At 36.9% G+C, this 60,948-nt stretch overlaps 1 protein-coding gene across 1 annotated transcript; it reads right to left on the bottom strand.

The window, feature by feature from the left end:
* Positions 1-10,512: 10,512 nt before the first annotated feature.
* si:dkey-35i13.1 (uncharacterized protein C11orf87 homolog) lies at positions 10,513-11,902 on the bottom strand. Its single transcript, XM_053647125.1, has 2 exons — positions 11,856-11,902; positions 10,513-11,346 (listed from the first exon to the last, which is right to left on the bottom strand). The coding sequence occupies exon 2, from the start codon at positions 11,126-11,128 to the stop codon at positions 10,658-10,660; it is 471 nt and encodes a 156-aa protein (XP_053503100.1). The 5' UTR covers positions 11,129-11,346; positions 11,856-11,902; the 3' UTR covers positions 10,513-10,657.
* Between the last annotated feature and the right edge of the window lie 49,046 nt (positions 11,903-60,948).

The raw sequence follows: 60,948 nt of genomic DNA, 5'->3' as shown, positions 1-60,948 counted from the left end.
AAAAGCAGTTCTGTAAATTGGTCTGGATAAGGCTGTCTTACAAATGCTGTAAAAGTAAAAGTAAATTTAGTTACACTTCATTTATTTCCTAACACATACTTAAATGTAATAATCATTCATTAATGGCCTAACTGGCAACATAAATTGTGATAATTCATTAAAATAAAAAACATGACATTGACCGTAATTCATTTAAACGCTACCTGAAAAGGGTTAGAAACACATGAGGGATTTTTTTTATTGTCACTTAATTTATAGTTGCTGTAAACAGTTCTGTAAATATTTACACTAAACAACTGAAAAACACATTTACAGTAAAGTACTGTAATATCTTACATAGTATAAAATAACAATAATCCAGCACATATGATCATTTGGCTGATGGTTTTAAAAAAGAGAGTCTTACAATTGATGCAGGATACAACTGAGCTGAAGGTTGCTCAAGGACCCAATCAAGGCAGTTTGCTGGTGCTGGAACTTAAATTTTCTGATCTGTAACTCAAAGCCTTAGTCACTGAGCCAGCACAACTAATGCAACTAGCTTGCATTGATTCAATGCAATATTTTAGTGAAATTTATTTCAGTAGTAGAAGTTGTTGAATCAGTATTTCGTTTTATAGTGCACTGACATTATGATATTTAGATTGAAAAGGAGAACATGCAGTTCCACTCATCTCATCTTTCTTTGTCTGCATATATAGACAGGTCACAAAGAAAAAACCAGTGGCCTTGTTGTGCTCGCATGGTTTGAGTCCACTTGTCTGTTTAGAGGGAAGCCCAGGATCCAGGATGACCCTGTCCCATCCACAGGACACTAGTGCTCATTGAATTGTTTAATGAGTATGAACATTCTGATGGCTTCATACTTACCAGATCTAAACCCACCTAACACCTCTGAGAGATTTCAGACCACCATGTTTGATAGTGCTTTCTACCACCATCATTTTTTCATTTATTTATTTTCCTTCTTTGTCTTGGTGGATGATTTGATGGCAACAGGCTGAGAAGGTCAGCCCAAACAGACTAAGACAGACACATAGACCAGCAACCCTATGGAAGAAGCTCATTTCTCTCACTTATCCTCATGAACTTACTCATGATTGTGGCTTGGTTAGTGCCAGAATGGCTGGTTTGAGTATTTCAGAAATGACTGATCGCCTGGTATTTTCATGTACAACAGTTTCATGCCACTAAAATGGCATTAAAAACTTTTGTTTTTAACCACTGAGCAGCTGTTCTGCTGGGTGGAAATGCCTTGTTGATGAGAGAGGTCAAAGGACAATAGCCAGACTGGTTTGAGCTGACAGTAATTCAACACTTTACAACTGTGGTGAGCAGAAAAGCATCACAGAATGAAAACCTTGAGGAGGCTGGGCTACAACAGCAGAAGACCACATTGGGTTCCAGTCCTGTCAGCCAAAGAACAGAAATCAACAGTGGACACAGGCTCACTGAAACTGAACAATGACTGGAAAAAGACTGCTGCCCATGGGATGGTTTTTGTTCTTTTGACAATTCTGTGCAAACTCAGTTGTACATGAAACTTTGTTGAGACTACTGTGCATGAAAATCCCACAAGATCAGCAGCTTCTGAAATACTCAAACCAGCTCATCTGGCACCAACAACCATACCACAGTCAAAGTCACTGAGATCACATTTTTCTCCATTCTGATGTTTGATGTGAACATTAACTGAAGCTCTTGATCTGTATGTGCATGATTTTATGCACTGCGCTGCTGCCACATGACTGACTGATACAATTGCATGAATAAGCAGGTGTAAGTGTTCCTAATGATGTGATTGGTGAGTGTCTCAGCAGTGTATATTAGAAAAGCATTATTGCTTAAAATATGGTAGCGAGCAAGGCAGCTTATCAGTATTAAATAAAAACAAAAAGCGCATCCTAATACATGTGGGTGTATTGTCAGACCAGAAATTCAGTTTATAAACTCTCACAAGTCCTACACGCGCGCTCTTAGAGAAATGAGATATAGAGACAAAGGGTTTAAAACACAAAATATTTACTTCTAGACACCAGAAGTCATTCATCTTAGTTTTCCAATGCCACAAAAGGCCCAAAATGTGGCTTTTTAAAAACTGTCCAACAACCAGAATCTGTATGATAAATTGCACTGGAATACTGGATAATGGCAGATGTAGAAATACTGGGAGATGCTAGTTCTGGGTGAGAAAAGTAATAAGATCATGCAGACTTTGTCCGATCTGGTGCAGTGTAAACTTTTAAAAGCACATTATGTATTGTTTTAATAAATGCGTAATGTTTTTGTAAATGCCGTAAATGTAATAAACTTGGAAAAATTACTGTTGGCATCCTGGTTTGCCAATAAAGTACTGTGAAATGAACAGTAAACAACTGTAAAACATATTTACAGTAAAGTACTATAATATGATATATAATATAAAATAACACATAATCCAGTGCATTTGCTAATCTGGTTGATGCATGATACAACTGAGCTGAAGATTCTTGTTCAAGGACCCATTTGAGCCAGTTGGGTGGTGTTGGGATTTGAACAGACAACCTTCTTAACTGTAATGCAAATCCTTAACCACTCAGCCACCACAACTAGCTTTCACTGCTTCAATGCAATATATTAGTGGAGTTCATTCAGTGGATACTAAGTTATGTGTTTAAGTTGCCAGAAAATTACTATAAATTTGACAGCATTTTTTTTTTTTTTTTTTTTTTTACAGTGTATGGTCTGTATTATTTCGATTGCAAGTATGCAATTCAAACAAGTCAAATAGATATGTTTTAGGTTTGTGTTCTATTTGTTAAATAAAACTTGAACAGTGTTCTGTCAGAGAAATGCCACCTACTGTTATCTCTTGGCTTATCTCACTGCTCATAATGAGTTTTATATCAAACTCTATATCAGACTCTATAGTTTATCTAGACTGAAAATACATTGAATTCTGATGAGCCAAGCCGTTTTTTTTTAAATAAATGCTATTAAAGAACAGAGACTAAAACTACCATAGCTGTTTGATCATCAGACTTGGATAAGCTGCAACATATGCTTTGGGCATATCCGTCCTGTGTGACTGGATACCATGACAGTCTGCATCAGTTCTCTCAAGCTTAAGGCCGCTCATTAGCATGCTCTTGGGCTGTCTGATTGATTTCATGCAGGAGCAGGCAGAGGACGGCGCTGAGAGGCTTTCACATCATTTGAATTTCCATTATTGATGAGAGGAATTTTAATGGCACAAGGCAATAGAGGAATGATTTGAAGGGGCTATTTATTGCTTCAGTGATTGTATACTGTCTGTAGTATAGACTCACTCACTTGAGGATATGAAAGAATGTCCAGCAAGGTCACAAAATATTTTTGGCAAGTGATGTAATGCAGCACATTGGAATTTGCATCCTGTACACCTTGATCATCCTTTATTGTAATCACTTTTTTGTCCTGCATATTCGTCAGTGCATTGTGGTGCAAACTAAGTGGCTGGCGGGCTGGCACTGACCTCCTTAACAACATAAAAGAGTCAGATTTTGTTCTAATATTTTATAAAAAGCAAGTGCGACAGTCAAAGTCTCCAGAAGAACTGTGGCTGGTTGTGCAAGATGCTCAATAAAACTTACCAGCTAATTTCCTTATAAAACTGCACAAATTGTACCTGAAACTACTTTTTTTTTTTTTTTTTTTTTTTTAAAGCAAATGGTCATCACCCCAAATTTTGACTTTGTTTCATTTTATTACTATTTACTATTCTTTAAAGTATATATTTAATGTAGAAACATTTAATTCCATTATTTGTGAAGGCATCATTGCTCTACAGCATTTCTTTGCATGTGCCTAAGACTTTTGCACAGTACTGTATAAGCATTGGGATGATAAATTCATTGAAACTATTTTAGAAATATTATTTATTCTTTGTATTTAGTTCAGCCACCTTCAGTTCACTACATATGAACTCAGTTATTTTGTGTATCTTAAAATATGGGATTTTGAGTTCCATACTAGTTACATAATATTTGCTGTGTTTCAGATATATATTGCCTTGCACAAGTATTCAACCCCATTCAACTTTTCAAAATTGTTACAACTTGGAACTAAATCAGACTTTGGGATTATATGATTGCGATTATATTGGGATATATATGAAAATTGGGATTTTATATATGTATATATACACATTTACATTTATGATTGTGATTATATTGGGATATATATGAAAATTGGGATTTTATATATGTATATATACACATTTACATTTACATTTAGCAGACATTTTTATCCAAAGCCACTCACAAATGAGGAAATACAAGCAAAATATATGTCATGAATCTGCACAAAATAACCCACAATATTAAAATGGAAGGGAATGTAAAAGTTATTTATAAATAAAAATGTAAAAATTATAAAAGTGTTCATTCATCTAAAGTAACTGTTTTATGTGGCTCAGTTTTCTGGTGGATCCAGAGCCTATCTCGGTAACACTGGGAATAAGGCAGGAGAATTCAGCCTGGATAATTTCAGTGTAAATTAAGCTTATACAAGGCACTGTATAAGGACAGAACAGTGATAAGAAATACATTAATTATGCAATGTTTCAGAAAGTTCAGAACTAACTTTCTTCATTGCTACTAGCAATGCTAACAGTCGTAACATGATCTTGTGTGTGAGGCGACGCTGAATCTGTGCAGACGCGGCTGGAGGCCACTCAGCTTCCCAATCACTCCTAGTGGGTGTCTCATAATGAGGAGGATAAAAATGGCACTTGCTGCTGAGGGAACAACACTCCAACGTATGTGTCTTTTTGCCTTTTTGCTGATTTGCTTGAGGAAGCACAAACTCTAGGAAGCACCATTTGAGGACACATATGATCACCCTCTTGACTCATCAGCACTCCCTCAATTGACAAGACATGCACATTGGTTACTATACTCCCCCTATGGCTCATAAAAAAGAGTTTTAATGAACACCAAACCTGGTGTTTGGTGCTGGCTTGCATATTGAATTCATGTTTGCCATTTTATAAAGACAAACTGACACAAAAACCTTCTTGTTTGTCTCCTGTTTTGATTCATGTCTGCATTGACTCTACCATGACCACACTTCCTGATTATAGTTTGCATTTGTGTGTGCATTATTTCTCCATGTATACCATATGTAACCTTCTTCTTCGGTAGTCGGTTGTCCCATTGAAGTCTTGCAGGTTGTCTAAGCTCTGTTCTTTGACGGACTCAAAACATTAAATGGGCACAATGTCAGGTGATCTGCAAACAGATTTCACTAGGTAAGGATTAGACTGAACCAAATCTATAGCCAAAACAGAATGAACTGTAGTTTACAGTATGTGTTTGAAGCTTGCCAATAATATTTTTGGTCTGCAAAAGTAAATGTTGGTGGATGCTGTACCAAGAAAATAGTTCAAACCACAAAGCAACATTTACAGAAAAAAAAACATAAAAAAATTAATCAATCAAAATCTTGCTTTGACTCTCTCTCTCCAAACATTTCGGTTATTCAGTTTCAAATTATATGTCAGGAAGAATAGTGCAGCAAATACTGCAAATGAGAGGACAGAAAAGCTGTTCAGAGGTTCTACAAAGAGGTTATAAAGTTATAAAGGCTGAGGGTGGGCGTAAAAAAGTTAGTTGAAAATATTTATATCACATTCAAACTTTTGCATTCAACTGTATGTCTGGCTCTGGTTGTCACATTACATAAGCACTGCTCTGAGAGTGAAACTATTCTTATTCTACTGAAAGTGCATGGGCTAGGTTCATTGTAATGATTTGGTCTCAATTTAGCTGTTGTAACTAATGTAGCACATGGTTTAGTTATTTGCGATTACTGTCTATTTGAATCCTTTTTGCCTTCACAGTTTCCCGTGAGACTCTCTTATTCAATCTATTTATGAAGAAGCCTTCCTATGTCTGTGGCTGTCACTGTCCACTTTGGCCCATTTTGTGGCTGTTTATAACAGGTCTCTTTGGCAGGCTGTTGTAAGAATTTTATCAGTTCACATCAAGTAGCTGTCAATCACTTGTCTTGAGAGCCATTCAGGCAACATTCTTTTTTTTACTTTATTCCCTGGCCCTTTTTTTCTACAGCTGTTTGATATGTTTCATGTGCACATTGCATATTGCCAATACTCCTACACACTAAAGCATCATGCAATGAGATCTAAAGTGTTGTTTGTGTTACAGTAAATGCTCAATACACACATCTGTAAGTGAGTGGCTCTGTACTTTTTCTGAAGTGAGCAGCCATTTTCTGTCTTGATGCAGAGGGAACTTACATTTTGAACTGTAAAGCTATCTCAGGCAGGCTCTAGAAGATGTAGTTATATGATAATGCAAGAGTGAAAGCATTTCACAGCATCTTTCTCATAGCAGCAGAATCTTTCTAGGATTACTGGTAGTAGATTATATGAAATGACACTCTTCAGTAAAATATCGTTCTTGTTACTGTAGCTTGCCAATGGAAATGATGCAACTAAGTATATCTAATAGAATCACTAGGGTAGATCACTAGGGTTTCTGTTAAAACGACTAATAAAGCCAACCGACAGTGTTCACCTATATTGTCCAAGAGGAGATCAAAGAAGGTAGTGACTATGGCTGCAGGGTTGTGATGCTTTTTTTGCTTCTAAATATAGGTATACTTGTCATGATTAAACCTTTCTCTTCTCTTAATTTCAGTTTCAGCCAGTGCCAGATGTTTACTCTTCTATTCCACACAGCACAGTGTCTGAGCAACGAGATCGCAAAATAGAAATGTACTCTGACTTTGCACATAAGATTGGATTTGAATTACTTTTAAATGAACTATATTAAATGTCTACATTCTGTGAATAATATAGCAATCACATGCCTTTACTATGTGTAGTCCCCATAGGTGACTGGACAAAATTATGCATTGTTTAAAAAAACATCATCACATGACATCACTACAGTATTTGCCCACTGTATTTGCCCACTTACTGACCTGTAATCCTAAATCTATTACCCTAAAGAGTTCTAGATTGCATGTCTGGAGAAACCTTAAACATTTTATTTAGACCCTTGCAAAAGGGTGGTGTGATATGTCATGTGTTATTCCTTACATACTATTCAACAAATTATTGAGGAACACTTTTTCTAAGATTCTACTCATAAATGTTGGGGGCAGGATCCAATCAGGAAGATTTGTTTTCCTTTCAATGGACTTGTATCTCTTACAAAAATGATTGAATAACATTTTAATTCTGAGCTACAATATGCCTATGTAGGCAATTTAGGCTATTGCACTTTGTATTACCTTGCTTATTGTATTTCTAAATGACGCAACACTAATGAGCAAAATCATATTTGTCATAGCCTTTTTGCTGGTTTGCAAAATTTTCTCGTTTTCCCAAATGTAAAATGCTTCTAAGGGACTAATAAGAAATCCGGGCATTTGATCCTAAATGATTTTACCCAAGAGTTAGTATGCCTACTGATAGCATTTTATATAAAGACAATTTTGCTGTTTCAACATATACAGTACATGACATGTTGTTTGACCTAAATATCTACATATTTATATAAAATCAAACTTCAAGCTTCAAACTGCTCAGTGTATAGCAATATAATCTCAACCTTTTGAAAACTTAAAAAAAAAAAACATAACAAAAAATAACATAATTTACATTTATAAACCACCCCTATTCATGGAATACCCATCTAGTTTAGGATATGAAAACACTCAAGAATGTCAAATGACTTTACTGGCCCATCTGATTACAGAGTCCATTAAAATAGTAGGTCACTCAGTAAGCAGGAGTTAGGGGGAAAGCACTTTCACTCCCACACCTATAATGCATGGCTGCTAAAGCTTTTATCTAAGTGGCTCAACCTCCACAATCTACATCTTCCCAGTGAAAACGCTGTTAAGAGTGGAATGTATTGCTCATACCTGTGTCAGACCACACACAGTGAGAAGAAGAGGGAGAAAAGAAAGAAAAAAACAGTAAGTTTGGCAGTTGTTTGGCAAGGTCAGGTGTCTCGCTCAAATTAGCTACAGCTGGATGAAAAGAAAACACAAAGTCTGCCAGCAGTACAAGCATGGATAAAAGGACATATCTAGGTATTAATGAGGCATTCATCCTCATTAACGTTTTAGTCCTTGGCTATCATTGCTTCTATTACAATTATGAGGTATTGCTGCAGACATCGCCAGAGATGAAAGCAAAAACTTTTTGTCAAAGGTAATTAAAATTGACTTGAACAGACACAACAACCAGCCAACAGATTTGTTCCATTTTTTCATACCTCATCTAAACCTGTGATATGAATTTGGTTTTACTTTTCTGTTTAGAGCCTAAAAGTATGTAACTCATTGATTAAGGCTTTGGTGTGCTGAATGGAAGGATGTGAGTTCAAATCCCAGCACCCTTAACCCTCATCTACTCACTTGTGTTCTGCCTTGATTGTTAGTAACTTTTGTTAGAAGCATCAGCCAAATAAGCAAATGTAAATGTGTATACTACGTTCCTACTCTGAGACAACCACTGCATAGCCAAACCGCTTGCCAAACAGGGGAGCTGAACACACTTGGAGGAACGTGCTAATAGCCATCTTCTACATGAGTCCTCAGATGCCCATAATTAGTTAGTGTTGCTCTGATTGACAGGGGAGCGGGTAAGTACATCCATCCCACCCAGACAGCAGGACCAATTGTGTGCTCTTGGTCTCCATGCCAGAGATGGTTTCTATGCTTTTCTATGCTAGAATATGTAATGTAAAGAAACACAGAAAGGCCTTCCACATTTGTTTAGATGCTTTGATAGTTATGTGCATTAGTGCCAATCTGTGTGTGTACATGTATGTGTGTGTGTGTGTGTGTGTGTGTGTGTGTTTTTTTTGGGGGGGCGGTTAAATATAGCTGAAATACATCATGGAGGGCCTTGGTGAGTAACTTGGTGTAGCTTGTTGTTATCAAAGAAGTTCATATTTCTGTTGTCTGATTACATGTACTTGATGGTTTCGGGAATCTGCTAATGAGGCGTTCAATTCTCACCCAGTCTCATAAAGTGCATGTGGAACATGTGGATATTAAGACTGTAATGAACTAGGGAATTTACCTAAAGGGTACAACAGAACTTCTGAATTTTGTGAATACACACAGCCAAAACTGCTTCCATTATTTAAAATTTACAGCCAAAAGCCAAAATCTTTGTTCATACTCGACAGACATTTTATAACACTGGATGACTTCACATTATTCTCCAGCAGCATGCCAGCTCCCTTATAATGTGCCTTTCTATTCCCTGACACGATTAGCACATTATACTAATGAGCCTATTACCTTAATGATGCTCCATTTAGAACTGCAAGAAAAACACACACACACACACACACACACACACACACACACACACACACACACACACTCACTTTCACAATTCTTTATTGGTATTTCAAAGTAGTAGGCATTGAAAAATAAAATTAAATAATACCTGTGTCCATTACAATGTTATATTGAATGTCTCCTTATGGTTAAACACAACGTCAAAGAAATACAGAAAATAACTTTTGAAAATGTCTTATCCACTGCAGATTTTAAATGACATTCCTTAGATATAATCATAGTATAATAAAATAGTTAATTGTTAGTTTTAGATTAATCTTGAGCAAAAATGCAAAGAAGAAAGCAATGAGCCAAAGCTGTAGCGTAATACATAACTAAAATACCTCTGGATATATATTGTATATCGCTATGGGAATTACAGCACTGTGACCAAAACATGAAGATGCTTTTAATACTACCACTAGGAGCTGCAATAGTGCAGGGAAAAGGGGTTAAACTACCACACATCTTCATGCCAAGCTCTCAGAGAAAGTTCTTAGCTCTCACCTGATGTTAGGCCTAACTGACATAAACTTATATCACAATTTAGCCTAATATTGATACACATGTCTTTGTTTTTTTTTTTTAAATAGACAGCTATAAGTAAAGGTGCACAGCAAAATCCACAGTGTTGTATTATACCACCTTCCTCCATATTGGGTTATTCTGTCTGGATGCAAATGAGAAATGTAAGAGTTCATTCATAAATCAAATGTTAATTCAAATTCCTACACTGTGGTGTTAACACTGGGGACCTTGCTGAGCAGGCTACTGGAAAAAACTCTAAAATATGTATGAGGAAGTATGAGGAAAAAGTCTACATTGAAGTCTACAAGCCCAGTTATTTGAAGTAGTCCTTATTTCAGCTCTAACTTACAGGAAATCCCTCTCTTTCTATCCTCAATTCAATCAGCCACCAGGTCTCCTACTCCTAATCATATATTACAGTTTGGTCCACATCATCCATCAACGTTGGCGGTCCAGATGACAATTTTGGGCTCTTAAAAGCAGGAAATCAGGCTACTCCTTGTTTTAGCAGTGGGAGCCTATTTATTCATACAGTATGGATGAGAGAATTAGATCTATACAATCCTCACACAGCGACACTACCTTATAAACCGTTATAAATCTATTGGCCTTGAAGCACGCGTCCATTGTTTCCACAGGGCTCCTCCCTCCTGAAGCTGAAGAAGACTTAGCACTGTTCATGCGTATAGAGGCGATTCTGAATCCCTCCCGTGTAATATAATTATACGAAAAACACGGGATGTATTTACAGTGTCAGATCATCGGGATGGCACCGCGTTAATCAAGACACCGCGACGGATTCCAACAGGTGATCACCGCGCGTCTGGCTCGTATGTCTCGTATTATCCGTGCACTCTTTCTCGGGGATGCCTGCACTGTCGGTGGCTTCTTTATCCGATCTTTTCGCTTTCAGGTCGCTTTTCTGCACCGCCGTAGGTCTCTCCATTACACAGTGCCTGATCGCCGGCTTCCCTCGCGCGGCTTTGGGGCGGCCGCTGTCGCGTTCGTACTCCTCCTGCGCTTTCTGCATTTTGCGCTTCCTCATCTTGCTCTTGTGCAGCTGAAAGGTGACGACGGAGACCAGGATAGTACCGGCGATCATCGCCACAAGCACTAAGAGCACCATCGTGGACGAAAACGACCGGAAGAGCGGATCGGTGGGGTCGGCGCACGTGCCATTGGCGCGCACAGTGCCATTCGATGTGCACGGTGGGATCGAAAGCGCCAGGCTTTCGGAAGACCCGGCGCTCATTTAGTCCTTTTAAAAAGCGTATTCCCTCCAAAAAAAACAAACAAACAAAAAACAAACAAACAAAGAAAGAAACAAAAACACACACACACACGCACACACACAAAGGATGAGGTGACGACAGTTGTCGGCGAATTTCCACCCCTTATGTGTCACCGTTGCCTCTATATTGCGCTCATTCCTCTTGCACGGAAGGATTTCAAGCTTCCTCAGGAGGCACCCTAAAATAGATCCAATATAGAATTGAATAAAAGTGATATTGCGGTTAAGGGGGAGAAAAAAACCCCAATGAAATCTCATAATTCAATAATCAGTAATTACTCAGTATTCTAGTGTAGTCTAAATGTCTGACTAAACATAAACAAAATAGTCACCCACTGTATGGCACTGTATAACATATTTTATTTCTGTCCAACCAGGAGTAATGGGACTAATAAATCCTCCGCAGTAGTGCCTGAACTTTGATAATGAATAATAAATAAATCAGGATCCTTGGTAGGCCTGCCGCTTTATGGATAGTCTGCTATAAATTCTAATAATTTCCCTCAGGTTAATCTAATCTCAGCTATAAGAAGACAAACGGTTTAATTTCTAACTGCGGCATTTCTGCACGAGACTAAAAGTGAACGCCAGATGAGCTACACAATGCAAAATGTATCAGAAGTAGCACATCTGACATGATTCCTCATGTGCAACGACTACCGACATCAGTAATAAAAATGCAGTTTACCTTCCCCAACTGTGGGAATCCTGCCGTTCCAGAGACGAAGACTGGCCGCGTTTGCAAATTGTGAGAAAGAATAAAAAAAGGAAGCGGAAAAGCGGCCAATCCCTCACAGATCGCGATGACGTATCGATAACCCCAAAAGGGCACAGTAACCAGCAAGCTCATTCATGCATATTTCTACACATATATGCTCCGTCTTTCACTCAGATCTGCAGAGTAAAGCTTGTAGACGCGCTGTAGAGGGAAGACACGACGCGCTTTTGTTGCCACTCGTGTCACGGAAAGCTGCGCCCGTTCCGTCCCGTCAGCTGAGTCGGCGAGAACTCAACACTTGCACCAGAACAATAGACGCATTTAAAGCGTTCAGTGCTTTAAATTCCACCGAGCTTGTTACATTTCATCTCATGGCATGTTTCGCGAGAGGAGAGGATCTCTTCAGTGCTGAATGCAGTGGGGGGAAAAAGCCAAATCGCTATAGGCTATAAAACGTGGAAATTGGGGCGCGCGTGCTAGTGTTTAACACGACACTGATACGGGATCTGATTGAGTTTAGACTTAATGAAACGGCGTTTTTCGAGTTGTGGAGCTCACAGATGTATTGTCAAAATGGCTGAAAATGGCACATGCATACATGCTGAATTCAAGCCAGACTGCATGAATGGACATTAGTGTGAGAATGTCCAGTGGTAAAATTAAAGCTGGTGTAATATTAATAGTAAAAAACAAACATACAATAAAATGAAATAAATACTTTGAAAAAAATGGCCAAAAGATAATGGAACTGTCTGCCTGAACTATATTTGGTCATTCATTCATTCATCTTCAGTAACTGCTTGTCAGGGTCATAGTGGATCTGGAGTCTATCCCAGGAACACTGGGTGTGAGGTAGGAATACACTCTGGATGGGACATCAGTCCATGGCAGGGCACCATGCATGCGCGCACACACACACACACACACACACACACACACACACACACACACGGCGCAATCCACCTACTGGCATGTTTTTAGAAGAAAAACCAGAGAACCCAGAAAGAAAAACCACGAACATGTAAGACACTGCACAGACAGTATCAAACCAGGCATTCTGGAGCTGTGAGATGGCAATGCTACCAACTTCACCACCATGCCACCCTAAACTTGATCATGCAGGTCGAAAACTAAATAAGATACAAAATCCTTTGCTACAATAACCTAACTACATACCAAGATGCCAATTATACGTTTTAATTCCAAACAGGTTGGTGATAATAATAATAATAATAATAATAATAATAATAATAATAATAAAATACTACGTCATGCATAAAATAACCAAGAACACTGAAAAAAATCAAGAATTTTGCTCGGGTACTTGCTTCTCTCACCTCATGTCCTTAAGCCAATATCTAATTGAACAATTTGACACCGCTTTCTCTTCAGAAAGTAGTTGAACTCTGCTTTACACCGCACTTGAGACCAACCTCAGCAAGGGCAAATTTGTATGCATTAAAATGCTCGCACATATCCACCCTGTTTACAAGCCTGCACTCTTAAACTCTGACCTGACAAAAGCAGTCAGGTAGTGATGACTCCAGGGTCTGGAAGCCAATAGGGAAGTGCTGACAGTCCATTGGTGGAAATGAGCTGCTCAGTTTGCACTGTCAATTGTACTGTCTTAGCAATGATCTCACCATGACTAAATTTAGACCACTATCTGCTACAGTGTTGCATGTAACAGGTTTTTACAGTGCTTGAATTTAATTTACATTCATTTTGCAAATACATTTACACTGAATTTTAATATTTATTGTTCTGCTGGTGATGAAACTATGGTCTGTGGCAATATGAAACATGAATAATGTAATGTAATATGCATTTATTAGTTTGTTATATCATTTTCAAATAGAAAAGATTATAACATTTCTTGGGGGTATTTACTGACTTTGATAATCCTGTTAATGTTTCACGGGACATCTGTAAACATAATGAGATTTACTCCATGTCAACATCTTTGTTGGTAAATATAATTAAGGGCAAACAAAATGTGCATCTTCTTCTTTGTAATCCACATTTAAGAGAAATGGTGAGATACATTATTAAGGTTGTTCTTATATTAATTCCACTCAGTGTTTAAGAGAAATAAGTCATTTGTCAAGCTCAAGAGATATTGCTTGTACATTATTAATAGACTAGAGTTGTGAATAATGCCCTTCGTTTACCCACCACAGTAAAATGCAGGGCAGCCCACACACAAGCCTACTAACTGTAATGAATCCTTCTGGCAATGACCTGAAATGAAAAATTCTATGCAGATGGATCTGCTATAATATATAAGTAAGGTGCACATTTTGTTGATATAGTCAAATGGAATATATTTTGTATATGTATTCTACATACACTATATGGCCAAAATTTTGTGGACACCTCACCATCACACTTATATGTGCTTTTTGAATATCCCATTCCAGATTTAGATTTATAATAACCTGTTATAATAACCTCCACTCTTCTGGGAAGGCTTTCCACTAGATTCTGGAGCATGGCTCAGGTCAGGCATTGATGTTGGGCAAGGGGGCCTGGGGTGCAGTCAACATTCCTGTTTGTCAAGGTGTTCAGTGGGGTTGAGGTCAAGGCTCTGTGCAGGCTACACGAGTTCTTTCATTTCAACATTGGCACACCAAGTCTTTATGGACCTCGCCTTTGTGCACAGGGGCATTGTCATGCTGGAACGTTTGGGCTTCTTAGTTCCAGTGAAGGGAAACTGTAATGCTACAGCATACAAAAACATCCTATACAATTGTTCCAACTTTGTGGGAAGGAAGGTTTACATATGGATGTGATGGTCAGGTGTCCACAACCTTTGGCCATATGGTGTATGTGTGGAAATGCACAAAAAAATTCCTGAATTGAATATGCAGGTGTGATGTATAGGTGATGGATGTGAACCAACTAAAGAAATGTCTCAACTGGCAATACATCACAGGTGTCATAATTGACAATTCTTCCGAATCCTTATTAACCGACTTGTATTACAATTTAGAATCGTAATGGTTGTTATATAAGATCCAGCAAATATTAGTGTATATGAAAATCCACATGCATATATCTTTCTTAAATCTTACATATTCAAACATTTAGACATACATGTGTGTATCAGACCACATGGGCAATCATAAGACTCTCCCAAACAAACATTTTATTATTCTTTTTGGTAATGAACACGTAGATGTTTCTTTTTCTAATCTCCTGCAAGTCTCCTCTACACTACAGCTACTGCTTCAAAAGTTACATAAAAGCATTGTAAGTGGTCCTGGTAGAACAGTTCTGTTCTTGATATTGTCCTTGTAGCTCATTAGACCTCAGCTGTGTCTGCTGAAGTGTAAATTTATGAGCTTTGAGAGCTTAGAGATCATATATAATAAAAAACAAGACTTTCACTTTTCCATTCATATGTTTACACTTTTATAGATGTAAAATAGCAATATTAATATGACTGTCAGGATTTACCATGAGTTAACATAAAGATAAAAGTGGCACTAATTAGTCTTTATGTTAGAATTTAATATGGAGCAAGTGTTTCCTAGGCTGTAACAGTTGTCTGGTCAAAAGAATAAGCTAGATGAGGTGTTTGAGAGCTACCATTTATAATCTGAGGAGAAAAAAAGGTGTAGTGCTAGAACTTTTTAGCATGGAACTGGTAACTGCACAAAGTGGGCCTAATTTTAGAAGCACAAAGTACAGCAATTAATCTGAAGAGAAACCAAGAGAGGAAAGGAAGAGAAATGTGGCTAACCACCCATTATGAGAGGAGATGAGCCAGTGGTAACAATATAAGAATAGGAGAGATGTGTTGGGTGTCTGAAGTCAAAAGTAGGAAAAGGAGTTCTGTCAGGCAAATTCACCATGGTAAGTATGGACAGCTTAATTAAATGTCAGAAGATGTGACAGAAGCAGAAAATAATGGGAATAGACAGTCAAGGTAAAGCAGGGAGAAAGCAGAGAAGTGCAGGCATTGTAGGTGAAACTAAAATGAAAAAAACCAAAAGCAAAATAAAGTGAAGGAAGAAACAAAATAGTGGGTGACTGGGTAATGGGGGAGCAAAATGAGGAGAACAGAGCAGATAAAACTGATTCACATTGAGAGATTGAGAGGAAAGTGACCAGTGGAGACAGTTTCTGGGCAAAGAAGACAGAATGTGATGGGAGAAGGAGAGAGAGGGCAAGCATGCAGGAGCAGATCCAAGATGTAGTAGAGTCAGCATGGTGAAGAGTGGACTGACAAGTGGGGTTAAAAGAAGTGAGCTGAATTTGATGAGGGCAAAGTATAAAGAGGGAAGAGAAGAGTGTATGACAGAAATATGAAAATGTGATCAGTTTCATGACTGCAACAGATCCAGAGCCAGAAACATCAGACCTTGGACAAGGGAAAAAAGAGGGAAGCGATGTGATTAAGTAGAATTAAGTACAACCCTAAACAGGTAAATGACAGCTCATGGGTAGTCCTACATCAGAGCAATTGCAGAAATCACAAAGGTAACAAAAATATATCATAAAGATTCATGCATGAAATGGGCAATGAATGTGCAATTAGCACTAACATTTATTATGTTCTTTACAAAATTACAAAAATTATCTACATGTAATACATGTCAGTGTAAAGTACAACACAGGATATGTAGAAAATAACAAAATCAGTTGACGTGAAAGATCAGAAGGAGGACACAGTTAATAAAAATGAAAACACATCAGTATGCATAAAAAACAACAACATAAAATACAATCCACAACAACAATGAGTTTTATGAAAATATTAAAAATAAAAACATAGTTGGATCATGATGTTCAGTAATTTGAGCATAATCTGTATGGACATCAACAGAGTTCAAATCTGTACTTATAGCTCAATTTCTGAGGGTGATAACACATAGTAAAGTCTAGACCAAAGAAATAGATACAAGTCACTAAATTTAATGTTATTACATTTATATTTACCATGTTTGCTTCTTCCTCTCTGGGAACCGTCACCTTATCATGGTGGAGAGGTTTGTGTGTCCCTATGAACCTGAGGGCTGTGTTGTCTGGAGCCTTGTGCTCCTGGTAGGGTCTCCCAAGGCAAAGTGGTTGCAGGGGAGGGGCCAGACTAAGAATGGTTCAAAGAAACCCTCATGAAGAAACCAAAGAAAGGAGGAGTTACCCTGCCCGGAGGAAGCCCGGGGCCCCCGTCTGGAGCCGGGCCCAGAGGGAGGGCCCGACTGCGAGTGCCTGGTGGCTGAGTTTGCCATGGAGCCCAGCCGGGCAAAGCCCGAAAAAGCAACGTGGCACCCCCCTCTCCATCCTATGGGCCCACCACTCGTGGGGTGAACCGTGGGGGTCGGGTGTGCTGCTACACAGGTGGCACGGGTGGGGGAAGGAACTGGAACTTGTGCGGGAGGTGGAGCGCTACCAGTTAGATCTGGTGGGACTTACCTCTATGCACAGTCTCGGTTCTGGAACCGTACTCCTGGATAGGGGATAGACTCTATTCTACTCTGGATTTGACCAGGGTTTGAGGCGCCGGGCAAGTGTGGGGATACTCACAAGTCCCCGGTTGAGTGCCATTACATTGGAGTTCACCCCGGTGGACGAGAGGGTCGCCTCCTTACGCCTACGGGTTGTGGGGGGGAAACTCTGACTGTTGTCTGTGCAAATGCACCGAACACCCGGTCAGAGTATTCGGCCTTCTTGGAGACCCTGAACGGAGTCCTGTCTGGGGCACCAGTAGGGGACTCCATAGTTCTGCTGGGAGACTTCAACACGCACGTGGACAATGATGGAGATACCTGGAGAGAATGGCCTCCCTGATCTAAACCCGAGCGGGATTTGTTGTTGGACTTCTGTGCTAGTCATGGACTGTCTATAATGAATACCATGTTCGAACATAAGGAGGCTCATAAGTGTACGTGGTACCAGAGCACCCTAGGCTGAAGGTCAATGATCGATTTTGTAATCGTATCATCTGATCTGAGGCTGCATGTTCTGGACACTCTGGTGAAGAGCGGGGCAGAGCTGTCAACTGACCACCATCTGGTGGTAAGTTGGGTCAAGGGGTGGGGGAAGACTCTGGACAGACCTGGAAAGCCCAAACAGGTAGTGCGGGTGAACTGGGAATGTCTGGAGGAGGCCCATGTCCATGAGATCTTCAACTCACACCTCCTTCAACTCATAACATTAAGTAAGCAAAAACAAGGATGTTTTCTTGCAATAATACACTCCAATTAAACTATGCTACAACATTCATAATGCAATCGCTACCATCATTTTAAACTCACCTGCTTGAACTGTTTGAATAAATACTGCAGTTAAGCAGCCGCTCTTCCTTAAAGCACGGTTAATCTATCTGCACATAAATTTTAAGGGCGCGGCTTTTACACATGCATCCGAGAGAAATACATGTATTTCGCTTACTATATAGTAGGTAAGTATGCGGTTTCGGAGGCAGCCATGGTGACCGGCGGAGCTGCTGCTGCGTTGGTTCCAATGTCTTCTTCTTGCACAGTGCATCCATGAAAAGTTCCCGACTGACTACCTGTCAGACAGTGCATCAGTACCGGTACTACGGGTACTTCTGGTACCGTCAACTTTTTTTCTTTTTAGTACGGTACTTTTGACAACCCTAGTGCAAACTCACTCCCATTGCAGATCATTATTTGAGTATACATGGGTGATGAGATGGTAAGTCTTATGTGGACACATAAAATTAAAATACAGAGTCATGCATTATATGCTTTAGCTTGGGACAATTTTCAGCATTATAAAACACATAAAACAGCATTATATCATAGAAGACAAAGACTCAAGACAATCTGATAGAGACTGTCACAGTTTATGCAGATTTTCTCATGCATCCAGTGGCTAAGAGCTGATGCATATGTACAGCGCAACTGCATTAGGCAGTAAGACTGTAAAGCAGAGGAGTAAATCCTAGTCCTAAATCTAAAAACTATTTAGTATGAGATGTATATAAAAACAGAAGAAATCAGAATGGGGCAAATACTTTTTAACAGCACTGTAATACCAAAATAGGGTCATTACAGCCTACTGCTGGTTACAACCCATGTCTGAGGTATTCTAAAACAGGCAGAGATTAATGTAAAACAGCTCCTAAAACAGCCAAACAGTAAGATTCTTCATAAAATGAAGCACTTGTTCATACATTCAGCATGAACTGCATTCCATTCTCCAGCCAAATAAAACGTGTACATTACATAAATGTTTATTTAGTTATGCGTACCTCATTATAAAAGAGCATTTTGAGGGCTTAATGTGTATCTCTTAGGGGTATTTATGAAGAACGAAATGTTTAACTCACCTGTAGAATATTGGGCCAGTTTTCCAGTTCCTACATACGTATTTCATGTAGAATGTCTAATTTTAAAGATATAGAACCAAGTAAATATGTTTAGGTCAGTCTTATATTTAATCTTCCTGTTTGAATAATTAATGTAATTTTTTAGTTTCTTAGAATAAACACCTTCCTTTGGGAAATCATTGTCAAGTTACAGAGCTTTGAATTATTTTTGGTGCTTTTCATGCTGAATGTTCGAAACTTCTTTTGGAACATTTCTAATTTGTAGCATGCTGTGTTATGTTACATGCTGTGTTTCAAGTACCACAGTTATGGCCTCACCTCCTCAGTCCATCTTACTGCAGTAATGAAAACACCCAAGATTCATTAGTTAGGTTCACTATACAAAGACATGCATTGTAAATGATTGGCATTTCCAAATTAGTGTGTGAATATGTACAATTGTGCCTCGCAATGGGTTGGCACCCTGTCCAGGGTGTCCTCCACCTTGTGCCCGAGTTCCCTGGTATAGGCTCCAGGCTTCCCCATGACCCTGTGTAGGATACGTGATATGGAAAATGGATGGATGGTATACAATTACCATCCACTTTAATAGGAACACCTGTACAGCTGAACACAGACTAGAAAGATTAGGAAAAAAAATCACCTGGTCATCCTCAATTGTCCCATTTTGGTGAGTCTGTGCCCATGATAGCCTCATATTCTTGTTCTTGGTTGACAAGAGTGGAACCTGATGTGGTCTTCTGCTGTTATAACCCATCCACCTCAAGTGTTGTTGTGTTGGGTTGCCTGAGATGCTTTCTGCACACCATGGTTGTAAGGAGTGCTTATTTAAGTTACTATAGACTTCCTGTCAGAACAGACCAGTTTGGCCATTCTCTGCTGACCTCTCTTATCAACAAGGTGTTTCCACCCACAGAACTGTAGTTAACTCAATGATTTTTAGTTTTTGCACCATTCTGTGTGAAATTCCCAGGAGAGCAGCAGTTTCTGAAATACTCAAAACATCTCAACTGGCACCAAGAACCATGCCACCATTAAGTTCACAGAGATCACATTTTTTTCTCCATTCTGATGTTTGAGGTGAACATCAACAGAAGCTCTTGATCTGTATCTGCATGATATTATGCACTGTGTTGCTGTTACATGATTGGCTGATTGGATAAATGAGCAGGTGTGCAGGTGAGCAGGTGTGCAGGTGTTCCTATTAAAGGTGCTGATGAGTGTATAACATAAATAATAAATCAAATATTTCAAACAGTCCATTGATAACATGCTACCATCAATGAGTAAAATTAAGCCCACAATAATATAGGTTTGCATCTGACAGCCTACAGTACGCAATCATCTGTACAGAGCTTCATGATTAAATCCTGGAATAACGTGACACTGCTTTTGCATTCTGTGAATAGCAAATTAATACACATTTTCCCCATGCTGTTCCCATTAATTAAACAACAAAGAATTGCAAGATATGCATATGTATAGTGCTGCCATGATAATAAAATTACTATTCTTCATTATGATTGTGTTCATACATGAGAGTAAATTCAGACTGCAGCTGTCTGTCGGGGTGTCTCTTAGCAGCATTTCAGCTTCACAGGTAATTATAAAGAGACTGCCAACTGGTTGACAGATTAAAAAGAAAGGTAATTTATTTAATTAGACTAGAGGAGCAATAGGATTGCAACCAGCTGTCTACAGAACTCTTTAAATCAAGCCATCCCAAAAAAGACTTTCTCAGGCAGCTATCCTAACAAAAACAAATGTTACAACAGAAAGTCAGATATTCAGTTGAATTTCAACTGTTAGGAAACCTATGTCATGGAGCTTCATATGGAAACCTGTTAAAATATTTTAAAATGGACAACACCACCGGCCAGATAAGAACACATAATTACACTAGATTATTATGATTTTTAACTGTGTAAAACATTTAAACGTACTGATGAATGAAGTTAAATATACTTCCAGTTTGAGACTGACTCCCAGTGGAAACCCTGTAAAAGAAACAGATTAACTGCACTCATGGTCTTTGCATATGAGTGAGACTGAGCTGGTGGCTCAGTCTTGGGAGTTTGTTGCCTTGCATTTTATTAAACAAGTGCTTGACTGTGACCTAATTCAGGGTACTTTGATTGAATCCAGCTAGTCTTTATGTGTTATTATTAATTTTGTATTAATGCTTGAGTCTCCTCTGATTGCACATTTACTTCATTCACAGGATTCTTATTTTAGACACATCTCACCTCAGGTTTCTTTGCAATTGTGTTCACAGCCTTCAGACCAACTGCAATAATTAATACCAAAACAAGCTTATTACATACTTCAGTTTCTTAAGAACCCTTGTTTTGCAGTCTGGCATGGTAGATCTGTCAGAAAAAAAAAAAAAAAAAACTGGCCTGTGGCTCACCACAAGCACTGCCTTGAAAATCAGATCTTTGTATTTCCATAGAAACAGTACAAATGAGCTCTCTGTTTTTCTCCCATAGTGAAAACCTTTTTTTATCATCACCTAGATATAAAAGGCAAACATACAGTACAGGCTGAGAACCTCAAATAGCTTTTAAATATTAATGCTTGCAGCAACTATTTACCCACATTTAGCTCTAATTTGTCTTTTTAAAAAAAAAAAAAAAATTTTTTATAGAGCACTCTTATCATAAGTGCTTTCTGCTTTCATTCTCTGGCTGATCTGAAGGCAAAGTAGATGCAAACATTAATTGGCATTCAATCTCCCAACCATTTAACATTGCACAAAAGAGAATGAAATATGAATCACTGCACACAATATCTGCAATGCATATAGGTATTATAGGTTTCTACTGTTAGGGTACATGGTCAGGGTGAGAAAAAGATATAATATTACAGACAGAATAAAACAGAGGAAGAACAAAAGATGAGGGTGGCAGCAGAAGAGAGATAGATCAGAGGAGGCTGAAATCCTGTGTATGTACATGTGTGTGCGTGTGTGTGTGTGTGTGTGTGTGTGTGTGTGTGTGTGTGTGGTAGGCTCTTAGGGACCTTGCCAATAGGCTGAGTCAGTCAGGTTAAGCTCATTAAAGTGCAAACTGCAGGGAAATTAAGTGTGCTGACCCACTAAAGATGGAATTCTTAATATTGTGTGCAAAATGTGAACTGCTACTGTATACATCTGTATAGAGTACTATATACACTGTAAAAATTAACTATAATAACAACAACAGCAGTCATCCTCATCCTCATCCATTCATCACCTCCAGTAACCGCATTATCCAGTTGAATTTGAATACAAATAGTATACAGTGGATCTAAAAAGTCTACACACCCCTGTTAAAATTGCAGGTTTTTGTGATGAAAACAAAAAATGAAAACAAGAAAATCATGACAGAATATTTTCCATCCTCAATGTGAAATTACAACGTATAAAAATAAAGTGATATACAATCACAAACATTTTGGGAAATGTTTGGAAAAAGGAAAAATAAAAAAACTTACAATAATCTAGTTACATAACTGTGCACACCCCTAAACTAATACTTTGTTGAAGCACCTTTTGATTTTATTACACCACTCATTCACACAGTCGATCAGCATGGTACATCTTGCCTTGGAAATATTTTCTCACTCTTTCTTGCAAAAATATTTTAGATCCATCAAATTTTAAGGCCATCTCCTGTGCACAGCCTGCTTCAGGTCAGCCCACAGATTTTTAACTGGATTCAGGTCTGGGCTCTGGCTAGGCCATTCAAAAACATTGATCTTCTTTTGGTTAAGCCATTCCTTTGTTGATTTGGATGTATGCTTTGGGTCACTGTCGTGCTAAAAGGGGAAATTCCTTTTCATCTTCAGCTTACTAGCAGACACCTGAATGTTTTGCACTAAAATCGACTGGTATTTGTAGCTATTCATAATTCCCTATACCTTGATAAAAGCCAGATTCGGGCTGAAGAAAAGCAATCATGATGATGCTGCCACCACCATGCTTCACCGTGGGTATGGTGTTCTTTTGGTGATATGCATTTATTTTCCCCTAAACATACGTTTTGGAATTATGGAATTATTATACCTTTTGTAATTGGTCTCATCAGACCATAACACATTTTGCCACATGGTTTGGGGTGATTTAGTTGAGCTTGGATGTTTTTTGTGAGAAAAGGCTTCTGTCTAGCCACCGTACCCCATAGCCCCGTCCTGTGAAGAATACGTGAGATTGTTGTCACATGCAGAGAGTAATCAATACAGGCTTTGTAAACTCTTTGCAGATGTGAAGAAAATCCTACAGAAACAGCTGGTCTTTATTTGGGGTTAATCAGAATAATTTACTTGATGAGAGTTGTATGATAATTACTTTTGAACATTAGATTGTTCATTCTGAACACAGTCACATACCCAATTATAAAAGGGTGTGCACACTTATGCAACCAGGTTATTGTAAATTTTTTTTCTCCTATTTTCCCTAAAATGTTTCATATTGTTTTTCACTCCATTTTTATTTGTTGTAATTTCAAATTGAGGGTGGAAAAGTTCTGACATGATTTATCTTACTTAAATTTTTATTTTTATTTTATTTTATTTATTTATTTTTTTAATGTCACAAAAACCTACCATGTGTAGACTTTTTTTTTATATCCACTGTACACAACAGAGTTCATCCATAATTCAACCAATTATGACTGTTACAAGTAACAATAAAACTTATCAGAATCTGGAGTGCTTGCTGGGATCTGCTTTATAACTCGCACCCTTACTTTCAATCCTCTACTCTCATTACTTTTCACCATAAAATAAGCTAGGTGTGAAGCCTTACAGGAAAATATATAGTAACATATGCTAATATGTAGTCACCTGAATATACTAACATCGATGGAGAATATGGAGAACATGCAAACCCTGCACACACATGGTCATGGTGGGAATCGAACCCCCGACCCTGATGTGTGAGGTGAACGTGCTAAGCACTAAGCCGCTGTGCGCCCACACTACTATTTTTATTTTTATTTTTTTGTAACATGCTAATTGTAAATAATAAATCAGTTACTAAACCTGATGTACAAGGCCCATTGATTCCTGATATAATACCCATTTTCTGGACCAAATCCATTCCTAAGACAAATTACTGTAGTGGCATATGCAGTAGAAACAAGCCTAAAAAAGATGACACATGGGCTGTCAATTCCTATTTGGTGCAGTGGAGGATGACCCATCAAGCTGTTTCCTTCATGAGACTAACAACATGTCTCAGTGCCGTCTTAATTTCCAACAAAACAGCCAATTATATAAATAAACTCTGTCAAGACTGAACCTATTGCAAAAAAAAACTTGTTAAAATGTGTGAAGTATCAGTGTCTTTACTTGCCCTATGAAATTAGTTGTATCTTGCAGAATAATCTTAATTAGAATGTGCGATCACATACAATATATCAGGAAAATGTGTTAATGTGAAAGAAAGGGAGAGAGAAGTTTTATTGCAGGTGTTTCTCCAGCATGAGGCTAATACAACTCTTCATTTCAGTGTTGTTTACTAGTTTAGTTTAAGCAGTCTCTTTAATGTATTTGCAAATGAAACATTCTGCAGACGTGTGTCACATTGCAACATGCAATATTAGACCAAAACTATGACTCTATATTCATTTTTGCACTGTAGGAATCACTTTTTTCACTCTTTTCCTCTTGACTCCCTACATTATGTCTCAGATTTGTACCAGAGAAGCATTGTTTTTTATGACCATAGCATAAAATACCATTTTGTAGGCATGAAACACAATTGATTTTAAAATTAATTTAGAATTTCTAGCCTGCTGTTCATAAGAGACCACCATTAAAAAGCTCTAAACACAGTCCCAGATCAGCACTGTCTATCATTTTATTAAAAATTTTGCAATGTATTTCCTGTGGTTGTCATCTGAATGGACATTATTCATTCACAGCAATGCCTTGACCTGACCTTGACATGGTCTCATCTATTTTTTCGAATAATCTAGGGCCCCCCAGTGCAATCACTACTCAAGGTTGGAGCCCATGGCATAACCAATACAAAAAGAAGCTTGGTAAGCACTAGGTTTATGTGTTTGACCATGGCTTGTGTGTTTGAATTTGTACTCCAGGTTTTCAGTGCATACTCCTTGTCTGATTCTTGAGCTAAATACAATATTGGCACTAAAATCATTATCAGTGGCCCGACTCTAATAGTACACTGTTGTAATCACTCATTATACTGTAGGCGTACTCAACCATTATTGATTCTTGGAACCTTGCTCTTCATGATTCTCAGTTACAGCCTTTGCAAACAAATTATTTTCCACTTTCAGAGTGCTTGCTCAGCTGATGACATTGGGATAGGGAAAACCATCAATGCAACATTTGTATTATATTTACAGCATTTGGCAGACATTAGACAATCTAGAAACTCAGTTAAATTGCTGTGTGAAAACAGCAGATGATCTTAAAAAACCCCGAAGGGTTATAGCATAACCTCTGACACCAATTTCCTGTTCACTTCATCACTGCACATACTTTATATAACTCAGTTTTCTGTATCTCTTTGCAAAGTCTTTCCAATTCTCTATTTATGAAAGCTTTGAGCCTTGTTTATCTATGATAGTGTTGTAAGTGTCTAGAGCCTTTGCCTGTTCTCCTGACTACTCTTTTGCTTACTCTCTGGTTCTATCACTTGATGTCTGATCATGTTTTGACCCTTGTCTGCTCTATTATTTTTGGATTTTGGACTGTGTTTTGGTAGTGTCCATATCACCTACTTTTGTAAAGAGCCAAAACAGCCTCCTGAGTCCAGTGCATTACAAAACTGAAGATTAGGCCTTTAAGGCCTAAACCCAATATAAGGGGTTTAAAAACATTTTGGTAAATGTTTACATATAGATGAAGAGGATACTGAACTGCATAGAACATGTTTTTGTGGCCTTTCTAGGAACAGTGGCCTTGCTTTTTCGAATCTCCTATTTTCTTGTCTACTTCCAGAGCTTTGTGTCTTCAGATGTGTTTTGTGTCTTCTCTTGGACAATACATCTCAAAGCTGTTATGAAGTTAGTGTTATTTTCTCTTTCTCCATCTACAAGGTTTGTATTTCTGTTGAGTATGATACCCACAAACTGGATTCCTTAAATGTAGGATTTGATCAGAGGACATGAGGTATAGGGACTTTCTATGTAATACAGAGAGAAATGGAGAGAAAATTGGCAATTTGAAATCGTAATGTCCAGTTACAGAATTGCAGAAATCGTAATGTAGGTAAAGAACTGCTGTTTTTTTCCTTGTGTAATATATAGTGGTCTTTGCACAGTCACCCCAGTGTTTATGCGCTTCTTGTTGGGCAGCAGCTCAATGTCCAACAAAATAGGCCGGCTGGCTTACATGGTATAAGTACTAAATATTTGCCAGTCATATTTTAAACTACTCAGCAATCAAAATGGTCACCATATAGGAACAGACCTGACCCTACTTACTGATTAATAAAATATATTTTATTATAAGTATATTTTATTGTTACACATTAGGGTAGTGGTGGCTCAATGGTTAAGGCTCTGGGTTACTAATCAGAAAGTCAGGGGTTCAAGCCCCAGCACTGCCAAGCTGCTACTGTTGGGTCCTTGAGCAAGGTCTCTCTGCTCCAGGGGTGCTGTATCATGTCTGATCCTGTGCTCTACCCCTAACAAGCTTGGATGTGTGAAGAAAAGAATTTCACTGTGTTGTAATGTATATGTGACCAATAAATGTTTCATTTACATTTATACCACTGCTTTGCTGCAGTTTCCAGCAGTTAGACAATCAAATTACCAACAGTGCAGGTATATTTTCATTAAAATTACCTGCAATATGCAGAAATGTATGACATCTGTAACAAAGCCAATTTTATGAAAATCAGATTTTATGAGGGTAGAGCTGCATGTCTCCATATTGCATTTGCTTCTGAGCAATTGTCACATATCACAGGGGTGTAGATGTATGAAAGTAGTTAACAGCAGCTAATTTGGCATCTAGGTTTCCAATGTTTATAATTATGTGGCTTTGAAATACCAGAAGTACACTGCTGTCATGCTAACATAAATCAGCTTGGAAAGTGATAAACACAATCTTATGTTAACCAACATCTGCCACATGAGCAGGATGTTATACCAATTTTACAAACAATTGATGATGGTAATCTTCACTATCAGGAAAACACAATGCCAAGTCATAATTTAGGCAAGTTTTCACAACCTATTAAAACAGGGGTGTTCAATCTTACCCACAAAGGGCCGGGGTGGGTGCAGGTTTTCATTCCAATCAAGCAGGAGCCACACCTGATTCCACCTGTTTAATCAGTTGAGCTTAGGTTTCAATAGACTCAGGTGTGGCTTCTGCTTGGTTGGAATGAAAACCTGCACCCACACTGGCCCTTTCCAGATAAGATTGGACACCCCTGTATTAAGAGCAAAAAAATCATGTAGTTGCACATATCTGCCTTCAGAGAACTGTTATAACATCTTAAATTGCAAGTTAAGTCTTATTGCCTCACCCAGACTATTTTTTTTTAAAGGTTTGTCTTTGATAACTCAGATTTAGAAGTGACTCACTTGTGCTTTGTTGAGGTTTCAGATTTGTTACAAATGTTTGTCTTAACAATTCCTGGGAGACATAGATTGAGATGAACAAGAAACACAGGTTTTCTTACATTAAACGAGTCAAAACAGTGAGAAAGGTTATGCTTGGCATCAGCGGGATTCAAAAAGACAATCTCCAGATCACAGGCAAACATTTAACTACTGCATCACATGGAAGCAGCAAGAAAACAATCCTTCTATTCTTTACTGATTAGTTTACTGAGTTATTTTGGCCAAAGAGCTGCAGTAAAAGTCACTTCCCTTGTCTCTTTAGAAAAGCTAATAAGACTGTTATTGCTATATTCAGTGGTGATTAATGAGCATTAAGAGTAAATTGGTGCACATTTTGCTCTTCACACCACCCACATAAGTTCCCCTCGACCTTCACGCAGAGACTATTGGACATGTGGGTGCTTGTGTGTATAGTTACTGTTCTGAAGCGTTTTTATTTCTAAAACCATGCATGTGTGTGCACCCATACATCAAGGCTATCATACACATATGTTCTGATCTTATGTTACAAACCCCCTGACTGACTGTGTGTCAGTGAAAAGCCAGAGGACAATGAAACTGAATCATTTCATCATTGGATGACAGTGATAATACTCAATACATTTTAATCTTGCATAAGTCAAATGGCATTCCTGATTGGCTTTATGACAGTGTTAACTATTTAAGAAAGGCAGAAAAAGGCAGAAAACAGCAATTAAAACAAATAACCTACTGTAGTACTATCAAAGATGACAAGAAGCATAGGTTAGTACATTTTACCTGTATGCTGTTATGTCTACTGACAAAGCAAACAGTCAATACATTTTTACATTTAATAACATTGTAGAACACATTTGGAAGACCCTCAGACCATGAGTTAAAAAACACATTTTGGTGCCCTGAGGCCATTGGGAAAGATTGATTTGGTTTCAGTGATTCATCTTTTTGGTAATTTCACAGTGTGCTGGGAGTGATGATCATGCTGGGGGTGCAACAGAGATCCTATAGATCCTATAGAGACACATTGCCCTAATTTGTAGTGTGCATTACTGCTTTAATCTCAATAACACATCTCAGTTGAATGACAAAAAAAACACAACAACTAAAAGATCCTAAAAGCGTAATCCACAAACACACATGCATATGAACCAGTGTGTGTGCAAATAGGTAGCAGTGTGTAGTACCAATAAGGATAAAACATACATGAATTTGGCATTTATTTGTTTGTTCTATGTTGTATATCTACAAAATAGTATTCTTTGTACAAGTTATAACAAGGGTGTTAATATTCTTTTAATCAAATATGTTTTAAGTAGGGCTGCAATCAAGTTTAGAGCCTGATTAGAACATGCTAACAAGTTTAAAAATATACATGGATCCTTTTCTTGTTACCTTTTAATTTTATTTTGTTAACAACAATTTCTAAAGGAAGTACACGCAAATATTCATTGCTGGCATTGCATGATCTGAAGAGAGTCCATGAATATATTTGGTGGGAATAAGGTAGGAATAAACAAAAAGATTTACAATGAAGATGAGCTGTTTGAGTCTGTAAATGTGCCAAAGTTTAGAAAAAAACTGGAATAATAAAAAAGGATAATGCACATGGAAAAATAAAAGGATTCTGTACATTTTCACAAACACAAAATATCTCTTATGCATCTTTGTTACCTCTTCTGCTTCTTACGTACTTCCTTACTTATTTATGCTATTAGATATTTCATCATGTCAGAGTAGCAGTTCTGGCTTTGCAGGAGCAAGAAACAGTTAATGAGGAAAGTAAAAGATGGCGACTTAAGCGGCATGCCTTCAGAGGAGGTCAGTGTGCTGGCCCTATGATTGGGATGAGATTCATACAAACACACATGCATGCACACACACACACACACACACACAGCCTCATTAAAACTGCTTCAGCCCCATTGGGCATCAGAAGGAAATGCACAACTTTGCAAAACTACAAAACAGGCTTTTTTTTCCTACACTGCGAATAGCAGATCTATAATTGAGCGTCATATAGGAGTGCTGAGATTCAAAGTAATCTCATAGAGCAGAGAATGATCATGACAGAGGTTTCTCAGGTAAAACACTTCAATTTATACTATTGCAGCAGAAGAAAGCGAGTTTTTAATTCCATATTGTCATTAAAAAAAAAACCTCACATAATAGTTCATCCAAAACTATTAAACAGGATTTGATTTTTCATAGTCCCATATGGTACAGCAATTTAGTGTATATGCATGGATGACTCAGTGGAGTTAATTAGCTAACTTATTATCTCAGTAGAGAGCTTTCCTTATACTTGCAATGATAAACAGGAACACAGCCACAAAGACCTCACCAGGCAATTTAAGAGTATAGGACAGATGTAGGGAGAGGAGAGACAAAATTCTGAGAGGAGAGTTATTTTGGGAAATCAAACAGGCCTAGGCTAGACTAACCCAGACGATGAATCTGCAGATGAAGCAGAGAGAATGCATGTTTAAATCATTAGCAAACTTACTTGATATACAGCATGTGGTGCTCAATGGAAAGGGTGGTGTGGAGCGATAATGAATCCTCAATAATCTAAATTGTAAACACAATACAAAATGTGAACAAGTATTATAAAAAGTAATATCAAGTATTATAAAAATTAATTTCAAACCATAATGAATTCTAAAAGTTTGTATTAAATCCACTATTTCATATAATAACTATAATAATCCATCCATACATCCATCTTCTACCGCTTACTCCTTTTCAGGGTCATGGGGAACCTGGAGCCTATCCCAGGGAGCATTGGGCACAAGGCGGGGTACACCCTGGACAGGGTGCCAGTCCATCGCAGGGCACATAACTATAATAATAAATAATATAATTCCTATTTATTTACAAATGTCTCTGACTCACAAATAAGACCACATGAGTCACAAACATTTGTTACTAAACTGGAATGAGCAAGGTTTGATTATGTACTGTGTCACTGTCATTGTAGTGTGACTTTCTGTTTTCAGATCATCAGTAACAATGACAGATGCAGTCCCAGAGGCTGCCATAACTACTTTTCCTGATAATCCATTCTAATTTAGGCAGAGCAAAATCTGATGTCCTGTTGAAAGTTATTTCTTACCCATCCACTCCATATCAAAATATAATATTAATTTAAAAAAATGTTCTAAAGATGACCAAATTCTGTTATAGACTACTAAGCTAACTGCCACCAGAAAGGGATGCTGGGAATTACACATCAACATCACCTCTGATGGCATGAAATTTTTACTGAATAACTGAATTATTATTTTTACTATGCCCTGAAATACATGTAAAGGCCCTCTTAGAAGGACCTTTGTGTGTAAGCATGTAACATAATATTTAACATTACATACATTTTAAAATGCAATGTTAGCTTATGTTAGCTAACTGGATAGCATTAGAGTTTAGTAAAGATGTCAGTAAATGGAGCTCATGGGAGTTTTACAATGGATATAAAAAATCTACACACCCCTGTTAAAATGGCAGGTTTTTGTGAAGTAAAATAATTCAAATAAGATAAATCAGAACCTTTCCCACCTTTAATGTGAAATTGCAAAGTATATAAATAAAGTGAAGAACAATCAGAAACTTCTTTAGGAAAACAAAAAAACAAAAAACCTTACAGTAACCTGGTTGCATAAATATGTACACCCCTAAACTAATACGTTGTTGAAGCACCTTTTGATTTTATTACACCACTCAGTCTTTTTAGGTAAGAGTCTATCAGTGTTGCACATCTCACTTAAAAAAAAAAAAAAAAAAACCTTACTTTTTCTTCTAAAAACATTCTAAAGCTGTCAAATTGTAAGGGTATTACCTGTGCACAGTCCACTTCAGGTTACCCCACAGATGGATTCAGGTCTGGGCTCTGGCTAGGCAATTCAAAAACATCAATCTTCTTTTGGTTAAACCATTCCTTTGGATTTGGATGCATGCTTTGGGTCATTGTTGTACTGAAAGGTTAAATTACTTTTTATTTTCAGATTACTAGCAGACACCTGAATGTTTTGTACTAAAATCAACTGGTATTTGTAGCTATTCATAGTTCCCTCTACCTTGATTAAAGCCCTAGTTCTGGCTGAAGAACAGCAGCCCTAAAGCATGAAGCTGCCACCACCATGCTTCACCGTGGGTATGGTATTCTTTTGGAGCTGTGCTTTTTGTGCCAAACATACCTCTTGAAATTATGAAATTATTATAAGGTATATATTATACCTTTTGGAGTTGTTCTCATCAGACCATAACACAATTGCTACATGGTTTGGGGTGACTTAGTTGGGTTTGGATGTTTTTGTGAGAAAAGGCTTCTGTCTAGCCACCCTACCCCATAGCCCAGACGTGTAAAGAATATGAGAGATTATTGTCACATGCAGAGAGTAATCAGTACATGTCATATATTCCTGCAACTCCTTTAATGTTGCCGCAACCTCACTGGTAAGATTTTTTCTTGTTCTTTTATACATTTTGGAGGGATGTTCTGTTCTTTGTGATGTCACTGTGGTGCTCCAGTTTCTCCACTGGTTGATGATGGCCTTCATGGTGTTCCATGGTAATCTAATGTTTTGGAAATTCTTTTATACCCCTCCCTTGGTCAATATCCTTCGACAAGTGAGATACCATATAGGCTTTGTAAGCTCTTTGCGGATCATGGCTTCAGTAGCAGATGAAACCAAGAAGATGTCAAGAAAATCCTGCAGAAACAGCTGGTCTTTATTTGGGGTTAATCAGAATAATTTCATTGATGAGAGTTGTTTGATAATTACTTTTGAACATGAGATTGAACGTGATTGGTTCATTCTGAACACAGTCACATACCCAATTATAAAAGGGTGTGCGTACATATGCAAATGGGTTATTGTAACCATTTTACTTTTCCTATTTTTCCCTAAAATGTTTCTGATTGTTTTTCACTTAATTTTTTAGAAATTTTTATTTCACATTGAGGGTGGAAAATTTTGACATGATTTATCTTACTTTAATGTTTTTACTTCACAAAAACCTGCCATTTCAACAGGAGTGTGTAGACATTTTAAAAAGTATATCCACTGTATTTATTGAAATGCTTTCTAAGGACATCATTACATTACAATCAGAACATGGACAAGGACAATAGACAAGGACAAAAGTAGCTTAATTTAGCTAACTAGGCTAGCTGACCAGGTAGTAAGCTTGTTAGCTACAGTATCTGCTAGTTATTACCTTGAATATACATTGTTACATGCTGGCTAGCTAGCTAACTTGTCAACAAATAAATAGAGACAAATAAAACACTTTGTTCTCAAGATCCTCTACCATTAGCTAGCTAGCTATACTTTGTACATCCTGCTCTCAGAGCACTGTTTACTACACTCTTTACTAACTTTTCCATTCTGTTCTTAGGGATTCTTACAACATATATCTTCCTCCACATTCTGCTCCTAGGGTATAGCTTGTGGCACTTTTAATATCTGTATACTGTAAAATAAGATGCCCGTTAGTTTCAAAATAATTTTTTGTCAGATAAACATCACTTTCATAATTTTAATGATTCAACTAAGTAACTTGTTTCTAAAAGTTTTTAACAATAGACAATGCATCCATTCTGTTTGTTTTGCTAAAAAACTAACAAACTTAGGACTATTTGACACTCCCCTCAGCTGTTCTTTTTGTATTATATTTTGCACAGAAATATGTTTCAAATATGAAATAATGTAAGGTTTCAATACATGTAGATTATTTTCTTGTTTTGTTTTTTTATTGTTTTAAAAGATAGATTCTTATTGTGTTTAAAAACACATAGTATGTTTTATACCAAGACATTGATTCCCCTGAATAAAATGTTTTGGACAATTTATCTGTATATTGTAACAATCACAGAATATATTTCTGTGTTACGCAGAACCAAAGAAAACAAGTAGGAAAGGGTTTCTCTGCTACTGTTACAAAACGGGAGGTAAGGCAGAAGCAGGTGCATATCAACGTATTTATTTTCAAAACAGCAGTCAAACACAGGAAACGCGGTCAACACTGGACAAGATCAATGAGGTTAAACATAGAACTAAAGTCGAGGCATGGAATGAGAGCAGGATATGAAAATAAGACTGTTTAGCATGCGTAACGCATTCACCATTACATTCAGTGGTTCAAATAATACTGCGTGAAGTATAACGTAACACGAGGGCTTTAAATAACAGACATAATCATGCTGGAACACAGACAGCTGGGGCAAATAAGACACACCCTTGAACATCAACCAATGCTTAAACAGAAGGAGGACCAAAACCAAAACAAAGACACGTGTCCGTAGGCCTCAGTTCAGTCTCGTGCGCGCGCACGCTCTACGGCCACTCGTGCATGTCGACGCCGCAGTGCCTCTGCCAGCGGGAGCATAACAGCTATGCTCGACATACTTGTGTCAAAAGTCTGAAAGGTCAACACTGTACATATTAACTAAGGTTTTTAGATGGAAATTTGTTTCATTTTTTCAACCTTTAGAATTCCGCTGTCATAAAAATAGGACTTCTGCTATTTTGTGATTGTTATTTCATTCAAGTGAACATTGTAACTACATTATGCAAACCATTGGGTTTTTGTTTGCCTTTAACAGGGTATTGCTGAGAGCTTTTAGATGCTTTGTGATACTTGCCATTTTATTTGGCTAAAAATATTCCATGTCTATTTACTAAAGTATGCCTATATTCTATCCCCACACACCCACTTATTTTTCTATAATAGCTACCTCTCAAATCATCACACTGTGTTTATGTGTACAGTCTCAGAAAACTCATACCAAAGACAGTAGGTTGCTAGTCTCAGCTTGCTCAACTAAAATGCAGAGCTTGCTGAATCTAAAATGTGCTACTATTTCAAAACAGGAAAATATATGCACCCAGAACTAAAAGAAAATGTTCTTGCCTTATTTGTCACTTTCTGGTAGAAAATGTAGCAAAAATAAGTTTTGATTTCATGTCTTAACTACAAGCATGCACTGTATTTATAATATAGAGTACAAGATGCTGCTTTAAATAAAACAGAAGGACACAGTAGAGTTTATTTTAGTGAAAGCATTTCATAAACACATCTCTGTTAATCTTTTAGTGTGGGTGTTAAGAAGCAAAAGTAGCATTTTTGGCAGTCTCTAGGCAATTACAGATTGGGAACCAATCACGTTTGAATACAAGCCAATGGAGACCTTACAAACTGCATGCTGGCATCTACAGTGCTGGACTGATTTTCACTCGGAAACTGCATGAGCATGTTCAAATGACTCACAGACAAAGGCAAAAAGCACAGAGTATGTATGTGCAGATTCATTGGAAGCAGCATGGTACTGGACAAGCTCTCTGTGCTGCTGTACAGCTTTCAGGTGGGACCGTAGAGGTGGCCGTTGCCTTGGAAACCAGCCAGTAAGGAAAGTGATGGCAACTGGCCAATTATGTACTGTATATCACACCCACAAAGCAAACGACTAGAAACGAACAGAGAAAATGTAATTCCACATCGTTGTATTCTCTGATTCTGGTTTAAGCATTTAATGATGCTGTTTATCTTTAGCCCCCTTTCCATAGGAGACATTAATTAACTGTGATGGATGAAGCCAAAGCAGTATACAATATAAAGTTCACATGCAGATTTAACCTATTAAAGGAAACATGTTCCTTCTGCCCTGATAATTTACCCTCCTTTACTGTACCAAGCCTTTGTGATCAATCTTATACATTATACAAATTACAATACAGTGAGAGTAAATGAAACACAAGCCAATTAGGGTTGCTGCACCAGAAATAGACCTCATGTATCATAAGGTTTAATTGCTTGTGATACTAGAGATATTTCCATATTTATAGTTTGTGCCTCTTAGGTGTCCATACAGCAATTTGTTCAAATAAATAGACTATTTCAGTATGCTTTAACTAAGAATTTTGTCTTCCTTCTTAATTGCCTACCCTGATAATAATTTGCTTACACCCAAGCCAGATATCAGTAATGTACAATAGATTCAGATTAACATATCACTAGAAGTTCATTCTGAATTCACAAATAAACATTTTACATCACTTAGTTAAGGACCCACGGTGGCTTAGTGGTTAGCACGTTCGCCTCACACCTCCAGGGTTGGAGGTTAGATTCCCACCGTGGCCTTGTGTGTGCGGAGTTTGCATGTTCTCCCCGTGTTGCGGGGGTTTCCTCCAGGTACTCTGGTTTCCTTCCCCAGTCCAAAGACATGCATGGTAGGAGGATTGGCATGTCCAAAGTGTCCGTAGTGTATGAATGGGTGTGTGAATATGTGTGCACGGAAGGAGCCTCCCCTGGTGCACCCTGGGCAACGTTCAGTACCATACTGCTGAGCGGCTAATCCTTCAACCACGATGGTTCCACTATGAAGTGAACCCTCAACACGAAAAGAAGAAGAATCACTTAGTTACATACTGATGGACTGTTAAGGTGTTTCCATCAAGGATAAGTTAGTGATGTACATAGTGCATTTTTCCCAGGGCAATAAATAGTTAAAACACAACCATTAAAACAAATGTTAAACTTGAATATTTGAAGTGGATTGAGAGCTCATTTAGACCCGTGCCCTTTCTTTCTTGTACTGTGATTAACACCATAAAAAACACCATTAAAGCTTTTATCACAACTCATGTTGTGGAAATCTAAATAACTATTTAATTACAGTATGTTAACAAATATAGAATGATTGAAATGAGAGAGGAAGAGCATGTACATGTGTGTGTGTGTGTGTGTGTGTGTGTGTGTGTGTGAGAGAGAGAGAGAGAGAGAGAGAGAGAGAGAGAGAAGCATGCAAAGTGTAACATACTCGTAAACATTATTTGTTCATTTCAACATAAGTGAAACACATTCAATAAATTCATTCCAGATCATGGGAATGGAATTATAGGAGTATTAATATTTTTCAATATGCTGCAGAAAATAATGCGTCTACTTCCTTTCATTCTGTACCACCAGAGAGGTTTCCTTCAGGGAGTTTTTCTGTCTGCTTGTTACTTTGCCTAGTACCAGTATCAAAGTCCTCATGGACCCTATAAAAGGTGCCCACTATGTCACGCTTCTCCTCACATGACCTCCACTAATTCCAAAAGAAACTGCCCTAGCTGTCCAGACTGAAAGGGAGTACAACAGAAGATTATGTATGTAACCATGGTTCTGTGCCTGAGTGCACTGCTGGGGCCACAATGATCACTCCAGTTGATTGTGATATAGCATAACTACATACAGTACATAACCATCATAGACAACAACTACACATGCAAACAATTCTTGTTTTAATGCTTCCTGTTCGTATGCCAGTATGGCAGATCACTGCGGCATGACCTCACATATACTGTACCTAGGTTTTATCATAAGGGCTCAATGGACACATGACTTTATCCTACATTATACCACAGCGCTGTTGAATTCTCAATTCTGATTGCCTGACAGACGTTCTGAGGTGTGCAATTATTTTTCAGTTAATGCACAGCTAAAGTAGTTCCAGTCAAGTCCTGACCATGTTACAGTTTCATATCACTTTGCCAAGTTAACTGAAATAACAGAAAAGTTAGCCTACTGTCCACCACAGCACACAGAGCTAGCTACAAACAAAATGACAAATTTTTTTTTATTTTCCAGAAATAGGTAAGTAATAATTGACGACGGGCCGTTGAATTATTAGACAAATAATGTGTACCTGAGGTGGTAATGCGGCCATGAGGTGAAGCGGAGGCTTGAGCCATTGATATGCAGTTATTGGAGAGAGAGCTAGATCAAGAAAAAGATAGAGTGAGTGAGAGAGCATGTGTGATTGCAGTAATGAGACAGAAAAGCCGGTGAACAAGTACCAATATTTATTTTTTAATTTATTTGTTGCATTTTCTGCCGTAAAAGAAAGCAAAAAATCCTGTGAACTAGTAGGCCTATCGATATTTATTTATTTATCTGTACTATTTTTATATTATCAGCATGAAGCAAACAAAAAAAAAACCCTGTAAACTCTCTCTCTCTCGCTCTCTCTCTCTCTCTCTCTCTCTCTCTCTCTCTCCAATAACTGTATATTAATGGCTCAAGCCTCTGTTACTAGTTCTAAAATGACATTTTGGAATTAGCAATGGAGGCTTGACATGCGTTGTGTAATAAATTAGTTCCACACACAAGAGTGTTTTAAGAAGAAAATTCAAGTCCATTGAATAAGTAGAAAATAATGCACACCCGAGGTGTAATGGTAATGTATTACCTCCTCGGGGTGTGCATTTTTTTAAAAATAATTCAACAGCCCATCACCTTCCTTACTTATGACACCTAATATTCTTAAGGAATAAGTAGCTCATTCTCATTCTATAATCTTTCATCTGTTACATTGGGACTGATGAGTGATCTAAAACAAAATTGACACTGTGTTTATTGGTGATTCCATAACTAAAAACAGTTAGCATTTACTCCCAGTACAACCACTGCTGTCTGTGATGATTGGTTACCAGGTTAGCCAGATTGTCAGATACGACTTTTGATCTTCCCACCAGTCAGATTTGATAAATCTCCTCTCTCTCATGCCTTGTATTTCCTTTGCTTTAACAGTTTATTGTAATGGCCATTGCTAAATCTCCTCAGTTCACACTTGAGATCTTCTGGTATATTCCATCTGGATTTGAGGACTTTAAGAGATTATGTGCTCCCTCACATCTTCTTCTGGTTTCCTTAACTGTCAGGCACTTATTTCTGCTCTGTTGTTTCACCTTACTTGGAAGTGTTTTCATGCTGTTGTGCCCCAACTGTCCTAATTATTCAAGCTGAACTGGTTGGATTGATGCCCTCTACATCCTGTTAGATGCTCCTGGAGTATAATATGTTGTCAGGGGAGAGAAGACTACCAATAATCAGGCAGGAGGTTATGCGATACTATAAGGCCTTTAAAGCCAACTCAAGACTGCATTTCTCATCTAGAATGTCTGATTCAGAGAGCTGCTTGATGGAAAGGTGGTAAATCTACAAAAAAAACAATATTCTTGTTTAACTGTTCACAGAGATGTGTTGTATATAAAAGGAGAGAATACTGTATAGTGCATCTGTGAACTTAAAAAGTAACCATAAAATTATGGGCATGGGATAATGAACAGCAACCTAACATTACCAAAAATGGTCAAGACACAGTCTTTATGTGTGTGTGTGTGAGGTAAAGAAATGTCATAAAGCAGTGCAGCTTTACCAAACTGTATACCATTTACCCTCACCCTTGTCCTCTAAAGATTAGAGTAAAGTAAACATAATTGGGAAATGTGAATAGTAAATTATTTATAATCACAACCACTGAATAATGTGTAAATATGAATCACGTTTGTTCTAGTTGTGTATTTTAACTATCATATTTCACAAATGAATAAATAAAATGAAAAGTCACAATTAGGTAACAGACCAGTGGTGGGATTGGGGGAAGGGCACTGCTTATGAAACAGTAAAAAATTACCTGGAGCTTATTGCTGTGCAAACCACAATGCGAGTCTTGGATGATGAGCTTGTGATACTTCCAGCAGGGTTCAGGGATCTACTATTTACTCTAATCTTTTTTATGTGTGTTGATAAAACACAGCTAACCAGAGTATGTTGACAATGTGTAGCTACAATGTATCTAGATGACCAGAGTTTCTTCATAGCAATGTAACCAGTTATGTTGTGACAATTGAAAACTGAAACTCCTGATGTTGTGAATTAGCAGTAGTCACAGTCTAGCAATGGAACTTTGTGACTTTGTAAGTCGGTACTAATCATGCTGTTGGAATGTAACTTTGTGATGTTGAGAGTCGTTACTATTCATTTTATTGCAGTGTAACTTCTTATCGTGGGTGTAGTCACATTTTAGAAATGCAACTTTGTAATGGTGATAGTTGGTACTCTTGTATTGCTGGAATGTAACTTCATAACACTACTAACAAAGTCAGTACTAATCATGCAAGCAACTTTATGTTGGCAACTTTATGTTGGAATGTAACTTTGTAACGTAGTCAGTACTATTCATGTTGTTGGAATGTAACTTATTAGCTTTAAGGCTCAGTATTAATAATTTTGGAATGTAACTTTTTGATTTTGCAAGTCAGTACTTCGCACATTGCTAGAATGTAACTTCTTAACTTTGACAGTCAATACTATTCATGTTGTCAGAATGCAACTTTGTATTAGTAATTTGAGTCAGTACTAATCACATTGGAAATATAAATATATAATGGTGAGAGTCAATAATAAAACATTGTTGGTATGTAACGTCTTGGGATTGTGACTCGGTACTAATCACACTGTAGCAACGTGACTTATATAGTTATACTGATTGGTAATCAGAAGAAGAAGCCATAATTTGTCACATATACATTACAGCAGTGAAATTCTTTTTTTGCATATCAAACCTTGTTAATAATCAAGGGTCAGACTGCAGAGTCACCCATGATACGGCACCCTGTCAGAATTTCAGATGACTTACTGTTGATTTTCTGGTATATGGATATGGGGACTGTATATATAGATCCTGTCTGAGATCTCATGGAATATTTTTATTTTCTAGCATTTTGAAACATAGCTAAATCACACCATCTTTGCAAGCCTAATGGCAACAAATAAACCATAAATATAACATGGAATAGCTATTTTGCACCACTACATATACTATATTAAGTACAGTAAATATGGTTAGATGTGATTAGTGGAGAACAATGTTTTAGTGTTGGGGAATTTTCTAGTGTTGTGGACTGTAATAAATTTACACAAATTTCACCAAAATCTCATCTGTATAATTTAAAGAGTATGCTGCATTAAGCAGCGATACTCCTTACTATAGCAACTGTAAAAAATAAAAAATAAATAAGAGGTGAATAATATCATTATTATAAGTGTCTCAAATATTTATTAAATGTAGCAAATATTTTTCCTGAAAGAAAGATTTGGCTTGTGCTGACAATTAAATTTGGTTAGCTAGGCCGTACGTCATGCAGCTGCCCTCTGAATGAACCATTCATCAAGTAATTCAAGTAAATAAATAGTAGTCATATTCATGCCATATTTGAGTTCAAAATGGGAATATCCTGTAATAATAATGTTTACATTAATAAATTGTGTATATAACTTTTTGGGTGGTTCACAATTTGTGCAGATGTGAACAATCATCTGTGAAATAATGACCAGCTGCAGCTGCTCAGGGTGGTAATTAGTCTGCCATTGGGCAAAGTAATGACAATATAGTGAGTTAATAATTTAGAAATGAGTAAAAATGGTAATTAAATTCCCAGAATATAATGTAACCAATACACTGCCAACTGGTTGGCTGTGGACAGACCATAATTTACTAATAAATGTCACTGGCATATCATATATTACCTGGTCTTACAGTCTTATATTAACCAGTCTTTAATCATTTACAAATGCTTAATTTATATTCATCCAAGAGCTTCTGAATGTGAAAATCAGATGAGTATGACTTGGATTGCAATAAAATTCACATGCAAACATACATGCAAAACAATTTAAGAATCAGTTAATTGTACACTGTCGTTGCAAGCATTTTGTCAGATTTGCTTGGCCTGTAGCATACACCTCTGGACACCTTTGTATAATATTTTGTTACTTATTTAGATCTTTTTATTCATGCTTCATTTACTAATTTATTTTCTAATTCACATTTATCTAGTGTCACATTTATTATAATGTTATATTTTTTTCATGCTACTCCCCAGCTGTGAGTCTTTACCATAGAAAGAGGCCAAAATTAAGAAAGATATTATTAATAGACACCACAAGGAGAAATGCGTCAAATTAGCCAAGGAGGACCAAGGTGTCTCAATAACATGTGGTTGGCAATAAACTTTCCAGTGTCACTCTGCAGGGAAGGGAGGTGAGGGCTGTAGATCAGTGATGGGGGTGGACGTGTCTGAGATTTACAACAGTTGAGTCCTTCGTGCATGTAGGGCGAGTGGTAATGTGCTGAGCAGTGAAGGACTGAGGGACATAAATTTAGTGGGACTGACGTAACAATGAGGAAGAACACAGTCACCTACAGCAGAAAAAAAAGCATAGACATAGAGAAACAGGCATTTATGGACTTGTTTTGTTATTCTTAAAAGAAAGACAGACAGGACACATACAAGAAATATAATTTTCCTGCCACAAACTCACTGTGAAACTAAGGTTAGGAGAGAAGGAGAGATGCAGATACTTATATGGTTTGCAAGCGCAACCCTACTCCCAGGATCTCAGCTGAGTTGTGCAGCTTATGTACAGATTACTGAAACATTAATTCATGTGTTTCTATGATTGCACTAATACATGAGGTGTACTCATTATTTGCAATAGAGTAATACTGTTCTGTAACACAAAATGTGGTAATCTTAGATAAATCTTAAGGTAAACTTAGATAATCACAGATAAATGAAAGATCAAAAACAGCCATGGCTAAGGGATGCTAAGTGTAAATTTCATCACCAGCATCTCTAACAGGAAGGTCAGGGATATGAGACAAAATCACACTCTTACATTCATTGCAAATTACTTCATCATGTCTAAGAGCTCCACGTTACTGAATAAAAGTTTTAATAGTGGTTTCTAGTGGTTTGTTGATGTGGAAATTTAAAAAGCTCTGGATGTTTCCACTGATGCTGTTGCAAAGTGCAAGACCAACAATATTTGAACTACAAATTAGTTGTGAGAGTATATGAATAATATGAAAACCTGAAACTGTTATACTATTCTAAACCATTAATGATGAAACACAATAAAAAACATTATTTTTAGGTATGCTACAGCAGAAAAAAAAAAAAAATTATAAGAGTAGCCTACTTTTATAAAAAAAAACCTACCAGAGCTAAAACTGTATATAGTACTTTTGCTATATTGTTATATTAGCTTTACAATGCTAGAATAAATTAATAGTACTATGGTTAGACATAGACATTGGATATCTGCCCTTTTAATGATTATTTGCATTATACAATACATTACAAATTTTTGTTTAATGTCAACAGCAGTTACAGCTCAATAATGCATTACCCAAAATGGTCTTAATCAAAGAAAATAGGATAGGATCAGATAGGATTGGATTGTTTATAGAATATTTATTTTGAGCTGATGAAGATCTCTGTGTGTCCCTGGTGCCAGATTTAAATAGTAATTTATTAATATCAACACTCCCCAATACAATAAAAAGTAAACTTTACTGATTAGAATTGTATCATGAAGGAGAAGTTGGCAGGAAAAAAGTGATCAACATATTTAATAGCACTACTTCAAATCCCACTGTTGTTATACAAGGTTGAAAGAAACACTATCAAACATTCCATAATCATAAAAAGGTGAGTGAAAACTATGAGAAAATCACAAACCAGGAACTTCCTGGGGAAGAAATAAAGGGCTTGTGCTGAGTTCTACTGTAGATGCTCTCAGATGCTCTTGAAAGCATCTGACTAGCACACAGACACACCTAATGTTACGGTGGCATGTATAGTACTATCATGCAAAATGAATCATTTCTCCCTTTTTAAAAAAAATCAATTCTAACATTGTATAGTATGATATACTGTATATTTTGCCATTAATACTTGCTGCATGCAAGATTTCTTCCTCATGTCAGCTTGTCTCATGTCAGGTGCTTTTTCCTTGCTATTGTTTGTTAATTTGGGGTTTTAGATTTAGGGAAATCCAAATCTACATCTGGATATATGTAAAGCTACTTTTTGGTAATACCTACTGTTAAATATGCTATACTGGATATAAAAAGTCTACACACCCTATTAAAAAAAGTTTGTGTGATGTAAAAAGAAATATACCAATGTCAATCAAGTCAGGTCTTTTTCCACCTTTAATTTGATATAGCAACCAACAAAATTCAAGTGAAAAACAAATAGAAACCTTTCAGGGGAAAAAAAAGAAAAACCTTCCAATAACCTGGATACACAAGTGTACACCCCCTTTTACAATGGGGCATGTGACTGTACTCAAAATTAACCAATCACACTCAAACTCATGTCCAAAAATAATTATCATACACTTGTCATCAAAGTGATTACAATTGATGCCAAATAAGGATCAGCTGTTTCTGTAGGATTTTGACATCTTTTTGGTGGCTGTGGCTCAGGTTGTAGAGCGGGTTGTCCACTAATTGTAGGGTTGGCGGTTCGATTCCTGGCCCACATGACTCCACATACCGAAATGTCCTTGGGCAAGACACTGAACCCCAAGTTGCTCCCAATGGCAAGTTAGCGCCTTGCATGGCAGCTCTGCTACCGTTGGTGTGTGAGTGTGAATGGGTGAATGAGACACAGTGTACAGCGCTTTGGATAAAAGCGCTATATAAGTGCAGACCATTTACCATTTCTTGGTTTCACCTGACTGCTGAAGCCATGGTCTGCAAGAGCTTACAAAGCATATGCATGATCTCTTTGTCCAAAGGTATCAATCAGGAGAGCAATACAAAAGAATTTCCAAAACATTAGATGTACAATGGAACACAGTGAAAGCCATCATCAGCAAGTGCAGTAAATGGGGCACCACACTCACATTACCAAAAACAGAATGTACCTTCAAAATTGATGAAAGGACAAGATGAAAACCGATCAGGGAGGCTGCAAAGAGACCTACAGCAAAATAGTAGTGCTCACTCTCTGCATGTGACAGCAATCTCTAATATTCTGCTCATGTATAGGGTAGGATGCCCCCACCCCCTTTTCATTTAAAATGTTTCTATATGTTTTTACTTAAATTTTGTTGGTTGCTATATCACATTAGGTGGAAAAAGATATGACATGATTTATCTTGGTTTCAAATTTTTTTTTTATATCCACTGTACATAAATAAAATTGAATTGAATTGAATTCCAGTATTTTGTTCTAGAAATATTAGATAATATTGTAATTCTGTTCACATATGACAGCCTACTAGCCCTCTTGTTACTACAGATTTGCAAGTTCAATGCAAGGCAAAATGTACATCCACTGGGTACCTGATGATCTAGGTACACAAATACTGCCCATGGCACTGTAATAATTAATGTACATCATGTTACAGTGTTGGTCAAAGTGCACTATTTGCTTTAAACATAGCTACAGGCATTCATGTTTTCCTGAGTGGAGTCACTGGCATGCTTTTAGATCTGAAGTAGAATGTGACAACTGGGAGATATCCAACTTCAGAGTATGAAACAGAGCATTAAAGAAGGTAGCAGGCAAAGATGAGCCAATGGAACCAAACAGAGGGCATTAAATCACAATAAATGGAAGCAATGAACAACAAAAAAAAATTGTGGAAAATGAAAAGGATCAGACAAGTGTCAGGAGTCTGGGAAGCTGTAGGGGTCAGAGTGTAGATGTGACAATTTTTCTTTGATAAAAGAAATCTAAGTACTATAGGTCATATCACATCACTAATTATTTCAGTCGGTTCTCAGATTTTGTCCTACATTATGTTGGTGGGAATACAGATCCGTTGACAAGTTTCTGAATATCACTTATGTAGGCATAATAGTAAATGAGTCTGTGTCAGCCTCAGTGCCTGCTTCATTTTCCTCATTCAGCTTTTCATGCAAAAGCATGTTTCATGATACAAAATTGCTTTGAGTGCTGAAATGCAGACAAGTATTTTTTTCTGACTGGGGATGTAAATGAGACATTGGAAATTGCTTAAAAAAGTTCTAAATCTGAGACCATACCATACTGGATATATGGTTCCACCATGTACTTGCTTTCTGGAGAAGTTGGAGAAGAGGCAAGTGGTTTTAGAGCTGGCCAACAGACACAAGCAGAATTACTAATTTTCAGCAACTACCTGTATCTGTTAGGCTCCTACAGGTTGAGCAGGGTAGTTAAGATCAGACCTCATCAGAGAACAATTTCCCACAGGTTATTACCTCTTAGGAGGCTCGGTTTGGCAATCAGAATCAGAACAGACTGAGGAAAAAATAGCTCTCATCTCTGCTCTGATTATGTGAACACAACAAGAGCATCAATCACACAGTATAATTCAGACAGACTATGAGACTGCACTAAGTGTTGTTGAAATAGAAATGTATATATCCCTTTTTTCCTTTTACTAGGACATTTATTTATTTATTAAATCTTAATTGGGGCTTTTGTGCAAAATGGCATATTTGTCTTTGAGGCTCTAATAGACAAACACAGATGCACTCACATAAACAGCCAAAGGTTTTCTTATCTTTCCGTGTTCTTAGTGTGAGGAAACACATCAGTGTCATGTAAAGACCGGAAAAAGACTAGAGACTACAATTCCCATCGGCCACGGCACCTTAGGTGATCACGTCACATGACTGTCTGCACCTGATTCACGTTTGGGATAATGAGCACTTGTATATATGTAAGTCACATTGTCTTTTGTTTGTCTCATTTTCCCGTTGTCAGCTGTTGCTGTGTTATGTTCACAGTCTTTGTGTTTTTACTAGGAGTTCCATAGATAGTGTTTTGTGTTTTGTTTTGATTTGCATTAAACCTTATCTGCACTTGCATCCGCCTTCGCCTCCGACCGTGACAGCCGGAAAGGGCATAGAAGAGTTTTACTTGTTTATATGCTGTAAACTCAGTGACTTCTTTGATAAAGACCAGGGTTATATGCTAATATGGTTCAAAGCAGTTCAGAAAACTGTGAAAGTGAAAACTGCTAAGAAATGTAGGACTGGTCATGGAGCTTCCAAGCATCTGAGCATTTATTTATTTATTTTAATTTTCTTTACTTTATAGATGATTGTTTAAGATATTTTTATATAATTACTAAACATCATCAATATTTTCACATTTAAAATATTTTCTTTCTTTGTTTTAGGAGCTTACACTTTTTCATTCAGCTTATTAAAATTTTTAAGCCAGTTGCTTTCCTAACATTGTGCTGGCTAATGTGGATGCTTAGATTAGGGAATATAAATGAGTTTTTTTGAATACTTAAAAAAATATATTACTTAAATGTTTCTGGTCTAATATTGCAGTAGTCTATTATTGTTATTAATCTGTTGCCACTTGCCAACCTGCATGCTAAAAAAACAATACTGTTGCAGGACAGGAGAGCAGCAACAGGGAAAACCCCTATCTACTGAATAACAAATATGTGTTGGAGACCTATTGGAAATCTTTTCTTGTTTTCTGAATTGAGTCCCTGTTCCAGTGCCACACAAATCTATATATGTATATTGATATATAGTATACACAGCAAAATGTTTTATGATATTTAATCAATATTCCATGAGCCAAAGTGCAAATATTAGCACGGCTTTTATTTGGCTGTATAGACACTGCAAGCATCACAGCCTACTTATTTTCAGTATACTGCAACAGCACTTTTGCGATATTGTTAAATATCTTACTTCTTCTGAGTAATAAGGTGGTAATCAATGGTTTTATAAAGTAGTCTACAAAAAGTAAAATAATTTCAGCCTGAGAGGAAGAAATCTGTTAGAACAAGCAAAATTAAGATATTTTATATTACCATAAAGGCTTCATTTGGAAACTGTTGTATATAGTTCTTTAAAAAATTTTTTTTTTTAAATATGGTTTACATTGAACAAAAAATGTAATACTATTGTTACAACCTTTGTGGTGCAATATAGAACCATCTTTTCTAAGAATGTATATCAGAGAAAAAACACAAGGCCACTTCAGTTTACTTTGCCAGAACACTAACATTTACTGTAATTATAGGGCTGCAAATTCTTTCACAGTACACACCAACTGCACAGATGTAGAAGAAACTGTTAACAGCCCCTTTGTATCCTATAATCTTGCAGTGTTAATCTGTGTTAATCTTTTGCAAAGACAACTTAAACCTTCTCAGTGTGTTGCAGATTTTGTCTCTGTCTCTCTGGGCATCACCAATAACTAGGAAATCCAGAAGCATAAAACAGCATACTTTATATGTTACATAGGGAGATATAGTATTTTTAAGGCACTTGGTCTAGTTGACAGATTTCTGCAATATCAAACAATTATTTCCTTGCACTTTGTCTAAGTTGACTATGTAAACATGTAAACATTGAGAAGCCATAATTTCAGAGTATATCCTTGATGTTTGTTTCTCCCTATGCACAAAGGATAAAAGTTTTTTTTTTTATCTGCTTTGATAAACACCATCCCCCCTCCCTCCCTCAGATCTAAATTTGGTTTATTTCTACTTGTATTTGAGAGTAAACTATAGCTAAATGTAAAAAATAACATATTTCTGAAAGAAATGGTCATCCTGAAGTGGGTGTAAGCTCAGAGTAAAAGGCTGACTGCCAAATGTTCCTTGACACATTAGAAGTTGGTGACAGGAGAACAGGAGTTTTTCACTACCAAGAGCCAAGTGAGATTCTCTGAAGTATGACTCAAGTACCAGAGGGAGAAGCTGCACAGCATGCACCCAGGGGTTGACAGGAAGCCTTGAAAATAACACCCCAAAACAGAGCAAGCATTCAAGAATCAAAAAAAGAGAGGAAGAAAAGTGCTCCTTAACTTTTTTTTGCACTCCTCCAATGTATGCTCAAATGATCTGTTTTAGAGAACATTATAAATCATCGAAAACTCTTGTAAAAAACCCAGGAGTGAGTGAAGATAATGGCAACATGTTTAACAAGTACTGTGCCCATTTTCCTAACAAGCCCAGTCAAAGTACCTGGGCTAAATTTCGGTCAGTATAATGTGACATAATGTGTGTTTCAGCCCACCAGATGAATTGTGCAAAGCAAATCTTGATAACATGGCATACAGTTAAATAATTAAATGTGCATTAGTTGATTTTTAAATTTCTACCATTTTTATTACTTATTTATTTCTTACTACACATACTGTTAAATAACCTGGAATATATGTCGAACTTGATAAAAATAATGGTTTAAGCAAAATTAAAATTTTTTTTTTCATTACAAAGAATTAAAGGACGGTTAAGGCATTCAACCATTCTCATAAATCATTATGAGCCAAATTCCATGTGTTTACACAGTGTTTTACCTTTCAAGCATCTGAGTGGCCTTTTGTCTAACTTAAAATGCTAACATGTTAATTAGAAAGAAATCAAAATAAATCAAAAAAGATAAATAACAATAAGATGAATTCTATGTGTCTATAATGTTATAAATTGGCTTTTAAGCAGATGAAAGTGTGCATTTGAATGCCATGAGAGTCCTTGCTAATGCTAACTTTGTGTTAGCAGAGCAGAGCTGTGTTGTATGGGCAGGGATGGGGGCATGCTCAAGGAGTAAAAAAATCATTCAAATGTTATTGAACTAAGTTATTTTAGATTCTACAAGTCTGTACAAATGTACCAGAGGGTTAAACACCATTCTTTCAAAATATGTTCCCTCAGTTGGTGTTTTGATGATGGTAGTGGACAGCACTGTCTAACAAGTCAGTCCAAAATCTGTCATAGATGTCCAAATAGGTTGATATCTGGTGAAGGCCATACAATATGATTTATCATTTTCACACTCATCAAACAATTCAGTGAGCCTTTGTGTACAGAACACTTTATCAATATTCAATTCATTATAATGCCTCAAATCTATAAAATAACATGTTACAAAGATAGGAAGTTGAACTTTGGCTGAAAATGTTTTGGTTTAACATGCTATTATTTTTATAATCATGAGCTGCTGTCTTCAATTATATCATATATTTATCTGTCCACCCATTGATTACAATAACATTTTATTAGGTTTAACATTAATACTGCTGGCTCAAATTTTGCCTATTACCTGAAGACACTTAACACAGAAACAGATACTCGCATATTCAATTGGAGAAAGAAAAATAAGACACCAGCCGTGAGTGAGAAGAAGCAAGGGTCCAGGTTTAATCGTTCCGTTCCACCACACAAGATCCCCACAGTTTGAGACGTCCCAAAATGCGATCTAAAAAACCAGAGCTGAAGCTCTTCTATTTATATAGTTTTCTTAGGGTCAGGATGACCCAGACACCAATGTGTTTTAGAAAGAGCTTATCAAAATTACCATTCTGTTTTAGAAAGGGCTTATCAAAATTACCAGTATGTTTTGAAAAGAGCCTTTTCCGAACACCATTAGGTTTGAAAGAGGTACGAGACACAACATTTCGGAGGGATCTTGGTCTCACAGTTATCTCGCGGGTGCAACGTGACTCAACTACCCTTATAAATGGCCCCTCTTGGTTCTCTCTTAAAAATTAAGGCCTTCGTCTGTATTACTCCTGACTTTTTCTCGTGAGACAAGATTCTTCCCCACCTCCAAGTATATTATGAGTAAGTTTCTTTCACATTTTCCTGTATTTCTGGTTTATAATTTCCTTTCATATTTGCTCTACATTTCTGTTATATATATGGTTATACTGCTTGCAAGTGGTTTACTGTACTCCCTACTTCATAATATCATTATATTATCCTTATAATATCTTAATACTCCTTTTATTATTCTTATAATGTTCTGTTTTCCTTCTGTATGTGTGTGCATGGTGGCATAGGCCTGTGTGTGTGTGTGTCTCTTAGTTGACCGTCCACCTACGCTCTGAGGCCTGCCGCACTAATCAAATACATGTATGGTTTGCGCCTTGCTTATCTGTGTGTTGTGTCTTAGGTAAACATCCGTTCATACAGTCCACCAGCCCAGTGAATTCTCAATAAGATTACAGATTACTCATACTAGGTCTCCCTCGTGTTTATTTCATGTATATTTTATATACAACAATACCATTCATGTTCATGCATCATAATTCATGTGCCAGAATGTCCTAAATTCTTTTTAGCATCCCTGTTTTAGCAACCTTATACTGCACTCAGATTTTGGAAGAAATGGCTGTGCACTTGGACACCATCCAGGTCCTCGAGCTGTGGCCTCCAGGGTACTGAGTAAACCTGAGCACCTGCTTCTAAACAAGACATACTTTGTGAGATGGAGTAGACTCTGGCTGTTTTACAGCTTGGTGCAGCCTCACTAACTGCTGCCTTCTGGGAAAATTTGTCTTGTGGTGTCCTTAAAATGGAATGGAGGGAACATCATTACAAAGTCATTAACAATGAGGAACACCACCCACTGTTAGCCACTCAGTCCCTCCTATGACTCCCAGCATGCCTACCACAAACAAAACACAAGTGAAAATAACACTCCTATACTCTTACCCTCTTAAAATATGGTTCTATAAGGGTTCTTTAGATAGTAAAGAACTCTCAGCTTCCTAAATGAGTTTTACTTGGAACGCTCCAAGAAAGGAAAACACGTTGCTGTAGGATTCTTCATAGAACCATTAAAGGTTCTCCCACGTGGACAAGCCAAAGAGTCATTAATGATTTAAGTTTTTCTTTTTCCATTTTTTTTTCTTTTTTCATTGAACACTTTTATTGTCATTTTTGGTGATAACATACAGGTGTACTGTAGATAGACACATCAAGTGTGTCAAAGTGTGTCCCCGTTACTACAATTAATTTTAATGTTCATGATATCTGACCTAATATTTGATATCACATGCTATTTACTCATGTTATCATATGTTTTATTTTGTTTTATGATAGACACATACAGTACTTAATAATAACTGTCATAATGCTCAGGGAAATAAGGAATTCTAAGATTTATTAAGTAAGTCATGTGACATACCTAATATCTCATTATAGGTTACGTGTTCTATGATAATAACAGAAGTCTACTGGCCAGTCATTTTCAGAGACCATGCTGTGTAGTATTTTGACAGAAAATGAGACTAATGTGTAGTCACAAGTTTTCATAAAGTACACATCCTAGCATGTGTCATAAAACATATGCTAATTCGAGTGCAAAAATTAATATATGTCAAGCTGTCATGTCATTTGTTTCAGCTTCATGACACTCAAATCACTTTGTATATTGTCAGACCAATATTTACTGTAACAGCGTAGCATATACTGTAACATCATCCATAAATTCATGACATGTTTGTGACTTGGCTTTGTCAGCATCATGATGCAGTGTCCAAGTGAAGTGTGATCAAAATAGGACACACACACACACACACACACACACACACACACACTCACACTTAAACTAAATATGGTTTTGAAAAACTATTTTACAATATATGAGACTGAATACTGTGCTATGCTAAATAGAATAGAAAGCTATCTGGTATCTGACATTAACATATTTATATTTGTTATATATTATATCATATAATGTATTTTTTATGTACATGTTTGTTTTTCTGCCATGCAAGTATGAGCAATGATTGTTGGCAATAGACATCCCTAGGTGTTGAACAACAATGCATTTTTCATCATTAAGCACATATACCTTTCCCACAGCATCTACCACTGGGTATCACTAAATCTATGGTGCATCACAGTTCCTCCAAACTGACTGCATTACTCTAGGTTCTACGACATCTTGTTACTTTCCTTTCTCTCAGTTCTTCTGTCACCTAGCAATTATTGCCTTTATTCTCGGTGCAGTGGGCTAATTTATTCTAGAAATTAATTGATTCTATAAATAACATTGTTGGTTTTTGAATGTTGGCTTAGTTAGAGTGCATCCATGGACCACAGGCTCAACTAAGCTGCAAAGCCATGTACTAAGTAACCCACTTACTCGAGCAATTTTATAGATCAATGTGTAACTGAGAACAATTGGAATAGAGTTGTCTGATGTGTTGATCTGATAGTTAGAGAAACCCTTACGGTTTTAACTGCTCTTCTTAATGGGTATTGTATTCTGGGGATACAATTATTCTTTTTGCAAAGTGTAAGAATAGAAGTTAAAGGAACAGTGAACATCAGTAGCCAATTAAAATACTTAGGGGTGTTAAGTTGTGAGCCTTGAGGTCATGTGACTTTATAATATCCCTCTGGGGTTTAGAAATGGTCTCTTTGAAAAACAGTCATGGATTCATTCACTGAATGAGATGCTGCCTGAGTGGCAAAGGGCTATTTTTCCATAAACAATAAAAATTTCAGGAATAGATTTGATACATTATTGGCTTACCTGAAATGCATTTGGCTTCCTATCTAAACTGTTGTGCCCCCTTAAATACAATGTTCACATAGGGCTGCAATATGTGGGCTGCAATGGTGGCATGTTTGGACGAAAAGATAACTACTGCTTCCTTCCTTCCTGCCTGCCTGGATTGTAAATGGCCTATCTACCATCACTTCCAGTTGGCCACTGCTTGGGATTATCTATATTTTCATGCTAAAATCTATTTTCATAGAATAAAATTAATTATTTTTACAATTGATTTACAAATGTCACAAAAATTCCTCCTATATATAGCTTGCTTTCTCTTTGTTACTCATTTTCAAATGCTGAAATATAACATCATACTTACTATTGAATGGATTTATGGAAAATATCATTCAAATGTATTCTATATAGTCAAATATATGTGGACACCCGATCACCATACCCATTAGTGGACCTTCCCCAAACTGTTGCCACAAATTTGGAAGCACAAAATTGTCTAGAATGGCTTTGTATGCTGTAGCATAAAGACTCCATAAATACATGGTTTGCCAAGGATGGTGCATAGAACACGAGTGAGCCCTAACCTCAACCGTCAACACCTTTGGGATGAACTGGAACTCTGACTTTGTGCCATGCCTTCTTGCCCAACATGAAAGTCTTCCCTTTGCACAAATCCCCAGAACCACATTGCAAAATCTAGTGGAAAGTCTTCCCAAAAGAGTGCAGGCTGTTATAGCAGTAAATAGGGACAAAATCCATATTGATGATCATGGTTTTGGAAGGTGATGTTCAAGGACAGATTAGGGTGTGATGGACAGGTGTCCACATACTTTTGGTTATGTAGTGTATAACATCACAAACAAATATAAATGCTATTCCTAAACAGAAGCATACTGAATGAGCACTATAGCATAAGTATCATCAGAGAGAAATGTGGTGCAGAAACAGTTGAACTGCAGAATGGTGTAGGAATTATTTGTTGCAGTGAATGCATGCAGTAGATAGTAGCAGACATGGTGTATAGCCTGATACAGAGAAAAACATTGATACACACAGACACACACACACACACACACACACACACACACACACACACACACACACACATAGTGCATTATAGGTGAAGACCTTTTGCACAGACTGGCTGAGAGAAAAACCAACTGAATTGTACTGGAAATCTCTGCTTGAGGGAAACTGATGCTACTCTGAAAGTCATTATTAGATTTTCTGATAGAAGCTGGATTTTGCTTTATTGTCTCATCAACGGTGAGGATGTGGCACAGCAAGAGAAACATTACAACAGTATGAGATGGAGACATGATGTGGTGTTAGAAAATAGAGGCAATAAACAGAATAAGGAAAAATGGACAACAGAGGAAATAGAAAAAAATAGAAACATCTGACAGATTGTAAACAAGGACTGAAATGGATGATAGAAGGTAAGGATATATGGCAGAGAATCAAAGGAGTGTTGGTGTGAGATTACTGAAACCTGTATAAGATGTTATCTTTTGATACCAAGCTGCTTGCATTTACTTTTCTCATCAGATATTTTTAATTGCAGATGCTGGAGGTGCAAGGTGGACATAAAATTGTAATTATGTGCTGTGCAGTGCGATTAAACAAAACAAGTTCTATTTGTGTTTGTAAGTTACTCAGAGGATCAGCTACAGAAAATGTATGAATGTAGTCATTAAAGCAAGGAAGGTGTCAGTGACAGGGATTAGAAAGTCAGTGTACTGCAACCTGAAGCACAGTAGTGGATACATTTGAAAATTTTGCAAATAAACAGGGAGGTCGAGTGCTTTTTGTCCTAGTGTGTCACTAGAGAGAGAACTCCGGCTTGGTTTCCTTGATTGCAAAACCACAATCAGAGATAGGTGTACAATAGAAAAATGGGTAACACTTTATTTGGATTTAATCCAGTGGTGACTGGTGGTTAATAAAATACTCAAAACTTTCTATTATGAAATTTTTGGTGCTGGTCACAGTGTCCGGGAAGGATGCAGTTTACCGGACAAATTATTATAATTCCGGTCATATGTTAATTATCACTGCTGTGAGAAATCACTGAAATTTGGGTGGAAACACCTTGTTGTTAAGAGAGGTCAGAGAACAATGGCCAGATTGGTTCAAGCTACCAGGAAGAATATAGTAACTCAAATAATCACTCTTTACAACCATGGTGTGCAGAAAAGCATCTCAGCATACAAAACATTGACCCTTGAGGTGGATGGGCTACAACAGCAAAAGACCACATCAGGTTCCACTCCTGTTAGTCAAGAACACGAATCTGAGGCTATCATGGGCACAGACTCACCCAAACTGGACAGTTGAAGACTGGAAACAGACCAGGTGATTTCTTTTTTAATCTTCAACTGTCCAGTTTGAGTAAGCCTGTGCCCACGATAGCCTCAATTTCTTGCTAAACACCAACAAGCATAAACTGCTGGCATGTTGTTGAGTTAGTTGATTGGATGGTTCATGGCAAGTGTCTGACAGACAGGTTCCATGTAGAATGTCTAAAGCTGACAATCTAAATAAAGTACTACAGAAAAATGTCTCACTTTGTGATGGTATACGAGAATGGCTTCAAGATACAAATTCTGTAGGTGTGGATTTGTAGTTGTGCTCTACTTCTGTTGGCGCTTTCTGCCTTGTGACTCATCTTCTGCTGCTTTTTGATGGTCATAAATAGATGCCCTAATGTTTTGCACTTCCAAAAACAGTTTATGCCCAACACTCATTCTTTGTTCAGCTCACCTCGATAATGTAGACTTGTACCTAAGAACTGCTGCTGTAATCATTAAGGCAGTCCTGTGTTCATCCCACAACTCTTACTCTGCACAAACTGAAAATCTGTATTGAAACGTAACATAGTTTGACTTTATAGTGTGGAGTTTTATTAGAGTAATGATCTAATCCCACTATCTGGTATCACCCAGAACAGGATGGGTTCTTGTATTAGTCTGGTTCCTCTCAAGGTTTCCTCATGTCATCTCAGGGAGCTCTCCTAGCCACTATGACTTCTGACTTTCTCATTAGAGATCTAAATCTAAAGTACATCTGGATTTCTGTACAGCTGCTATATAAATAAAATTGAATTGAATTGTGGATGACAAAAACCCGCTCAATGGAAATATAAACAAATAAACAATAAATGAATAATAAAATAAACAAATCTAACTGAGCAAGACAGATTTTATTTTAGGCCATTAACATTAACATTAACATGAACAAAAATATGTATGTTCTTTGTATTTTTTAATTAAGCTTGCATTTATACTCTGTGTAAAACCCATGCACAGGAATGGTCAGAGTCATTACGGAGCACACTGTTTTCAAGCAGCATCACCATTCTTTCTCCCTTTTCCTTTAAAGAGCTTTGCTGCAGCATGGAAATAAGCTCTGACTTGGAAACAAAACAAGGAACAGTCTATTCAGAGTAAATTCCAATCGCAAATTCAAGGATTGCAAATGTTCATATTCAAATGAAAGATCACTCTAGTCTGTACATATTTTGTGTTAATCCGGTTAGTAGATATACTTTTTGTCATTATTTTACTTTGTATCTTATATGAGGTTGATATAGTCTCACAAACCTTTTTTTTAGGCTCACATTTTCTTCAGCTGCAGCTATGGCCATGGCCTTGATCACTGTTTGCAACTGTATCTACTCTATAACTTGTATCTAAATGAACTATTATGACAGTCATTGCAATATGATTGAGTGAGGCTATGTGATTGGATTTTGTTTGATTTAATAAAAATATAATAAAAAGATATAGGAACACTAGCTACACCTGTAACATTAAGCTTAACCGTAGTAACTTTTATATGAATTGATTCATGCAAATAACTAAGAATTTGCATGTCATGTTGCCTACTTAAGTGATTAACATGTTTGCCTCTGCGGTTGGGGGTTTGATTCCCGCCTCTAAGTTGCATGTTTTACCTGTGTTTCAGAGGTTCTCTGGTTTCCTCCCCCATTCCAAAGTCATGCGTTGTAGGTTGATTGCATCTCTAAATTGTCTGTAGTATATGAATGGGTGTGTGAGTTTGTTTGTGGTTGTGCCCTGTGATGGATTATCACCCCATCCAGGGTGTCCCCCGCCTTATGCCCCAAGTTCCCTGGGATAGGCTCCAGGCTCCCTCGTGACCCTGTGTAGGATAAGTGATACAGAAAATGGATGGATTGATGGATGTTGCCTACTAAACCTAGTAATTAACTGGTGGCATGATTAATGTGCCTTTGTGCCCAAAATTTTCCAAAAGTGCTAGACCAGCCCTCAGTGACTTAGAACACCTCAGTCTAGTATTTGCAAAGTCTTACCTATTTCTAAATTCTAGACTGAAATTAGCTTAGTTGGACTGAGTTTTGACTTGAGCTCTAGAATGAATGGTCCTTTTTTAAATCGTTCTGATGGACATGACACCAATTCCCAATTCTTAGATTAGATCTGACCAACTGTCTGAAAATATGTGTTCTTTTGGAATATGAAAGACCTCTGTTGCTGCCAGAGGGCCATTAAGTACAGAGTGGCTGATTTTGCATCTAGACCATAACACCAAAATCTCTAGGGTGGAATAAACATCCACAGTGCTGAATTAACAAGTCAAGTTGGACACAAATGAACTGAGTTAATTTAGCACTGGGTATTTTCTCTCTGGGTATAGCTTAGAAGACAGTTGTTTTGGAAGCTTGAGAATATTTCTTGATTAATTAAGTGTACAGAGCTTCACAGAAATGGTAGATTAGATAATCTTCCGACATGATTTGATTTACTGGTGTGGTGAACAAATGATGTAAACTGATTTGGTTGTAAGCTGTTTGTCATGATGGATAAGTTGTGTGGATATGGTTTTAGATGGACAATAAGATGTTTTAAAAGGTCTACCTCAGTGCGTGTCAGATGGCTCTGTTTTGTATTTGGGAGCTGATTATCTTGAAAGGTTGATGTTTGTAGATATTTTCAGATAATGGCCTGTTCAGGATTGAAGTGACAAAGTGCTTTAAGGCACAAGAATACGTTGCATTACATGTTGGTAAAGCTGTGCATGTTGTAATAACATCTTTAAATATCAAACTTCTATATAAATTCTTATTTTCCATGTTAGATCCTTATTTTTTATGTTTAATGTTCATTGGAAGTAGTCATTTTTTAAAATTAATTAAAAAATATTAATGAAAGAATATTAAATCATGCTTTTTTAACTTTATGGAAAGTCTGTGAGACAAGTTCCTGTTATCACTTACATTATAGCAGGTATAAACAGCTTGTCACCCTCTATTCTCTCTCTTGAAGTTAAGGAAAGAAAAAGAAATATATATATATATATATATATATATATATATATATATATATATATATATATATATATATATATATAGATATAATAAATAGAGCTTGTCATGTGACTGAAACTTTTCCATGTGGAGAAACTGACTGTTACAAAGTGCTGATGCCTGAGACTTTATCCAGAAAGCTTCACCACATCAATGGTTATATGTTTTCCTTTGTTAAACAACATAATTTTTATCTATTTATTATTAGCTGTAGAGTATGTGTAGTGTTTGCCATACACATCACTGTATATGAATTTTTACTATATAAACAATAATGCATTAGAACGAGCACATTAAAATAACCCTATAATTTAAATTACACCTAGAACTACTGTCAGAACTGCTGTTATAGAAAATTAATACACATCTTCTGATTTGAGAATTCAAACAGACTGTTGTGTAATTGATGTACAGCAATGCAAACTTTCTAAAACATCAAAATAATAACATACTCTACCTCAGTACATGTGTACTGTACAGTGTTTCCAAATCTGGGAGTTACAAAGCCATTTTATTATTCAGTTATTCGTTGTGAACATGTGGAAAAGCTCATTATTAAAATATTATTCAACTACAAGGAACATTGTGGAGGAATGTGATTCTGTACTCACTGAAAGGAAATACAAATTGTGCAGATGTGTAATGTTATTTCTAAGGACAAACATTAAAGAAAATGTTATGAGCATAGAAGGGCAACTGGTGTTTAAATAACTGTAGATAAGAATCTTAACCAGTAACAAGATCTATCTATTCTATGGTTGTCACTTAGGGTCCTTGAGCAATGTGGTTACCGTATTCCTTCAATGTAGAGATTGTTCAATTTTTCAACAGTTATTCATCCAATTTAGCTTTTCTTTTCTTTTCTCCAAATTTACCTTCTCATCTGTCACTGTTTGGCTGTTTCCTACACTGTTTCATAGCACACACACTGTTCCAGTAAAACCACCATTATAAAACAGAGAGGCTTTGCAGCAGAATTATTACTGTGTGTGTGTGTGTGTATCTGTGAACCTGTATGTGTTGGGAAAACAATGAAAAGCAATGTCACACTACTAAACTAAAACCGTAATGTTCTTTCTTTTTTATGTCTTCCTGAATTGCTAAACAGACACAATACTCAATACTCAAGAGACACACTTAATGAGAATTGCATATTCCCTCTTACAGACATTTCAGCTCCAGACAGTAGCTTCCATCCACAGCAGAGTGCACACTTCATTTCCATCTACCTTAATTAAAATATAATCTTCTCTCTAGCAGACTGCTACGAATAAGGTGAGGAACAGAGCTCATGGTTTCTTTAAATAACAATGCAAATTAGTGTTATTTAGTAAGACAACAATAAATAAGTTCTGGTTTACAGGCAAATAGAGAGGGAAGGAAAAAGGTTTGAAGTGACCAAATTTTCTCTTGAAATCTTAACCAATTCCTCTCAATATTAAAGGTTTTGCTGTCAGTAGCTTTGTTAACATCCCATATATTTATAGATAAGTGAAGTAAGGATAATCATGAAGAGCATTATTCAGCTCTTCCACTATGTTATGCTATGAAACCTGTAAAATTGCTGCAAGATTGCTTATGCAAGCAAAAACCATTTCAGTTTTGTTATTGTCTTGTTACACATTCACACATACAATGCTGTTAACAATAGAGTAGTGCAAGAATGAGTCCTAACACCCCAAAAATGAGTTAGCATTTTACCACTTCTGGTTCCATTGTCCCAAAGTCAATATGTTTTTTGAATGAGATTTTGGTTAAATGCCTGAAATAAGGTCTGTTAACACAAGCTCAAGATATTTTCACGTTTTATTCTATTACATAAAATACATCAGTAGTAACCCTCTTGTGATTTTGTTAAGCTTTTACAAGTGGCTAAATGGGACTACAAAGGTTGTTGGGGACATTAAACGTCATCACACTGAACAGAAAAACTAATCTATTACACTCTTGTTGTGTTTATACTCGCACTCCTGCAAACTATTCATAAACTCAAACTTTCCAACTTGTAGATTTATCAATTTATAGTATTTTCCAATTGTAGTGTTTTTTCAAATTGTACTGCTTCAAAGCTTAGTGGTGGTGATGTTGAAGTCATGTTACCATGGCGTCGTTCGTTTATAGCCAAACTTTTAGCTTTTTATTTCGACAATTGTATTTAGGCTTCAGAATTCATAAAGGGTGATGCTAACTTCCTATATGTCATCCCTGCAGCACTCTATACTGTTAACTTCTTGTCACCTTTGCACCAGAATTTGACTGTTCTGTAACTCCAAACCTTAGAGTATCCAAACTCTGCATGTGTTTGAGCCATTAATTTTACAACGTTTTTCACATGTAATGTTCCCAGAGGGTTTGTTTTAATAGAAATGTTCTGGCTTCAAATGTGGCCAAAGATAGGTTGCTAGCATAAAAAATAAAATCCCTCTTTTTTTTACACAGAAAGAATCCACACCTTGTTACTAACACTGGGTGAAAAAAATATTATTCCATTTGTTTTACTTTGATAGACTGCACAAAAGCACATCATTTGGAACCATCTAATGACTGTACATTAGCTGACTTATTATATGGTTTTATATTTCTTCGCAAATAATTGGCAAATCAAATCAATTTCCACTCACCAGTAAGCAATCTGCACAAAAGTTCTAGACTGAAAACAACTCAAACAACTATAAACTACACTATTCTATACCTCCCCCATGGTTTTACCTAATTGTAAGCAGAAATTAGATTGATAAATATCAGTCGCCTGACTGTCCATGTGCAATATTATCAAAATCATATTCAACTACAGTCTATCAGTCAGTTTAGACATTTATTGCCAGCACCAATTTCATTAGAAGTATGTTTACACATTGAGTAGTATCATGTTGCCAGAGGCATATCAGAATATTGAGGTTACTGAAATTTGAGTACAAATGCATTCACACATGATTTTAAGGCTGTTGTCTATCACT

The sequence above is a fragment of the Ictalurus furcatus genome, chromosome 17 (assembly GCF_023375685.1).
Source record: "Ictalurus furcatus strain D&B chromosome 17, Billie_1.0, whole genome shotgun sequence".
Taxonomy (NCBI): Eukaryota; Metazoa; Chordata; class Actinopteri; order Siluriformes; family Ictaluridae; genus Ictalurus; species Ictalurus furcatus.
The sequence above is the reverse complement of the archived record's forward strand: the minus strand, read 5'-3'. Positions and strand labels throughout refer to the sequence as shown.

Coding starts and splice junctions, on each gene's coding strand:
- si:dkey-35i13.1 (XM_053647125.1), bottom strand. CDS start 11,128: ATGAGCGCCGGGTCTTCCGAAAGCCTGGCGCTTTCGATCCCACCGTGC.